The sequence below is a fragment of the Tursiops truncatus genome, chromosome 2 (assembly GCF_011762595.2).
Source record: "Tursiops truncatus isolate mTurTru1 chromosome 2, mTurTru1.mat.Y, whole genome shotgun sequence".
Lineage (NCBI taxonomy): Eukaryota > Metazoa > Chordata > Mammalia > Artiodactyla > Delphinidae > Tursiops > Tursiops truncatus.
In genome coordinates this window covers 59,870,308-59,923,062 of record NC_047035.1, presented here as the reverse complement: position 1 = coordinate 59,923,062, position 52,755 = coordinate 59,870,308, and the positions used below count along the sequence as shown (strand labels likewise).

Below are 52,755 nucleotides of genomic sequence, written 5' to 3'. Positions count from 1 at the left end.
AGAGCTCAATAAATGATAATCACAGTAACGTGGTCGTTAATTTAAAAAACATTTAAAGTTCCCTCACTACTAGGGATGCATAAAAGTTAATAACCCTCAGTCTTAGAAGAGTATAGAGCGTAATACCCAGAAAAACTTCCGAACTACTTTTACTAGGAACCAGCCTCGCAGTCTTCATTACTCCACCGGAGCCTTAACCTTACCACAATCAGCAGGTTCGCTCATGCGCAGTTACGCCCCCAAGCCCAGCCTCTTGCTCAACTCCGCGCCAAAGGTGACAACATGTGCGCCTGCGCTGTGACCCAGACCTGGCGCATGCGCTGGGTGGGACAGACCGCATTGAAAACTATGGCGTGGGTACCGGCGGAGTCTGCAGTGGAAGAGTTGATGCCCCGGCTGTTGCCAGTGGAGCCCTGCGACTTGACAGACAGTTTTGATCCCAACGTACCTCCGAGAACTCCCCAAGAATACCTAAGGCGGGTCCAGTGAGTGATTTGACCCTGTGCGGGTGGGCTGGTTGTCCTTCCGCCCTTGGGCACAGCGCCCAGTGCCCCGCTCGACCCTTAAGTGTGATAAAGCCCCACCTCTGTTCCCGTCCCCCATCCACTGTCGGAACAACATTCCTTGATTACATCTTTGCGTGAGCGAGTTTCTATGAGCTTAATTTTGTTAAACCTGATTACTTGTGACAATATAGGTGCTCTTAGATTTCTTCCACATAAGAAATTTTGCTTTCAGTCAATATAATTTCAGAAATACATTGTTTAGTACCTCGATTGCAATTCTGAACTTTTTTTCTGATTTTATAATGAACCATAGAAGTGGATCGCTTGCTTTACTATACATGAGCAATAGTAATCACGTTTTTGTACTTATTTCTTATTTGTAGGATCGAAGCAGCTCACTGTCCGGATGTTGTGGTAGCTCAAATTGACCCAAAGAAGTTGAAAAGGAAGCAAAGTGTGAATGTTTCTGTGAGTTTTATTACCCGTCAGAGGATTTTTTTTCCCTCCCACAAATTAAAAGACCAAGGCTCTCCTACAGTGTCAGACAGTATCAGTTACGATGTAGGTAAGATTTGACTACTCCGTACTAAGTTGTACTTTTCCCCCCAAATGGACAGCTGGCATTTACTGCCTCCAGAGAGGCTTTTAGTAACCCTGGCATTCGTGGAGATTTGCTCATAATACTTCAGGAACATGATCCAATCCTAAAGGAGTCTTTCAATAGGTTACTTATGCTATCCTTTATTTTTAAGGTACCTTTTTCCAGTTCATAATTATTATCAGGCTGATCTTTAGTGTAGTTTGCATGTTTTGGATTGGACTGGGTTTTGTTTTTTAAAAACAGAAACCCAAATATCACACTTTTCTACCTACTTGCCCACTGTGAACCTTTTCATTCATTTATTTATCCAACACATATTTTACTAAACAACAATATTGTGCCAGGCACTAGGAATACAACAGAGGATGAGACAGAAAATGTCCCTACCCTTGTAGAGTTTACATTCTCCTGAGGAAGACAGTAAAAAAAAAAAAAAATTAATTACATACTGTGACCATTGTTGTGAAAAAAAGTAACATATAATGACCAATAAGTAACTAGGAGAACTACTTTAGATAGAGTAGCCACAGAAGGTCTGTTTTAGGAGGTGCTATTTAACCAAAGGTAGGAGAGCAGCAGTTTTTAAATTGTGATAATTCCTTTTTCTTTTATGTTCTAAGTAATTCCTTTATCTGATGTTTATGATCAGGAGATTTAAATTCAGGCACTGTAACGTTTCATATAATTCCTTTTCAGAAGTTTTTAGTTGATGGAAGATGATATCTTGTATACCTGGCTTTTAAAAAGTGACCACATTAAGTTTTATTTCAAGGCAGTATGTGATCAGTTGTGACCTCTGTGCTGTTTTGGAAGGTAGAAGTAGCCCTTATAAAGTCAAGCATCTGAAATTATTTGAGTACTTTCTGCTCATACCAAAATTCTTTATTTGGTTTATATCTCTCTTTGTTTCAAACTGTTTTGCTATTATATTCAGTAGAAAGGTAGGACTAGATTATATCTTCGAGTCTCATGTCATGTGGATTTCTTAGAAACTCCAACTATAAACCATTCCAGATTGCTTTTACTAAAGTGACTATATAAGAGTCTTTTCCTAATGTTTTAAACTCAGACATAAATAGTAAAGTGAGTTGCCTCCTTTTTTACATCTGCAAAAAATACTGTCTTTCTTGTATCGTCTTATTTGCTTTATTATTCACTTTTCATCTTGATTCTGCTTTTACTTTGCAGAGGTATGAGATTCTAGTTATAACACTAACATTGATTCTAACATTTATGAACTGATCTCTAGCTTTCAGGATGCCAACCTGCTCCTGAAGGATATTCCCCCACTCTTCAGTGGCAACAGCAGCAAGTGGCACAGTTTTCAACTGTTCGGCAGGTAGGTGTACTTTAATCCTTTAATCAAATTAAACCCCTCCCTCCCTCGGACTTACTTCTGTTCTTAGACTGTAGTTGGAAAAATTGGGGTTTCTAGTGTATAAAGATAAGAATATTCATGAATGAATTACCAAATTATTATAATCATTAGACATAATACAGTTGAACATATTTTCCAAGTTTTAGAATTGTTAGAACGTTGTGCAGCAATTGCTTTCTTTTGAGTTATCCATTCTTTGAAGATCATTTGTCTACCTTATCTTCCTTTAGAGTGTGAACAGACATAGAAGTCACTGGAAATCACAGCAGTTGGATAGTAATGTGACCATGGTATGTAAGTTTCTCTGTTTAGATTGTACAGTGTATAACTAATATAGTCCATATTTACTTCCAGTTCTTAAAGATTCACTTGTTTAATCCATGTTATTTTCATTCTCTCCCATCTATCATAGTAACTAACAGTTGCATTATCTTAATAGCCTGAAAAGGATAGAGTCAGTAATGCAAGTTATTTTTATGACAGTTTTAAGCTGCATCTTGAGAGACTTTGGATTGGTCTTTACAAGTTTTTAAAGGTTCTTCTAGACATTTGCTTTTTAGGAAATTGAATGCATTTTCAGTATTTACAAAAAGATTGAATAAAGGCTTATTGGATTTTCCTCATGAGGTAATGGTGCCAGTATCAGTGAGTGACATTTTAGTAAAGCTGGTCATGCTTACTGGAAAGTAGTATTTCTTACTTTATCATCCTAGATATAATTTTAAGCTTTTTAGTAAATATCCTATATGTGGACTACTGGATAAAAAAGGGTGTTGGGGAAGAGGTGGATACATTGTTCCAGGACAATCCTTTTTTGTGTGTGTGTGTGTGTGTTACGCGGGCCTCTCATTGTTGTGGCCTCTCCCGTTGCGGAGCACAGGCTCCAGACGCGCAGGCCCAGCGGCCATGGCTCACGGGCCCAGCCACTCTGCGGCATGTGGGATCTTCCCGGACCGGGGCACGAACCCGTGTCCCCTGCATCGGCAGGTGGACTCTGAACCACTGCACCACCAGGGAAGCCCCAGGACAGTCCTTTTAACCTTTTAGGGAGTCTTATAGTTTTCCTGAGAATCAAATGAAAGGTATTTATTTTCAGAGGGAAAAAATGTACCTATGCATACAGTTTTGCTCACAGTTTCAGGTGGTTCATAGATTTCAGATTTTAGAAGCTTCTTCTAGGCAGTGCTTCCTGACATCTTTTACGCGATGACACATTGGGATAAATGGAGGAGGCTGCTCCCATAGCCTAAACTACCAGCTGAAAGCTAAGAGATTCAGTGTAACCTCTCTATATGCTTCTGTATACCAGTTGGAAGCTCTGCTCTAGGAAAAGTGTGGTAGACACTAACATCACTTGCCCAAGATCATTTAACTCATAAAGGTATAACTGAGATTCAGACTGAACTTTGTCTGACTCTAAAGCCTTTCACTGTGCTGTGAGGCCTCCTAGTAAGAAGAGAGAGAAGGCAGTAGGTAGGTAGATAATATTTTTTCTTGCTCAGTCTAAGGACTTTTGGGTACATACTTACTAATGCAAAAAGAAGCTCATTAGTAACATTATGACAAAATAATTTTGTCAAGAAAGAAATGACTGAACATAATTGATTCAATAAATGAAGATCATCCATCAAAACAGTAGACTATTACACAGCAATAACATATATTCATCATGGCAGATGTAAACATTATGTAAATAATAAAATGAATTTTTAAAGCATGCTCTGATAGCAACTATGTAAATATGAACATTGATTGATCAATTGATCCAATCATTTATTAAGCACCCACAACATTTAATAATTAGGATTTTCAATGCTACCTGAAGCAGAAACAGTCTCTGACCAGTGGAGTAATGGGAAAAGATGAATTGTTCCAGGACAATGGGTTTTTATGTTTTAGGGGTCTCATATTCATTCTGAGAATCTAATGAAAGCGGTTTATCCTCGGGGTGGGGGAAAAACTGCACATATATGTAAAATAATTTGCAAGGTGATGTGCCCAGATAAACCTATTGTTCTGTTAACTGAATCACTTTGCTGTACACCTGACACTAACACAATATTGTAAATTAACTATACTTAAATAAATAAATAAATAAATTTTTTAGGAAAAAGAATTTTTAATTGTTCTGTTAAGATAGCCATATTGAACTGAATGGTCCTACTTTTTTTCATCTGACAATGTAGAATAAATCTACTCCTTCTTTAATTGGACAGCCCTTTCAGTATGTGGGGTATGTAATCATGTCTCCTTCCATGGGATGAACATCCTTCATTCTTATAAGCATTCTTAGTGTATTTTTTTTCCATACCAATTTCCATCTTTATCACCCTCCTTTGAACACATTCTTGCTTGTCAGTGTTCATTAAAGTATGATCCAAACTAAACATGTCCCATCTATGGTGTGACCACTTGGGTGCTGTATTGGTTTGCTAGGGCTGCCATAACAAAACACCACAGACTGGGTGGCTTAACAAACAGTAATTTATTTTCTCACTGCTTTGTGGGCTAGATGTCTAAGATCAAGGTGTCAGTGGGTCTCTCTCAAGGCCTCTCTCTTTGGCTTGCAGGTGGCCGTCTCCTTGCTGTGCCCTCACGTGGTCTTCTGTATGCACGCCCATCCCTGATGTCTCTGTGTCCAGACTTCGTCTTCTTACAGGGATGCTGGCCAGATTGGCTTCGGACCCACCCTAACCACCTCATTTTAACTTAATCTCTGCTATAAAGGCCCAGTCTCCTAATAATCCCATTCTGGAGGTTAGGGCTTCAACATACAGATTTTGGGGGCACACGGTTCACTCCATAACAGGCACTATATCTTTGTGTTGAGGTGGTGGGAATATGGAGGAATCCTCACTTCTTTTTTCACTACTCAGTATAAAAAATATATACATAGGAGTAAGTAAGTTCTTTTTTCTTTTCTTTTAGCCAAAATCTGAAGATGAAGAAGGCTGGAAAAAATTTTGTCTGGGTGAGAGGTTATATGCTGAAGGGGCTGTTGGACCAGCTGCAAGTGAAAGTCCTGGAATCGATTATGTACAAGTAGGTGATAATGTGGCTAAACAAACAGAAAAAGGTCATAATTTTGGTTCATGATTTAGTATAAAGACTCAGCAAACTACAACCTGGGGCAAATCGAGTCTGCAGATTTTTTTTCTATAGTCATGAGCTAAACATAAAAACATAATGGTTTTTATGTTTTTAAAAGGTTGTTAAAAATAAATAAATAAATAATATGTGACTGAGACAGTGTGTACCCTACAAAGCCTAAAATACTTACTTTCTGGCTCTCTGCAGAAAATATTTGCCAGTATTTTCTCTCAGTTTATTGTATTTTTGACTTAAAAATTGGCAGCCTAGTTTCTAAAACAATGCATGTTTTAGCTGTTTAATAATTTTGTGAGTTAGGATTCTTTTTTTTAATGATTAAACGTGGGTCAAACAATGAGTTATGAGTAGTCAGGGAAACAAAGGAAAACATATGACACAATTAGGTATTTTAAAATGCTTAGTAAATTGCATATTCTGGAGGTAAAATGCTGAGGGTATATTTAAATTTCACATGGCTTTATTTTAATCATAAATTATGTGGCCAGCTGCTTCTTGTCCTTCAGGATTCACCTGCCCTCAAGTTTGCAGATGTTCTTATGGAACCCACTGCACACATCTGCATTACTGGTAACTCCCTATACTATGTTGTTCTGTTCTGTTGAGTAGGTATTTATTGTTTTCTATGTGGTGCTACATTGTGTTTTTCCCATTTAAAATTAGTTTATCCTGCAAATGTAAAACCTCCAAAAATCACTAAAAAAGACCAAGACCCCAGTTAAAAAAAAAAAAGGCAATGGATATAAAGAGACATCTCACAAGAAGGAAATACAAATTGTTCTTATATGAGAAGATTCCCAAACTCACTTATAATAAAAATATTGCTTGTAACTCCACTGAGCTGGCATTTTTCAGATAACATACTGGTAAAGAAAGTTTGACACACTGTGTTAATAAGGGCTGGGAAAACGAGCCCTCTTACACATGGTGGTGGGAGTGTAAACAGATTCAGATCTCTGAGGGAGCTAATTTAACACTATTTCTTATACAACATATGTTCTTTTGTATAATATCCTTAACATATGTTACATTTCAAAATGTTTCAATTTTACAAAGAATTAATATATATTTATTTAGTTTGTTATTACAAAATACATACAAGTGAAATATATACCACATGAAAGAACCATTTAAGGACACAAGAGTTTAATGCATGTCCTCTTAAGTTTCTCACAGGTCAGTACTGTTTTCATAATCAAGGCTCCCAACATTAAACTCCAAAGTACTTTTTAATTGAAGCAGATTAGGTTTGAAAGAACTCATTCAAGTGCCCTTAATTCCTGAAAATGTTAGCTTTAGCTAAAGATTTTAAAAGTGTGTACAACATATTAATATCATAGTATCATTTTTTCAATTTCATGCTTTAACATCCTAATTACTAAAATCATTATTTTAAAATTTACATATTCAAATATCAAGACATTATTTTCTTGGGCATTACCAACATAATAGTTCATGGAATGTTTTATTGTAATGGACAATGAAAGAATTTACTTTTATCTATTTTTTGTTTTTAAAAAACAGTGTGTTGAGAAATTCACCAGTTTGAAAAAAATGTACCCCCTGCCTCCATAATACCATTTAGTAAATTTCAGTCTCATTTTTCTTTCAGATTGGTTTTCCTCCCTTGCTTAGTATTGTTAGCAGAATGAATCAGGTAAAATCTAATAAGAATTTATGCATTCTTTTGTTTGCAATGTTTGTTAAGGTATTTGAATACATTTACTGAATATATACAGTATGCAAGACCCTGTCCTAAACTCTTTAACAGTTCTTATTTAATCCTCACTACAACCCTATATGGGAAATTATTATTAATATCCTTTTTTAAATAGAGGAGGAAACAAAATTGGAGATTAAGTTACTTGCAGTTGGTTTTTCAGCAAGTTTTAATGGCAACACTAGAATTCAATCCCAGGTTGATCTAATTTCAGAACTCATGCTCTTGATCATGGTGCTAAACTATTCACATGTATACATTTCAGTTATAAGTCTTAGATTCTGGGATTTGAAATAAATACTAAGGTTAGATTGCTATTTCTAGTTGCAGATGTCCTACACACTTCATTAAGAATGAAATTTGAATTTCTTGGATCAAAAGGGGAGAAATATGGATTTTGGTTCTTCAGTCTTTCAGAACTAGGAACTCTGTTATCCATTTAAAGAGCAAATAAAAACTTTGATTGTTTTGCATTCACATAACATTGGGTACCCTTGGAAGATAAGTCATACTCTGTTGTAAATCACATACTGGCTGACAGTTTTACCTACTTGATCATTTACACTAAGGTACTGTAGTAGTTATACTAAATTTGTTGAGAGTGATTTTTGTAAGTGTCCATCTATATTTGCATAAGCCCATGAATATTTTCAACAGTTTGATAATTCTATCTATATAGCTTAAAACTGATCTTTCTCTAGCTAACTTTGTCTTTAGAGTTGTACTCTGCTTTAATGAAAATAAGCTGAAGGTATTTATGCAAAGGTTTTTTTTTAAGAGTATGTGGAATTTTTTTTTAAGTAGTTCCGAACTAAATTAGTAGTTACAAACTAAATCCTAGGATTTAAACCAAGGTATTGATAATTGAAAGTATATAAGAATATTTGTCTACAAAGCCTCTTCTCACTGAGTGTGCCATCTAATCAAATTACTAAATAGAGTCACAGGTTTCTCTGGAAGCCTAAAGAATGAGGCCATTTTAAACATAAGAGTTGCTTTCTAACTGAACTTAATGAAACTCAGGTTGAACTTGTTAGTGTTGTATTACTAATGCTGTTCTTTCATCTCTTCCCCCCGCCCTCCTTTTTAGGCAACAGTAACTAGCGTCTTGGAATATCTGAGTAATTGGTTTGGAGAAAGAGACTTTACTCCAGAATTGGTAGTACTGCATCTTTTTCTTTTCATAATGCAGACAAAATTTATATACTTATATATAAGATATGGCTTTACATTATTTATATATATGTCATATATATACAACTATATGTGTAATGCAAGCAATGGTTGTTTGCAGTAAAATAAGGAAATTACACTAGAATGTAAATCAACATACTACTTCATTCATTGAGATAGTCTTGCATTGGGGAAAAAAAGTCAACTAAATAGTTGATTTATATCCTGGGAGAAGCTGCTTATCTTGTCACAGATCAGTAACAAACAGACTGGCCAGTCTGCAGACCCCATTTCAAATAGCACTGACCTAAAGAACTTTGAAATGCATTTTCTAAAATGGCTTTGAAATCCAGTTCACAAAAGCATATCAGAAATACCAGTAATGGCAAATATATGTGCCAGGCATTGTTCTAAGGATTTTATATATAATAACTCCTTGAATCCTTTGATAACCTATGAGCTGTTATGTCCATTTTACAGATGAGGAAACTGGAGCACATGGGAATTCAGTAACTTGCTTGAGGTCACACCGATTATAACTGGCAGAACTGAGACTCATGCCCTGGCAGTCAGGCTATACTCTCAACAACTGTGCTGTATTACCCCTCTATTTTATTGCTTTACACTCACAGCTTACTTTTCACCTTCAAAATTGGGTAAATTTGGTAGACATTATATAAATGAATTACCCACTTAATCCTCTAATAAGAAATTTTATTATCCTTTGGAGTTATAATTTAAAAAACAAATATTTTTCACAATTGAGGATATTTGCAAAAGAGTGTATCTGAGGCTCCAAAACTTCCTGTCAAAATAGATGATATAATCTTTGCCCTCTAGAAGCTTATAGTCTGCTGGGAGAGACAGATAAAGCAACATTACAGTACAGTGTATAAGTTTCCCAGGCTGCTATTCAGCCAGGTGGCTTAGATAAGTCTCTTCCATAAGTGTAATGATTATATTCTTTATCACTGGATTTTCATTTTTTATTTTTATATTTTCATTCTTTTAAATCTCTACCATATAACATGTAATTTTGAAGGGGAAAAAAATCCATGCTTAAATCACTGTTTCGATTGAGTGGTCAGACATGTCTTTTACATAGTTGTTACTAATGTATATATTCTGGTTTTTTAGCTCACATTTCACATATATATTTCTATATGATAATGTAATTCACATAATTGCCGTTGTCTAAATGTCCGTGGTTTACTTTGATTCTCATTATTGACCATTTGGATTCTTCCTTATATTTTACAATCATGACTAAATTATAAACATTTGTACTGATTTTCTTTTTTATTATTTCTCAGGATATTTCTAGAATAGAATTATTGGATCAAGGTTTTGTAAGCTTTTGTTACATCCTGCTTGCTTTACAGAAGAATTGAACCCGTATATAATGACATCAGCAATGGATTCTTAAATTTCTCTTCCCTACAACCCTACTTTAAGTTGAACCTTATGATATTGCCCTTTTTGTAGGTTAAAAACATTTGATTTTCAACAATTCCATATGGTTCAAGCTATCACTTTATAATTTGTTTTGGTTTTTCAAATTTAGTAAATATATAGTAGTACTTCAAAGTAAATATAATTTATGTTTCTTTCGTTATCAGTGACGGAAAACTTTTTCCATGGGTTTATATATTAGCTACATCTTCAATAGATAACTTGGTTCATATTCTTAGGCTACTTTTTCATTGGAATCTAGATATTGAGCTTTAAATTCTATATCAGTTCTTCCTGTCTGATAGCGGCAACCTTTTAGCAGTATTGTTTATCTGACGTATTTTCCTTCTCTTCCTTTAGTCTTTATTTTTTTAACTCTATTGTAAGATTTTTGGAACTTTTTTTTTTAGCTTTTAAAGATTACCCACTCAAGAGGTGATAATTTTGGCTTTTCCTGTTGATTTAATGAAAATGTATTACCGAACAGTGTGGCTATATTTGCCAAAGGAACCATTAAAGTGTTTCTGAACCAGTGATAGCTGATATACTAAATTTTAACCTGATTAATCCTTTGAGTTTTATTTTGAGTAACCTGTCTTTTAAATCAACAGTGTTCAATTCCTCTTAAGTAACCATACCATTAGAACTCTAGTACTGAGAATACCAATGTTTAAAAAAAAACCTTGTGTCACAGGAAGTTTGCTTATCATAAACTAGCAAAAAGAAAAAGGGACCTTTTAATTATTTCTTGGGATTACTTGTCTAATATTTTTTGAGAAATACCACCTTATTTTGCCAACTAAGTGTGATGTTATTAAAGAAGGTTTTCAGCTATTTAGTTTTGCTTTTATTTTTTAGTATTGTCACAGTGTGCTCACTGACTTTGAGAAAAGGAATCTTTCAGTATAGATACATCTTAGACAATCAGTAGAGATTTAAGCACCTTCTAAGTGTAGAGGCCATTTGAATACCTGAATGCCAGCTTTATATTGTAAATTTATCCCAGAAAGTTTAAGTCAAGTTTAAATGTATACCAGCTTTTTTCGTGTAGAAGAGAGTCCCACTCACTCTTTATGAAAGAAACCTGGATGTGAATCTTTTTTTTTAATGTTATTTTTTTTATTATTAATTTTTATTGGAGTATCGTTGCTTTACAATATTGTGTTAGTTTTTTGGATTTCCTTCCCATTTACGTCACCACAGAGCATTGAGTAGAGTTCCCTGTGCTATACAGTAGGTTCTCATTATCTGTTTTATACATAGTATCAATAGTATATATATATATATATATATATATATATATATATGTCAATCCCAATCTTCCAATTTATCCCACCCACCCCCAGATGTGAATCTTTTTGTTTAAGAAAAAGTCTTATTGATTTAGGGTTGCTTGAGGAGCTAACTTAGTGTGTTACACAAATTGCTATTTAAACTTTGTTCTAATATTCTTCAGGTTTCCCCTAAAGTGATGTGTTGCTCAGAATAAACTCAGTCATATATACTGCTGGTGGAAACATAATTTGATATGACCTTTCTGAGGTACAATTCAGTGATTATAAGTTAAATTTATGGTGCAGTTTGCTTACTTATTACTTTTTAAAATTCTATATAGGGAAGATGGCTTTATGCTTTATTGGCTTGTCTTGAAAAACCTTTATTACCGGAGGCTCATTCACTGATTCGGCAGCTTGCAAGAAGGTGCTCTGAAGTGAGGCTTTTAGTGGTAAGTTCAAACTTAATATTTCAAATCAGAAGCACTCACCGATTTATGTGGTGGTAAAGAACGATTTCAATGAAACAGGAAAACATGGAATATTTGATTAGTCAGGATTAGATTTAGTTACATAATAGAAGAGTCCAAAATAACAGTAGCTTAAATAAAATGTAAGTGCTTTTCTCAGACAAAGGGAGTCTGAAGGTAGGCAGGTTAGATCTAAGGTGGCAGCGACCCAGGCCTTTGAGTTCTGCCACATGTGGCTTCCATCCTCAAGCTCACCTCATAATCCAGGATGGCTGCTGGAGCTTCAGCCATTTTATTTCACTATAGGAAGCTGGAAAGAAGAGCAGAAGGTCATCCCCTCCAAAGAGCCTTCCCAGAGGTTCTACAAACACATCTGGCCAAAATAGCTCATTGGCCAGAATTTAGTCACATGGCCATAAAGAACTATGGGAAATGTTTACTTTAGTTGGGTGACAGTGTGCCCAGCTAAAAATGAGATTCATTTGCTAAATAATAAGGGGAGTCAAGAAGCCAGAGTGGTCAACTAACAGTCTGGCATAATAATTGTTTTGAATTTCTCCAATCAGACCCTTCCTCTAACTCATACCTGCAGCATTACAATATAAACTAATTTGATGCCAGACTAAGTTCACTTTTGATTTTTTTTATTCCTCTTTACTCCTCCACAAAATGTATACTTGTTCTTCATTGACTACTCCAAAATATTTTCATTAAATATCCATGATATGGCACAAACTAACTTATATAGCCTGTACTCTGAGCAAAATGTACTTGTCACTCATTAAATATTCCATAAGCTGTGTTCCTAGACTTTATTCCCTCTCCAGAAATGCCTTTTCACTCTCTTCTAATCTGCATCTATATACCATTTACTTTTCACAGTCTGGCTCATATCCTGTCACTTTCTGTGATACTTTCCCTAATCCTCACAATTAAAAATAATCTCTTCAGTGATCTGTTTTTCCAGTATGCTTTGTATCTTTTTTATGACACTTAACACATTTTTCCTTTAATTAAAGCTGATATGGATATTTCCTCTTCTGTGCTATCAGCAGGAAGTATGTCTTATTCATATTGTTAAGTTCTTGGCACATAAAGGAATTGAATATGCTGACATCATTGAAGTGTGTCCCAAGTTTGAATAATGTATGACATGTCTGTTATAACATTACTCAGTGAGTTATTGTGACTATTCCTTGAAATGTATAAAAATAAATTTCATACTCTGTAAGACTACCTTCCATGTGTCTTAGGTCTGTCATTTTAACAGATATTTAAAGTGAACTTTATAAAATGTATAGTTCACGAACTACTTCCATCGTAATTGAGAACTCTGATCTGGAATATTTTCTTTGAAGTATTTTTATATAATTTTTTTCCCTTCGTGCCCAGTTAGGACACAGGGTTTTTTTGCTCCTTTACTTGGAACCAGGAAGAGGATCTCTCCCAAGTTATCCTCCTTAGAGACCTCAACTCTTATTTCTTTTCGGGACCTATTCAGGACCTTTCTTTAAAGGATGATCTTAGATGTTTCCCAAGGAATCATTAACTCTATAGTTTCTCCTTTTTCTTTGACATTTTCTATTTCCCTGTGATTATTTCTATCCTGTAATAAAATGCTCATGTTTTCCATCTTGAAACTTGTTTCAAAAATATTAAGGGATAACAGACTACATTTTAAACTTTTTCTCTTTCTTTTTTTTAGGACAGCAAAGATGATGAGAGGGTTCCTGCTTTGAATTTGTTAATCTGCTTGGTTAGCAGGTAAGTAATCCTTGGCTTCTTGCTTTATGATAGCATTATTAATGGTGGTAGAGAGTATTGTTTCCATTTTACAATGAGGAAGTTGAGGTATAAGGAAACAGTATTGTGTTATCACAATTCCCTTTATTTCTAGTTTTTTTCTATAAATAATGCTGCTGAAGATCCTTGTACATACAGCTCTATATTTTCCAAAGGATAAATTCCTAGAAATAAGTTAAAGGGCTTGCATGTACTTCTTTTTTTTTTTTTTTTAATTTTTATTTATTTATTTATTTTTGGCTGTGTTGGGTCGTCATTGCTGCGCAAGGGCTTTCTCTAGTTGCGGCAAGGGGGGGCTACTCTTTGTTGTGGAGCGTGGGCTCTAGGCGCACGGGCTTCAGTAGTTGTGGCACACGGGCTCAGTTGTTGTCGCTTGCGGGCTCTAGAGCGCAGGCTCAGTAGTTGTGGCACATGGGCCTAGTTGCTCCACCGCATGTGGGATCCTCCAAGACCAGAGCTCGAACCCGTGTGCCCTGCATTGGCAGGCAGATTTTTAACCACTGTGCCACCAGGGAAGTCCCAAGGGCTTGCATGTACTTCTAAAACTGATATATTTATTGCCAGTTTGCCTTCCAGAAAGATCATACCACTCTGTTCCCACTAGGTGTCAATGAGAGTGCCCGTTTCCTATTCAGCACTGGGCGTTTTCAGTTGATATAAATATTTCCATTCTGATAATAAAAAGATACAAATTATTTTTATTTGCTTTTGTATGATTATCAGTAAGGGTAGAATATGTTTGATTGCAGTTTTTTTTAATTGCTACTGTCCTTTGTTCATTTTCAGTCAGGGCATGTTTTTATTTAGTATACATTTGATTTTATTGCTTACATTAAAATTTCACCTGGAATTTATTTGAAAATGTCTTCATATTCTAAATTCTTGTGTGTGTGTGTGTATATATACACACACATATTTATTTTAGGTCTCTTTCTGGACTTCATATTTTTCTTCATTGGTCAGTGTTTTTATTCCAATGCCAATAACTTTTCAAAGCTTTATAGTATTTTTAATATTGGGAGGGTAAGTAATCCTGTGTTCATTTTTCCCTGCCCCAGACAAGATACTTTTTTTAGAGTGTACACACATTCAGCATGTAATTTCTTTATCTACAGTAATTATGCTAATGATGATAAATAACACTTACTTGGCAATTTGTGCCAGGCATTTTTCTTAGTGCTTCAAAATAGGAACTTATTTAATCTTTAGAAGGTAGGTACTATTATCAGTTTACAGATGAGGAAACCATGACAGAGGGAGGTTAAATTACTTTCTTACCATCACAGAACTAGTAAATGGCAGAGCTAAGATCCAAACTCCAGAACTAAGCCCTTAACTATGCTGATCACAAACAAAATTAATACCTACCTCACCTGAGGTAGGTATAATTTACTATTATACTTAGTAAATACTTACTCTCATTTAGTAAGGATTAAATGAGAGGATACAGTGTTGCCCTAGGCGCAAATATACTGTATCTCTAAGTCTTAAAACAACTCAGGGTTTTTTTTCCTTTACAGACGAGGACACCAGTTCATAAAGATTAAGTATTGATAATTGATGGTTCAGTAAGCTAGTACTTAATGGAACCAGAAACTTAAATATATCATCTGACTGATATTTTATAATATGCAATTATGAGAGAAGAAATGTCCAAGTGTATTGGGTCATGATTTTTTTTTTTTTTTCCCTCAGAAAGTTAGGTAAAAATGGAAAAAAGTTCTAGGACAGGAAAGTTCTAGGACAAAGTTCTAGGACAGTTCTATAGACTTTACTTAGGAAAACTTATAGAAGGTTATAGCAAGCTTGGAAAAAAGATAACATAGGCCTCGACTCTTTGCAGTAACAGCTTCAATGTAAGTATCTGTCATTGTTATGACAGAAAACCCAAGAGGGTTTTTTATTGTTGGTTTTGTTTGTTTGGGTATCTTTAAGGCAAGAACTGCTAATTCATAGAAATACCTCGTTACATGAGTGGGATCCCATTCAAAAAGGATCCAGTAACTGTTAGCTGCCTTAATTGTTTTACCAATGGTAATTATTTTTTAAAGCTTCTTATTATGGAGTTGTTTAAACCATAAAAATGTTGTAGAATAAACCCCCAAGATAAATCCATAACCCAGCTTCAACTGTTTTGTGATTGTATTTTAAACAAATCTCGGACATGTCATTTCTCCTGTTTTAGTGTATCTAACTGATAAGGGCTTTTAAAACACATGACTGTAGTATTTGTATCACAAATTTATTGAATAACTAATAAATTTCAGAATAACTCCATAGTATCGTCTGATGTCCAGTTCATGTTTCATGTTCCCTAATTGTCCCAGGAATGTCTTTTTACATTCGAATTGTTCAAATCAGGATCCAAGTGCGATGCACTCATTACATTTGTCTAATATGTCTCTTAAGTATCCCCATCAACCTCTTGGGTTTTTCTTGCCATTTTCTTGTTGAAGAAACCAGGTCCTTTGACTTGTAAAATTTCCCACATTTTCATTTTGACAGCTAACTTCATGATGGTATTTAATGGTTCATCTATCCTCCATACTGGTAGGTAGGTCTAGAGGCTTGATTATATGTAATGTGTATGTTTGTTTGTTCGACAAGACTGTATGTGTGCTATCGTGTCACATCAGGAAGCATATAATGTCTAGTTGTCCCACTTTTAGTGGTGATAAAGTTGACCATCGCATTCAGGTAAAGGGATATTGCAGTCAATATTCTTTTTGATGCTCAAATTTTTCCATCTTTGGACAGTGGGAGCCCCTCAGATCAATTCCTATGCTTTTTGTTATATAACCTTAGTGGTCTTTTTTATTTTACGGCTTTCTTCCTTTCTAGTATGCCAAAATGACTCAGATGTATCTTGGACACTTGGCTCCAGATCTGGAATCAGTCTTTTCTTTTCTCCTGGGAGTGCTGTTTCCTGTTTTAAAGTAGAAAATGATGTCTAGAGTCCACAATTTGGACATTAGGGAAGCTAGTTGTTATTCGTTTGGTCATTGCATTTAGACCTTTTCACTGAACAGAGCTAGGAAGTTATGTAGTTTTTAGAAAGAGAAAAATAAAATCATGAGTTCAAATTAATATTTCAGTTCTAAGTTAAGACTACTTGATTTTTTTTTTTTGCGGTACGCAGGCCTCTCAGTGTTGGCAGGCGGACTCTGAACCACTGCACCACCAGGGAAGCCCGACTACTTGATTTTTATTTAATGTTTTATTTCTGTTCTTCTGTGCTCAAAATTCTGGTTTCTAATAATATTAACATAATTTTTGGCTTTATCCTGTAATATTCACATAATAGTTTCAGAATAATACTAACAATATTACTGATAATAAAACTATTGAAATCAGTTTAAGAATTCTTTTTTTCTTGGTTGCTTTACAATGTTGTGTTAGTTTCTATTGTACAGCAAAGTGAATCGGCTATATGTATGTATGTATATATATATATAATATATATATATATATATATATATATATATCTCCCCTCTTTTTTTGGATTTCCTTTCCATTTAGGTCACCACAGAGCACTGAGTAGAGTCCCCTGTGCTATACAGTAGGTTCTCATTAGTTATCTATTTTATACATAGTATCAATAGTGTATATATATGAATCCCAATCTCCCAGTTCATCCCACCCCACTTTCCCCCTTGGTATCCATACGTTTGTTCTCTACGTCTGTGTCTCTATTTCTGCTTTGTAAATAAGATCATCTATACCAATTTTTTCAGATTCCACATATATGCATCAATATATGATATTTGTTTTTCTGACTTCACTCTGTACATTTAAAAAATTCTTTGCAGTTCTCTTTGTCACTGGTATGTCTCACTAGGGATATCAGAACATCATGTTTAAGATCACTTGAAATTATTCTCCTCTGTGTGGTTATGCCACCAACCTAGTATAGGAGAAGGTTCATTTGGTCATTTTCTGTTTTTATTTAATCTTTTATAATTTCATAAAATATTTACATTGTTCCAAAGTTAAAATTATAATTCAAGGTACATTTTGGAGCATTTTAGAATCCACCTTTATCCTCTGTAGCGTCTTTTCTCCCTTTTGTAGTTATCCATTTTATTGTTAATTTTTGATTTATCCTTCCATTCACTGTTCTTTGAAAAAATATAAGCAAATATATATAAATATATCTGCATTTCTGCACATGCTTACAAAACATAACATACTAAGCATTCCATTCTGTACCTTGTTTCTTCACTTAATAGATCCTGGAAATCACATGGTAGCAGTGCAGATATTTCCCTCATTTTTTTTTTTTTTATGAAAGCCTCATAGTCTTCCACTGTGTAGATGTATCGTAGTTCATTCAGTCAGTCCATTTATTGATGAATATTTGGGTTGTTTGTGATCTTTTGCTATTACAAGTAGTGCTGCAGTTAATATTTTTAAGTATACATTAAATTTTTTTTAATTGGAGTATAGTTGATTTACAATGTTGTGTTAGTTTCTGGTGTACAACAGCATGATTCAGTTATCCATATATATATTCTTCTTCAGATTTTTTCCCCTCTAGTTTATTACAGGATATTGAATATAGTTCACAGTGCTATACAGTAGGACTTTGTTTATCTATTTTGTATATAGTAGTTGGTATCTGCTAATCCCAAACTCCTAGTTTATTCTCCCCCGCCTTTCCTCTTTGGTAGCTATGTTTGTTTTCTATATTTGTGAGTCTGTTTCTGTTTTGTAAATAAGTTCATTTGTGTCATTTTTTTATTTTTATAATTAATTAATTAATTATTTTTGGCTGTGTTGGGTCTTCATTGCTGTGCACGGGCTTTTCTCTAGTTGCGGCGAGCGGGGACTACTCTTCGTTGCGGTGCGCAGGCTTCTCATTGCAGTGGCTTCTCTTGTTGCAGAGCACGGGCTGTAGGTGCATGGGCTTCAGTAGTTGTGGCTCATGGGCTCTAGAGCACAGGCTCAGTAGCTGTGGCGCATGGGCTTAGTTGCTCTGCGTCATGTGGGATCTTCCCGGACCAGGGCTCAAACCCGTGTCCCCTGCATTGGCAGATGGATTCTTAACCACTGCGCCACCAGGGAAGCCCTGTATCATTTTTTAGATTCCACATATAAGTGATATAATATGGTATTTGTCTTTCTCTGTCTGACTTCACCTAGTATGATGATCTCTAGGTACATCCATGTTGCTGCGAATGGCAATATTTCATTCTTTTTTATGGCTAATATTCCATTTGTGTGTGTGTGTGTGTGTGTGTGTGTGTGTGTGTGTGTGTGTGTGTGTGTGTGTGTACACGACATCTTCTTTATCCATTCATCTGTTGATGGACATTTAGCTTGCTTCCATGTGTTGGTTATTGTAAATAGTGCTGCTATGAACACTGGGGTATGTGTATCTTTTCAAATTAGAGTTTTCTCTGGATATGTGCCCAGGAGCAGGATTGCTAGATCATATGGTAATTCTATTTTTAGTTTTTTAAGAAACCTCCATACTGTTTTCCGTAGTGGCTGCTCCAATTTACATTCCCACCAACACTGAAGGAGGGTTCCCTTTTCTCCACACCCTCTCCAGCATTTGTTATTTGTAGACTTTTTTGATGATGGTTATTCTGATCGGTGTGAGGTGATACCACATTGTAGTTGTGATTTGCATTTCTCTAATAATTAACAATGTTGAGCATCTCTTCATGTGTCTTGGCCATCAGTATGTATTCTTTGGAGAAATGTCTATATAGGTTTTCTGCTCATTTTTTGATTGGGTTGTTTGTTTTTTTGTTATTGACTTGTATGAGCTGTTCATATGTTTTGGAAATTAAACCCTTGTTGGTCGTATCATTTGCAAATATTTTCTCCCAGTCCATAGGTTTTTTGTTTTGCTTATCGTTTCCTTTGCTGTGTAAATTCTTTTTTTCACCAGGTACTTTGACCAACGTGACTTAGCTGATGAGCCATCCTGATAATAGCTGATCTCTCAGGGATAGAAGATATTTGTAATGAAGGCAGCCCAAGTCTGAGGAAGTGCAATGCCAGTTCAAGTACAGATTGCATCACATCTTCAGCACTATGTGAAGCGTCTTCATCTTAACCTGTGCAACTCAAGTTGATATTCAGAAGATAGATTGTGTTGGTATGAGTATCTGAGGTATCTTTGAAAGATGTTACCCAGTTTTTGCTGAACAGTTTAAATAGTTTTCTGTAATCACATGCTTTTAAAACAAATCGAATGATTTATTGGTGAAGCATCCTGCACAGAAACTGTATGACGAAATTGTACAGAGGTCGTTGGTGCTGTTTCATTGTTTATTCACATATACACATATAAAATTTTATTGAAAATGTGTTTTGGTTACTAAATTTTGTTTGACTATTTAATAAAACAAAAGACAATGGATAAATGTCCTTAGTATTAGAATTAAGATAATCTAGATTATATGGCACGTGTATTCATAGTCAGCAACAAAATTAGTCTAACATTTTCCCTTTAAGCTCTATACTTTTATTTTTAAATGCTTTCTTTTTTTTTTTATAAATTTTTTGTTTATTTTTGGCTGCGTTGGGTCTTCATTGCTGCGCGTGGGCTTTCTCTAGTTGCGGCGAGTGGGAGCTGCTCTTCATTGTGGTGCGCAGGCTTCTCATTGCAGTGGCTTCTTCTGTTGTGGAGCACAGGCTCTAGGCGCACAGGCTTCAGTAGTTGTGGCTCGCGGGTTCTAGAGCGTGGGCTAAGTAGTTGTGGCGCATGGGCTTAGTTGCTCCACTGTATGTGGGATCTTCCCGGACCAGGGCTTGAACCCGTGTCCCCTGCATAGGCAGGCGGATTCTTAACCACTGCACCACCAGGGAAGCCCCTAAATGTTTTCTTGTATAAACAAAACTTTTTCTTTACAAGTAATTTTCAGTAGTACCCTAAAAGGTTGACTGTTTTAATTTTCCTGTCACATCTTTTATTCATATCACTTACAATTTATCTATTCCTTTCTTTTTTTTTTTTTTGGCTGCGTTGGGTTTTCATTGTTGCGTGCAGGCTTTCTCTAGTTGCGGCGAGCAGGGGCTACTCTTCGCTGTGGTGCCCAGGCTTCTCATTGCAATGGCTTCTCTTGTTGCGGAGCACGGGCTCTAGATGCACGGCTTCAGTAGTTGCGGCACACAGGCTCAGTAGTTGAGGCACGTGGGCCCTAGAGTGCGCAGGCTTTAGTAGTTGCGGCATGTGGGCTCAGTAGTTGCAGCGCACGGGCTGTGGGTGAGCGTGCTTCAGTAGTTGTGGACCGCAGGCTCTAGAGCACAGGCTTAGTAGTTGTGGCACATGGGCTTAGTTGCTCCGTGGCATGTGGGATCTTTCCGGTTCAGGGATCAAGCCCGTGTCTCCTACATTGACAAGTGGATTCCTAACCACTGCGCCACCAGGGAGGTCCCAATTTACCTATTTCTATATCAGGTAGGAATGTTTCCTACTTTAAGCAACAGAAGATCCAAGTAGCAATGATTTTTCAAATAGGGATTTATTTTTCTCTCATAACAAGAAGTCTAGAGGAGCTGGCGTTGGTTCAGTGACTCCACGATACCAAGGTCTCTGAAGGTCTTTTAGCTTTTCCCTCATGGTAAGATGGCCACTGCAGTGCAGAGCAATGTGTCTGTATTCAAGACAGGAAAAGGGGGGAAGGAGGCAGAGCCTTCCACATCTTTTCCTTTTCTCATAAAAGCAAAACCTTCTCCAGATATCCACAGTCGATCTGTGTTCACCTGTTGGCCATGAGTGTATAAAATTATTACCTCTAGCCCCAAGAAAAGTGGGGAAATGAAATTGTAAGCTTTTCCAGTCTTTCTAATGGGAGATGGAAAAGGAAAAGGGGGTTGGGAATAACTTGATCAGGCAACCAATAGTTTTTCTGCTATTTATGAAAGGAACAGATGTAATTTTATATTTGAATCTTTTCTACTATTATGTCTTCAAAAAGCTGATTTTTAAATGGTAGCCTAGTAGTCTAAGCTGTATTTTACCATAATTTAAACATTCTCTCATTGTTGGATATCTAATCTGTTTTCAGTGTTAATTCAATATAGAAAACACTACCGTGAATACCTGTACGTACATAACTCTTTCCTTACTTTGACCGTAAGTTCCCAGGAGTTGGGTTGCAAGTCATGAGTCTATCAGTTAATATTGCATTTGAAACTTGACTGAAGTGAGGTTTTAAAAATTAGGGATTTATTTTTGTTTCTCATAAACTGATTCTGGTTTGAGAAATTCAGGGCTCGTGCAGCAGGTGTCCAATATCTTAAATATCCTAGGCTGCATCCAGATTTCTCCTTCATCAATGTTAGTGTATAGCTTTCATCTTTTTAGTCATGATCTGGTTGCTTTATCTCTTACTTCGAATCTACGTTCCAGGGAGGATAAAAAGGTACCACCACTTCTTGTTGTCCTAACAGGGGAGAAAAGTGTTACAAGAAACCCTCAACTTATATTTCATTTACCAGAGTTATGACATTTTCTACTTATAAAGAAAGCTGGAAAATGTAATTTTTTATGTGAGCACTCCTACCAAAGATGGTTCTGTTAGAAAACAGGGGAGAGGGGCTATTGGGTAGGCAGCCAGCAGTGTCTACCATAAAGAGTTTAGATCTCCAACCAATACCACAAGTAGCCTTGTTATAGCCTCATATTCTTTGCTGATTTGATCTTTAGGGGGTGGGGCTAGGGACTGATTTAATAAAGGTTAAGTGTCAATTTTTTTTAACTTATGTATAACTCTTCCATAGCTAGTGGCTGAGCATGTTCACTACTCACACAGAAGAATTAACATTCCTGAGGACTAGAAACATAAAAAAGAAGGCAATTTTGCATGTACAGAAGACCAGTGGTATAAGAAATTATTTGAATGCAGAAACATCTCTATTTTCCAGCAAGCTGTAGAATCTAATATTTAACTGAGAACTTATTTTTCTAGTAACTCAACTTGGCATAAGGATATTTTTCAGGAATGTAGAAACAAATAAAAGATATTAGAAACCACTAATGTAATCGTAAATATGCAGACTACCAATATATCAGTAGCTATCTGTAGCTTTAGGGTTTATCGAGCCTTTCACAATTAAAAGTATCTTCTGATTTTAATGAGAAATTGAAGAGGAAAATCTTTCCAGCTCTTATCACAGGTAGAAAACTTTAAGTTCATTGAGAAATTACACATTTTAAATACAGAATTTAGAGGTAGTTATTTTGAAAATAATAGCTACCAAATGGTAGTTTAATCAGGTCTGTGCGAGCGTGGACCAAGTAAATTAGATTGCACCTGTATTTGTTTTCATGTAAAAGATTCATTACTCCTTTTTGGCAAGAGGACATTACGCATTTATTAACTTGCAGTAATACTTTTATTAAAGTTGTATTCATTTCTCCTTTTTAAAATAAGATTATTTCATCTGTGTCTCTTAGCAGAATAAGCCAGTTAGAGGCCAAATTAGATGAAAAGTGGTTCAGGTTATCAGTTTTGCCACCTGGGGACAAAGATATAAAAACATGTTAGAAATTATTGAGAAAGATCAAGTTGACCTGTGTCCATTTTAAGATGATATTTTCTTATACATATTACCAAATTCCCACCAGATTTTTAAAAATAATGTTTCCTAAATAATATGCCTTAGAATATTTATTTATGTGAACTTTAGTGTTTCTTGAAACCAATGGTGCTTTAATCAAATACTAAACAAAATTAAGCTGATTGATTTTTCAGAACTTGTAACATGCCATTCATGTGCATTAAATAAAGTTGACAAAAGAGGATGAATAAAATGTATCTGATCACAGTACTCATTTTTCAAAGAGCACTTTGAAAAACTTTAGTAGGTTCTATCCAGTTTCTTTTTTTTTTTTTTTTTTGGCGGTACGCGGGCCTCTCACTGCCGTGGCCTGTCCCATTGCGGAGCACAGGCTCCGGACGCGCAGGCTCAGCGGCCATGGCTCATGGGCCCAGCCGCTCCACGGCATGTGGGATCCTCCTGGACCAGGGCACGAACCCATGTCCCCTGCATCGGCAGGCGGACTCTCAACCACTGCGCCACCAGGGAAGCCCCAGTTTCTTTCTTAACTTTGCTGACCCCAAAATCTGTGCCAATCCCAGTTTCTGTAATCAGTTTGGTGCTTACCCAGGCCTGAGTTGAACTCCCATCCTACAGCTATATTCTAGTAGGACTCGGAAAACAATTCACCATGTAACCTTGGCTCTAGGATTTTGTTTCCCTTTAGTCACTGTATGTTGGGTTCTGCTGTGGACTAAATATTTGTGTCCCCCCAAAATGCATATGTTCATATTCTAACCCTCGAGGTGATAGTATTAGGAGGCAGAGCCTTTGGGAAGTGATTATTCGGTCATGAGGGCAGAGCCCTCCTGCCTTTGTAAAGAGACCTCAGAGAGTTAGCTAGTTCAGTTCTGCGAAGTGAGGACACAGTCAAAAGACATCTGGCTGTGAACCAAGAAGCAGGCCCTCACCAGACAACAAATCTACAGGCGCCTTGATCTTGGACTTCCCAGCCTCCAGAACTGTGAGAAATACATTTCTGTGTTTCATAAACTGACCAATCTGTGGTATTCTGTTATAGCAGCCCAAATGGACCAAGGCAGGTTCTGATGACATCTCGAGGCTTAAATTCCCTTAATGAGGTTTGACTGGTAAACACAGGGGATTGAACGATGTCATTATGGTTAGCATAGGCCACTGACTAAATAGTTTATAAATGCTGTCCTCATAGTTTGTCATTCGTACAGTGTAGTTTTTACTTTTGAAACATACATCTGCTCTTCAACACAAGTTTACTATTCACTTAGGGCTGTTAATGGCTATAATTAAGATATAAAGTTGTACAAAAGGATACCCAAATAAAAATATCTTTATTATGGGATTACTTTAAAATAATCTAATGCACAATTTACTTGTAACTTTCAAGTCTTTTTGATATGCTCACAATCGTATTTATATTCATAATGTATATAAATATTATATATTTTATATATTTATATATATATTTTGGCCTCGCTGCAGCATGTGGGACCTTAGTGCCCTGATCCGGGATCGAACCCGTGCCCCCTGCATTGGGAGCATGGAGTCTTAACCACTGGACCACCAGGGAAGTCCCCATAATGTATATTTTATATATTGCATGTGCAGTGTCCTGTAACAAACTGTTTTCTCTTAATACCAATTAACATCATTCCATGTAAGCAAATACATGTAGATCTATTTCATCCTTTTTACTGGCTGCACAGTATTTCCTTGCATGCCAGTACAAATCAAGTGCCATCAGTGAGCACAACCAAATAGTGCAAATCCTTATACAACGGACATTTAGGTTGTTTACGCTTCTTGGCTATTGTTAATAATGCTGCAGTGGACATCGGAGTGCAAATAACCCTTCAAGATCCTGATTTCAATTCTTTTGTATACTCTCAAGTGGGATTGCTGGATCATACGGTAGTTCTAGTTTTAATTTTTTGTGGAATCTTTATACTCTTTTCCCTAGTGGCTATATCATTTTACATTCCCACTGAGACTGCACAAGGGTTCCAGTTTCTTCACATCCTTGTCAACACTTATTTTCTGGGTTTTGGGGGGTTTTTTTGTTTGTTTTTTAATGGCTATCCTAGTGGGTGTGGTGTGGTAACTAATGGTGGTTTTGATTTGCATTTCCCTCATTAGTTATGATACTGAGCATCTTTTCGTATACCTGTTGGCCATCTGTATGTATTCTTTGGAGAAATGTCTGTTTCAGTGCTTTGTTCATTTTTTAATTGGGTTATTTGGGGTTTTTGCTAGAGTTTTAGTTCCTTGTGTAATTTAGGTATTAACCCCTTACCAGATACATGGTTTGCAACTATTTTCCCCATTCCACAGGCTACCTTTACACTCTATTGTTTTCTTTGCTATGCAGCTTTTTAGTTTGACATAGTCCTACTTGTCTATTTTTGCTTTTGTTGCCTGTTCTTTTGGTGTCAAATCCAAGAAATCATTGCTAAGACCAATATTATAAAGGCTTTTCTCCTATTTTCTTCTTGGAGTTTTAAAGTTTCGGGTCTTAAGTCTTAAACGCACTTTTAGTTGATTTTTGTGTATGGTGTAAGGGTCCAGTTCTATTCTTTTGCATGTGGATATTCAGTTTTCCCAGTACCATTTGTTGAAGATATGTTATTTTTTCTACTATTTTCCTTTATGATTTTCTGCATGTCTTGAAAAGGCTTTCTCTACTACAGGATCATAAAACTAACCTCATATTTTCTTTAGCACTTTATGGTTTTACTGTTTTAAATATAAACCTTTAAATGTCTTCCCCTCCCCCTACAAAAAAAAAGGAAATTCAATATTCCCATATTGTGTTTTGTATAACCTAACTTTCCCCTCGTCTCTACTAAGAGAGACTTCTTTTTGGCTACAAGTAACAAAATACACAACCAAAACGTAGATTGAACAATATAAGGAATTTATTATCTCACATAACAAAAAGTCCAGAGGTGAAGCAATTCCAGGATTGGTTAATTCAGAAGCACAATTCAGGTACTTTCTATCTGTGTACCCTGCTATCCTCAGTATGATAGCTTTCATCTCCATGCTTGTCCCTTTCATGGTCATCAGATGGGAGAGGAGGTGAGAGATACACTAGATGAGCACTGACCCCAACCCACTGAGAAGATATGGTCCCATGAATGTTGGTGTGACTAATCCAATCATCCACCCCTATGCCCTTGGGGAAGACTAAATAAGGGGGAAAAAAGTTAAAGATGTTAGAATCTTCACCAGCACTTCCACACATGGAGAGAGAAACTGAAAGTCAAGACTGATAACAGGAAGTATAAAAATTCCTTCCTCAAATACCTAATATTTGGCCCTGGAGTCACTGAATTCACATCTATATCTCACTTTATCTAGATCTATATTTCACTTCATTACATTAATGGAGCTCTCAAGAACTGAATTCTATTAAAGTGAAATAAAGTTTTTAAGCAATTTAGGCAGTTAAATATGATATATATATCATACACAACACACACACAATGTATATAATGAAATCCTTATACAAGCATAAAGATTCTTAATAGAAATAAATTATAAGCAATAAAATAATAATTAAGTTTAAATTTTAATGTACTCTTTGCTTTTTTTAAATAACTAAAACAAATTCATAAAACAAAACCAAAATTTGTTCATTCTTACCGAAAAGATTCTGATTGGTACATACTTTTTTTATGCTAATTTACCAAACCCTGAGTTTTGTTTCTTCATCTCTGGTTAAATACATATCACTAAGCAAATAAGAATGTTTAAATAAGGGTCCTGCATTGGTGTTTACTTATTTGAAATTAGGTTTTCATTCTGAATAGTTTCAGTAAAGTGTATGTTACAGTAGAATGTGTCTTTACCTGTTTTAAGGTCTGTGCTATTAAATTGATAAAATACACCCTTACTCCTGCTTAAGAGTGCATCTTTCATTATATAAGTTAGCAAATAGCTTATATCAATACAAATGTGCAACAATGTAATTAAATCATTGCTACTTGAAATACTTTATACAGGAATAATTTATCTCTTTACACTATTGAAGCCTTGCATTTCAGTAGTTTCTATAGCTTCTGTATCATCACTTGAAATTTACCTAAAAAAAACATGAAAAATCATTCTTTGATTTTAGGTACAAGGAAAACAGGCCTGAACATCAGTTTCCTGCTTCATTTAGTAAGTAGTTTCAATCAAGAAACTTGCTATATCAAACAACGTTTCACACACTTCACAATATTTGATAAAGTCAATTTCGTTTTTAATCAGATGATTATCTGGTTTGTGAATGACTACTTTTGTTTCTTTGTGATTCCTACATTTTAGGTATTTCATTGCTAATTATTGTGAATAGAAAGGAAATACAGTGATGCTCAAAGCCAATTTTATTCTTGGTTGGTAGCTCTGGTGGAAAGATCTTTGGAAAGGAGTTTAGCAATAAAAGACTAGTTGGCTTTATTTAGCTTTATATAATAGATATTTTCTAGAAAACTGTTTAAAAAAAATTTTCAACACTATAAGGAAATTTGCTATCTTAAAAGAATACTGCAGAAAATTGTCCTTTAAGAGTTAAGAATCATTCCTTAAGTTGTCTTATAAATTTGGATTTCCTTAGCACATTTTCTTAAATCACTATTATGAATTAAAAAATCATTGACTATGAATATAAGTATGCTACATGTTACTACATTAAATGTTAAAATTTGATAAAAGTAAAATGAAATGGTTTTAGCATTTTAAATGTTCTCTAAGTAACAAAAACAAGAAACAAACAAAAAAAACACCAGACCTGAAAAATAATTGCTAAAAACATTTGTAAGAAATGTGAATTCAACTTACAGGCAGGCATTGAAGATACTTCAGCTGTTACAATACTTTTTATCCCCAAGTTTGATAAGCCACCTCTGATTAAGCCACATGTAAATGCTAAGTACTAAAAAGAAAAAAAAAGTGTAAAATATATTAAGGATTTACTAAGATAGTAAAGCTATTGATAAATGATAGTTAAACCTTGATATTAATAAGTCATTGCTGTTTAAGAAAGGGCTGTGGAAGAATTTTTCAAATCATTGAAAATCATGATTGTGACAAAACCAAGCTGGAAACCGGTTAGAATTAGTTCCAGAGGCAGCAGAGGTGATTTGTGTCTACCTTCAGTGCTGCCTGAAGGGTTCTAAATAGACCCTCCTTGTGGAGTGATTTGGGCTTTCTGGCTGCTTTAACCTCCCATGGTTCTTTTTAATTTTGGCTACACCATGTTGCTCGGCTTAAGGGATCACAGTTCCCAACCAGGGATTGAACCTGGGCCATAGCAGTGAAAGCCCCAAATCCTAACCACTAGACCATGAGGGAATTCCTGCTCCCATGGTTCTTGCCTGTTTTCTGAGCCTTCCCATCAGTTCTGTAAGCTAACTAATTATTATTCCATTCAATCAAAATTGGTTTCTGCTTTCTACAACCAAGAATCCTGACTTGTTCAAGACTTACAGCCTGCCAAAACAAAGACTTACCTAGTTTAAAATATCAAAGTGCCAATGTTGAGAAACCCTGTCATATGGAAACAAGGAAGGGAAATGGGACTATGCCATAGCAGAGACAGCCAGGACAAAAATGAGAACCAAAAATCAAATAATCCAAGAAATTTTTTATTATCTACATTTTGCATGATATTCAACAACACTACTATGTATCTATGAATAATATAGAATATTATTATTTTATAATTAATATAAATAAATGGGTACTGATAAGTAATCAGATATGGAGTCATGAAATTGTAAGCTGGGAGAGAACCTAGAGATTCTTTATAATATAGGTATTATTATAATCAATTTTATTAATAAGGATACTAAGGAAGGTCCAGAGGGGTTATGTAACTTACCCAATGTCACAAACCTATAAGTTGTGGAGTTAGCTTAAAATCTAGATTTATTTGGTCCCAAGTCCATACTCTTTCCACTACACCAAACTGCCTTTGTGTTAGATAATTTAGATATGGACAGATTTTACAGATAAACAGCAGTTTATACATACTGACCAAGGTATTTTATAAGTACCGCAGAGTAACCGATTGCGCCACTGGAGCTATGCTTGCCCAAGATATTTTAACCACTTCAAAGGAACCCTTACATTAAAACTTGTCAGCTTTTCTTTAATACATCTGGTCTATTTATTGATTCCTACCTGAGACTGAAAAAAAATACATGAAACCTAGAAACACAGATATACTTAACACAAAACATGTATTCTTAGAAACAAATGTTAATTATATTTAAAACATTTTTAAAATTTACTGATGGAGATTGTAAATATGAACTCTGAGGTGAATAATTCTGCATAGCTAATACCAGTTTTTTTAAGCTTGAGTATCTTTTCTGATGTATCCATACTGTATTCGAGAATCTACCATTAATCTACATTTTTAATGGCATTTAAACTATAGTGTTTCTTTAATTGGTCATCATAAGCCTACTTAGCTACAGGTTAATGTAAGTTGTTTCAATATGATGAACACCTCCTATTTCATTGAAAAGTGTTTAAACAAAAGGAACAATTTAAAAACATATTTTGAATTCAAAAGTCTATTGTGATTGGCATTGTACTTTTCCCTATGGTTCTACTTTTTTCATAATAAAAAAACCCCGAACTTCTATTCCATTAAATACCTTTGATGCATGTTCTAAATACTGTTTTCCTGCAGACATTTGAGTAAGCAGGCGAAATTTGTTGTCCTGAAGTACGTAGATGCCCTGTTCCAAAAATAGAAAAACATCCAAAGTCAATGTAATCTGTACTCTTCCCTTCAAAACAATTTAAGAACTTTTTAAAGTTATTAAAACTCTCCTTTCTGTTGGTCAAATTTTCTTTATATGAAGAAGTTTTGTAATGTTCAAGCTGAAGAGTTCAGCATTTTATAACACTAATATTTATTGAATGCTTTAAGATACTGAAGATACAAAGATACCTAAGACAGTTCCTATCCTTAAAGAACACAGTCTAGTGCGAAAGAATCAGAAATACATGTCCGGGTGAAATTAGCAGCTATATGTTATTAACTCATACCTAGAAAGCCAAAAATCATAGTCACTTCTTCCTATTAGCATTTCAGGTACTTATAAGCTAAGGTTGATACTGTTATCTGAAAAAATGAATTCTATTGGTAGCTACAAGATACATTATTTTCATTTTTATACCTTATTAAAATGCCAAATATACTCCAAATATTTCCTTGAGTTTTATAAAATCTATTTTATGCATGATTTTCCATGCAACCTATTTTTATTTTAACAAAATATTTTAAGAATAAGAAATATGACAGCAACTAAACAGGTAAGAGTTATTTAAGAGTTAAATATGCTCTCTAAATTAGCCTTCAGAAAAATGTGATATATTTCTGGTTCTGCATATTATAAGTAATAATAATGAAATAATAAAACCTTTATCATTCTGACATCTGCTACTTTTTAAAACTTAAAATTTAATTGAGGGAAAGGGACAGCTATAACTACTGATAATTGTCTCTTGGTCTTTATTCACTATACCCTATTAGAGAAAAAAAGTAATGATGTATTAATAACATGTAAGAGAAACATTCCAAAGTTGACGAGAAATTAAGTTTTACATAGTAAGTAAATCACTAAAATACATTTATATTAAGTTAAAGGACTTAAAAAATAGGCCTTATCTAAATACCTGATGATTTGTCCTTAGATTGTCAATTTGTTTCTTGAATACTGTAGTCCAAAAATCTTTACAGATGAACTTCATGATATCTAACTCATCCTTGAACCTTGCAGTATCTTTTGTAAACCTAAAAAGATCAACTAGAAGTAACACAGTACTTTTCCTCCAAAGAAAGCAGGAGGGGCAGATTATTAACTAATTTTCAAATGCCACAACAGCACTGAACATTTACTGACAGTCATAAAGTGATAAGCACCAAGCAAAGTAGATCCCATCTCAATGGATTCACATTCTGTTATATAATTTGGGGGCTAAAATTAGTCTAAAGGTGTATTAGTCTAACAGTACGCAGCAATTTTAGGTACAATTAGCACATTAAGAAAAAAAAACTGAGCATAATCATGGTATTGTTATATAAAATATAATCAGAGTTCAACTATTTCAGATAGTAAGAAAGGAATACTAAAAAAAATTGATCTATAAATTGAAAGATTATTACATGCATAAACAGAGACTCTAAGGTATGCATTTAAACAAAATTCCATTTAGGTTAAAGAACATATTAGATCTTAAGTAGGAAATGCAGTAAGATTTTAGATGGTTGTTTCAGCATACCAAAGTTTTCAGGAAAAAAGTCTAAAACATAGAAGATACATATTTTCTTCAGATATTAAAACATGAAAGTTGGATAACTGAGTTAAAATAGCATCAGACCTAAAAAGAAATTTCAATCTGTGAATTAAAGAACAGAGAATAAATAAAGTTTGGGAATTAAAATTAAATTGTCTCAAGTTTTATTCAGTCTTTTGAAATGGATCATCTTTGTTCATAACCTACCTGGAAGAAAATTTTCAAATCCATACTGCTCACCTTTCTATCAATCCTTGTCCCACTCGAAACCCCATGTTTTCCAGCTTAGTTATACAGCGTCCATTTTCCTATTTAAAAACAGTTTTGAATAAATTTAGAATGCTAGAATGTAAATATTTATACTTTTTTCACTGAAACATTGTAAGAAAAAGTGAATTACAAGTCATACTTGAATTTTCTTAGTACTAATCATTTTCATAAGGCAATAAGATAAACAGGGAACTGTTACTACTTTTCAGAAATGCCAAAGCCCCTTCCCAATTACTCTTCTCACCTTCCCTGGCTTTTTCCATTTTCAACTCCTCTCCTCAGTTATAAAACTGAGGTCATGGTATCGCTTTTGACTTTTCTGTCAGTCATTCCCTTTGTGCCTTCACTAAGTTCTATCGTCCCTTGCTTCAAAATGTCTCTTACAGTCATCCAAGCTTTCCATTTCTCAGTATGTCTTAGTTGATGACCCCACCTTCCTATGCCTGGAATCATGCAATTGCTTCACTCTTCCTTTGACAATCTCATCCACTCTTAAGGCTTTAAATACCACCCCTAAGTCGAAGACTCAAAATTCTCTGGATGAACTACAAAGCCCTATACAATCCAGACTCCTGTGCCTCTCTGGCCTCAACCTTCTACTCTTCTTCATTCACTCCATCCAGCTCCACTGATCTCCTTGCTGTTCTTAATCATGCCAGGCAGGCTCCAATCTCATAGGCAGCTCTTCCTCCAGATATTCACATGACCAACTCACTCACTTTAAGTCTTCACTCACATGTCACCATCTCAATGAAGCTCATTTCAACCTTTTAAAATACAGTATCATTCCACTTCAGAAACTTTCTATCCTTGTAATTCTCAAATTGTGTCCCAAGACTAGCAACATCAACATCACATGGGAACTTGTCAAAACTGCAAATTCTGTAATCCCACCCCCAATTTAGTGAATCAGAAACTGTAGGTGTGCGTCAGCGAGCTGTGTTTTAAGAACCCCTCCTAAAGTGATTCTGATGCTCTATCTCATTTCCCTGCTTGTCTCCAAGGAACTTCTTTCACCATTTAACCTAATGTACATTTTACTAATTTTGTATTGCTCATGTCCCTTCATCTCCACCCTCTCCTAGAATACAGCTCCAAAAGGGCAAGAATTTTTATGTATTCTGAAGCCTTTGCCTCCCGCTACCACCATAGGCCTCATTATTTGCTGAACTCTATTCTAAGGAACCATGTATGCTACTAATGGGGCTGACTATTAAACCTGTATTTCTAGTAGACTTTAGTGGACACAGCCATCCAGAGGTCCCACAGGCCCCTCAAATTAGGTGTATTCAAATGATATTATCTTAACATTCTCAGCTTGCTCTGCCTCCAAAATTCTTTAACTTCATCAATGGCACCACCATCTATCTAGTTACCACAACCAGAAAACTTCCATTTTCTTCACCCCCTTGCTCCCAGCCCTCCACACACACTGCAGTCCTGTGGAGCCTATTATCTACATGCTTTTCAAAATCCGTCTTCTCTCTCCTGACTGCTTAAGTAGCTCTTAGCATTCATTTCTCTCCTGGTCTTCAGTTAGAGCCTTCCAAGTGATCTCATCTCTAGTTTTTTTTTTCTTCCTTTGATTATCTTCTGTATTTCTGGTACAGACTTTGTAAAAACCAAATCATGTTGTTTCTCTACTGGACCACTCAGCACCATTCTGTTAATTTCCACACCCATTCCCAAACTTGCTTAGGTAGAATGAGTACCTGTAAGTCATGATGCTCTTTGTGGAACAGGAACCCAGGAACATACTGATAAGCAGGAAATATGCTTATATGCAGACATTCTCAAATCTTAGCTATTGATCACATGAGCTTTTGAATTAAGCCCCAGGAAAGACCTTCTGATGCTGCACTTGTTCATTCACTTTGGCATCTGTGAGTGCTCACTAGGTAAAGTACCAAATTTTAAAGAAAAACCTAAGAATATTTTATCCATTAACCTTAAAAAAAACACTATTCTCCATAAATTGGTAAATGTCCAATTATTCAGTTTTTAGACTTAATTCCTCTTCAAGCACAGTTTGAAAATCATTGATTGGGAAGGTGAGAACATTGGGTTTTTTCCTTTATTTCACTTACACTTATGACTTTATGTTTAAAAAGATATATAAAAACCATTTCTGGATGATAGGATTATATCTTTTTTACATTTTTTTACTATGAAAAATTTGAAGCACACTCGAAGTAGAGACACTAACAAACCCTCATACACCTAGACTCCAATATGGATTCTACTCATCAAGACTACCACATAACTTTTGTTTGTTTTGTTTTTTTTAACATCTTTATTGGAGTATAATTCCTTTACAATGGTGTGTTAGTTTCTGCTTTATAACAAAGTCAATCAGTTATACTTGTATCCCCATATCTCTTCCCTCTTGCGTCTCCCTCCCTCCCACCCTCCCTATCCCATCCCTCTAGGTGGTCACAAAGCACCGAGCTGATCTCCCTGTGCTATGTGGCTGCTTCCCACTAGCTATCTGATTTGGTAGTGTATATATGTCCATGCCACTCTCTCACTTTGTCCCAGCTTACCCTTCCCCCTCCCGGTAAACTCAGGTCCATTCTCTAGTAGGTCTGTCTTTATTCCCATCTTGCCCTGTGGACTACCATATAACTTTTTAAAAATCCCTTTTGCTTATATGGACTTAAAATTTTTTCCCCACCATATACAAATTGCAATAGGAAAAGAAAGTTGTTTTTAGTTTAAATGATTCAAAACTTATGGATTTCCTTTCTCTTATAGGACTAGCACATGTCTCAGAATTATCAGTCATGATTAGAACAGCTGTTTTATTTTAGCTAATCCATTGGGGGAAAAAAGAGAGGGATTTTTAAAAAAGGTTTTCCTGGGCAAGAGTTGGAACAGGAAAAGAAAGTAGAAAGAGTAGAATGAAGAGAATTGATTGCACACATGGTGGGGTGGGGAGCAGAGGTTTTGTGATTAAAAAAGGTGTGTTGGGGCTTCCCTGATGGCGCAGTGGTTGAGAGTCCGCCTGCCGATGCAGGGGACATGGGTCCGTGCCCCAGTCCGGGAAGATCCCACGTGCCACGGAGCTGCTAGGCCCGTGAGCCATGGCTGCTGAGCCTAGGTGTCCGGAGCCTGCGCTCCGCAACGGGAGAGGCCACAACAGTGGAGGGGCCCGCGTACCGCAAAGAAAAAAAAAAAAAACAAAAGGTGTGTTGCTAATTATTCTTTTGGGAAAAGGGTATAAGGAAAGCTGACTTTGCACAAACAGCAAATGTCTGCTACTCAGCACTTAGCACAGATGCAAAACATTAACTATTGCTTGTGGATGATGATAAAGTCAAAAGTTTGTAACTTGGAAAAAATCTCTATTACAGATGGATCTGAATGAGAATAGAATTTGGGGGAGTTCCCTGGTGGTCCAGTGGTTCAATCCCTGGTTGGGGAATTTAAATCTCACATGCAGCAAGGCACAGCCAGAAAAAAAAAAAAGGAATAGAATTTGCTTCATTTCCAATACTCTTCCTGATGTCTTCCTACTAATATCTCCCTAAAATTAGTGTGCTGAAATCCTAACTCCCAGATAGTATTAGGAGGTAGGGCCCTTGGGAGGTGATTCTGTCATGAGGATGGAGCCCTTAAGGATAGCATTAGTGCCCTTATTATAAAAGAGACCCCAGAGAGCTAGCTAGTCCCTTCCACCATGTGAGCACACAGCCAAAACACATCCATAAATGAACCAGGAGGAGGCTTTCACCAGACACTGAATCTGCTGGTGCCTTGATCTTGGACTTCTCAGCCTTCACAACTGTGAGAAATAAATTTCTGTTGTTTATAAGCCACTCAGTCTGTGGCATTCTTGTTATAGTACCCAAAACAGCCAGTATCCTTCTTATAGTTTACAAACTGACAGTACCTCTTCCTCGATGTCCTACAGGTGCCATAAATTCAACCTGTTCAAAATAATTCATTATCATCACCTCTTTCTTCTTTATTCCCTCTCCATCCAACCCAGTGGCTCAAGCTAAAAACCTGGGGATAATTTTTCAACTCTCATTCCTATACCTAATCAAGTTCTAGAGATTCTACCTCCTATCTCTCAAACCTTCTCTCCTCTTCTCGTTATCCAGATCTTCATTATCTCCTGCCTGGACTCCTCCAATAATGGGTCTTCTCACTACAAGGACCTTCCCTCTCCAGCCCAAATAATGGTTTATCTTTCTGAAATGCAAATGGAGCATGTAATTCTCCTCCTTAAAAATCCTCCACTGAGAAGGTCCATGTCTGTTAATCATACAGACCTCTTTCTAGCTTCAGCTTTCAAAACTTCTCACTCTCCACCTATTCAATCTAGTCACAGTGAAATACTCAAGCATATTTAAATGCACTGCACTTTTTCATACCTCTATGACTTTACCTTTGCCTAGGATGCTTTTCCTGCCCTCACTTTCCACCCCTCTTTATCAAATAGCATTATAGAAACTAGAGCTTCTGACTTGAGCATGGCTTTGTAATATTTCATTTATAAAATCCTACAACTCCATGATTCCATATCTAATTACCACCCAATACGTTAATTATTCATTGAACCCTTATTCCCCAACGACTGTTAGGCAGGGACTTTATCTTATTCATCTAACAATGTCAGGCCCACAATACACATACACGCTTAATATATTTTCTGAATGAATCAATTAGCGAATGAAGACTACCACACGTTAGAAGTAACCTCCAGGAGGATGGGGCCATTGTTTCGCTCATTACCATATCCCTAGCAACTAGCTCTGACATATAATGGACACTAAATATTCTTTTAAATTATCTCATTAGCCCTCTTTCTTTGAGTTGCCTGGAGTGTTACTGAGGGTTAGGGATGGGGAGGGAGGGACAGGATTCTCAGGCTGGGAGAGGTCTGTCCAGTGGACGACTGGGAAGTGCTGGAAGTGACAGCCGAATTAAGTAGGGGTGCCAAAATCAGCAGTTAACTCTGACGCAAATCATGGTAGGGACAACACATGGAAGGGACAAAACAAAAAATCTGTGGCGTGCCACACACAGATATGGGACTGGACAAAAAGGTATCAAATAGTAAAAGATACGAAAGAGCCAAGGATGAAAGACTGAAGACAGCTGATAGGTTCTAAGGCTTAAGATACCTTAAGGTGGACCAATCTGCCTACACTTCGGGAGGCGATGAGTGGTGATGGGACGGGGGTAAAAGAAAACTGAGTGGAAACAAGGAGTGTCACCGCAAAAGGACCTCAAGGGCGTGTGGCAGCACTCACCACCTCCCCCTGCTCCGCGGACTTGTACACTCCAGACACCATCTCGTTATGCAGAAGCAAAAACAACGCCTCGTCCGCCATTTCCTGCTTATTCTTCCAAGCTCCGGGTTTAGGCTCCCGTTTGGGCCGGGCTCGGAGCTCCGGCTAGCGCCTGGGCAGCTTGGGCTGAGCCGCCGCCGCTCGCTCAGTCCGCAGCCCGTCCCTCGTTGCTAAGAGACCGAGGAATTCACTCAGCTTCCCGAAGGCTGATACCGGAGTGAGCCGGGGGCCGCGGCGAGCCCACCCTAGGACCACTAAGTCCTTGGGCAAAACGAAAGGGTCTGACAGCAGCGGGAACCAAACCCAGCTCCCGGAGACCCCATCCGGCCCTTGGGCGGGGGAGGCGAAAAAACAACTTCCGGTCTCCTCTACCCCGGCATTCCGCCAGCTCTATGGTCATAGAGTTCCTTCCGCGGGGTGAACCGCTGACGCCCAGAGAGGAGGAAGGTTTCTTCCCCCTACAACATGGAAGGCGGCCGGCGCGGGAGGTGGTAAAATAAGACGGGACCTCCCGCTGCCATCTCTGTGTTGATTAGCTATGTTAGAACCGACAAGAATTTCTATTAGCTTCATCAAAAGCTTCCACTTCTGCCATATGTTGCTTAATATGAAAAGTAAAAAAAAAAGCGAATATTGGGACTACCCGAGTAGTCCAGTGGGTAAGACTCCGCGCTCCCAATGGAGGGGTCCGGGGTACCATCCCTAGTCGGGGAACTAGATCCCCGCATGCATGCGGCAGCTAAGTCTGGATGCCGGAACTAAAGGTCCCGCATGCAGAAACTAAGAACTGGTGCAGCCTAAATAAATAAATAAATACAATTGTTTTAAGTGAATAAATCGTCATTTTTCGGGCTATATACTTTAGGTATATTGAGAGATTATCCCAATCCATTTTGGATTAAGCCTGGGTGTACAAAAAGATTTAGAGCCGTTTTGACCACCAGGAGGTTTACTGGGAGTAAGGTACAAGGGACAAGAAGGATGGAGTAAGCAAAGCACAAGGTAATTTGAATCAGAAAATACAAATTAAAGACATCAGAAATGCGACGTCACTTTGGGACGGAGTTCATCTAAGAATCTATGGTGGATGTGGGACTTAACCCCTACAGACATGCGAATACATATGTTAGATCATATGCACGTCTTAAATTTGGCAAACTTTGTCTTAAACGTGATGCTTAGCCTATGATTAGATCTTTTCTTAGTAATTTACAAAGCAGATTTTTTTCCCCCAATTAATTCATTGTTTCCCCCGAAGTAATATGTCGAGTCTTCTCAAATTGTTAACAATAACCTCTCAACTCTTCATACCCTTTCATATCCCCTTCTAATGTTTGGATCCGTTTTTTCCATCACCTCATAAAATCAAGCATGTAAGTTTCACCTAACCCTTTGAAAAGAAACACTAATTTTGAAGAGTATTTTGCAATCTTAATCTTTTTTTCCAGCACTACAATTTCCCACATGTGAAATCAGGTCCTTTATGTCCCAACTGCATTCTCCCTCATCACCACCATCAAGGTCAAAGATTAAGCAAAAGACTGGCCACTTACCAAGGTCAATTTCTCAAACCACAGTAACATGGTGTTCTTTGCATATTCTGGAGACTAAAGGGGAAACTAATATTTATTGAGCATTACTAAATGTTGAATATGGCATCCTACTGATTATCCCCCATAAATTAGACTATGTTAAATTTCCCAGGATCTTAGTAATAGTCTACGGAAGTAAGAATAGATCCTACGTTTTTGGCTAACTCTAGAAGCATCTCCCATGGAAACATTGTTATACTTCGTGGTACCATTACCACATTCTCAGGTTTCATGTACTGCCTACTACACAGGATTGTAATAAGGATCAATGAGACAAAGTATGCTCACAATCAGAATCATGTAATTTTTTTTTTTTCCCACACCACACTGCATGCAGGATTTTAGTTCCCAGACCAGGGGTCGAACCAGAGCCCCCTGCAGTGGAAGCACAGAGTCTCAACCGCTGGACCACCAGGGAAGTCCCAGAGTCATGTAATTATTTATAACACTCATCCTTCTTATCCAGTTTTACTTTTCCTTTTTTCTATAGCACTTAACCCATTTCTACCATGCTATGTAATTTACTTACGCTTATCATATGTCTCCTCACTCTTCCTGCCTCCAAGCTCCTTGTGGGCAGATATCTTTACTGTACACTGACTATCCAAGGGCCTAGAATAGTGCCTGGCAAAAAGCAGGAGTTCCATAAATATTTGTTGAATGAATAAGTACATGAATGATCTTTGCTCCCTGAGGAGCCTACAGACTACATGGCAGCAGGAACCACAGTTATCTTGTTCTAGGCTTTTTTCCAGAGTCTAGCTTAACACAGTAAGGGCTTTTAAGTATTGCTGGATGAATTAAAATGGTAACTCAGATTAAATACAGTTGGCCTGCTAATGCTTGGTGCAAGGATGACTGGCTGCAGATGGAGGATGAGAACACAAGGATTATTGATAATATTGTTTCTGTGGGAAAATGCTTAGTGATCTACAATTTACAAATACATTTCTGGAACAAAGCCGGTTCTCACTTTGGCAGTGCGGGTAGAGCAGAACCAGAAGGTGGACGACACACACACAGCTAACAGTAGCGCTGCTCCCCCAGACCCTATTTTAAACCAACCAGCTCTAGACCGGTGTAGAGGCTAATGCACGTCTTTTCTGTCTCTGTCTCTTTTTTAATTGTAGTAAAGCCTTGCACATAGTCTGATCGATCGTATGATGATTCTGGGCCGGCGTGACCTGGGGACAGTTACGGTATTTCCTTATCAGTATTAACAGGCAGTTTATTCACGCTTTTGGTCTGTGGGGGATAAGGCACGTGAAATGTTTCACAGAGTACAACACAAAGCAATTGTTAGCTATTATGATGAATGACTTTTCCTCTTCCTTCACTTTTCGCTTCCCTCTGCTCATTTGAGCTTAACCTAGTCAAGAGAAGCCTGCGCCCCTCCCACTGCCTCTCTGGGCATGCGCACCAACAGAACGGCCGCACCCTGTCCTAATCAAATCATTTACCCGGGAAAAAGGGAAAAAAAGACTCGCCTGCACCCTACTCTGCGGGGAACAGATGGTAAAACGATAAGAGGCCGTCATATACAGGTTAAAAGGGCTGGAAAACTCCACTCTCCCCGCCAGAAGAGCCGGCCCGCAAACTCACGTCTTCGGGAACCCAGAGACTCTCAAATCCGCCCCGACTCTGCGCTAGAAGCCGAGCCCAGCCACCCACAGCTAATCGGGGAGGGAAGCGACCGTCTGGCGGACTTTTCATTGGCCCAGAGTCACAAAGGCTGGCAGCTTCTCCCCCTTCCGGTTGCTGAGTGGTTGAGGCCGAAATACAACTCCTATCTCCATTGGCTGAGTCCAGCAGTCAGTCTTCTCGCGTCTCGCGGCGCGACACAAGCAGGCGTGGCCTGGAGAGCAGTCTCGGAGCCTGCTGCAGGGAGAAGATGGCGGTCGCAGTGAGAACTTTGCAGGAGCAGCTAGAAAAGGCCAAAGAGAGCTTAAAGAATGTGGATGAGAATATTCGCAAGCTCACCGGGCGGGATCCGAATGACGTGAGGTGAGGGGCGGATGGGAAATGCCGGCTCCGAGAGGCAGCCACGAAGCCGGGGTGAGTTGGGGCGGTGAGGGCGGACAGTCCTGAGAGGACTCGAACATCGAGGCCTGTTCCCGGGGCAGCCGTGGAACCCCGTCCTCGGTGAGGTGGGAATTTCCAAGGCTCCCACCGTAAGTCCTGGAGCTCAGGTGCGTGAGGAAGGAGAGCGGGGCCTGGGTGCGCCAGGATGGCTTCCCGTCCAGCGGGAAGGCCCAGACTGCCGATTCCCGCCCTCGGCCCTGCAGGCCCGGAACTGCAGCACAAAGCCTTCCTTCTCCCGGGGCCACCCGATTCGGGGCTGGCCCGGAGACGCTCCCGGGACGCGGTCCGGCCGCCTCGCCCCCTGGCTCTTGCCCACGTGCAACTTCCTTTGGGTTGGCGAAATCCGGACCTGATTCAAGCTTGTTAATGTGTAGTGGCATCGAGGTAAATATAATTTCTGTGATACTGGTCGTGGAAAAATCAGGAAGTTAACAAAGTGCTTAGTGTCCTGTTTCAAACACGTGGGTTTTGAAACCATCATCTTCGAACTTTTCTGGTTAATTTCTTTTGATGATGAACCGCACCCGTTAAAATATTTGGTGCTATTAGAAACGATTTTTGTACTGATTTGTAAATATCTTGTAGGCCCATCCAAGCCAGATTGCTGGCCCTTTCTGGTCCTGGTGGAGGTAGAGGACGTGGTAGTTTATTGCTGAGGTAAGATTTCCTTAGAATTTTGATTCATTGGTACTTACTACACTAAATTAATGAAATGATTTAAACAAATTTCGTGGTCGAGCCAATGTTAGAAATGTTTGGTTTGTTTGAAGCTGTGATCAGCTGTAGTTTTCTGCAGAGTTATCCTGGAATTTCATTTGCATTCAAAACTAGACATTGAAGAATATAGTAACTATACCAGTTATGTGCACACTTAACTTATTCTCATAGTTTTAAAAGAAATGCTACAAAAGCATCTTGAAGTAAATGCCAATTTAAGGTTACTTTAACTGGAAGTTTTTTTTTTTATTGCAACTAAATTATCTTCCTTAAATGGAAATACCATTTTTCTCAAATTCCAAGTGCTTTACTTTATGTTGGCCCTTTTTTTTGCAGGCGTGGATTCTCAGATATTGGAGGAGGACCCCCAGCCAAACAGAGAGACCTTGAAGGGGCAGTCAGTAGGTATGTTAGAGGACAAGTTTCTGAAGGCATAGTTGTATGTTCCATTTTCTGAGGTAGCATACAAATATAAAAATTTAATAAATATTGTTGAATTAAGTTGTATTAGAATTGAGTAGTATAGCACTTACCCTGAGTCTGTTTCCTTGGTATTTGAACTGAGACAGCCGGTATCCCTCAAAACTCAATTCTTCACTAACAATAACAGAAACTTTACCAAAGTAAAGGTCATGAGAAGAATAATATTGAGAAAATAATTTGGGTTACTTTTCTGACTTGTACTACAAAAACTTAACCAGCTTGAGACGTATAGGAGATCAGAGTTTGAATTGGTCCTTTTAAATTCATTTTCCTTTGTCAGGCTGGGCGGGGAGCGTCGGACTCGGAGAGAATCACGCCAAGAAAGCGACCCTGAGGACGATGATGTTAAGAAGGTAATTGAGATTAAAAGAACTTCATAGAGGGTGAATATAGTATTTTCACCTTAGTACATTTAAAGGAGTGCCACTGTATGCTAGTTAAATAACTGAAATTTCTTTTCTCCTGTAGCCAGCTTTGCAGTCTTCAGTTGTAGCTACCTCCAAAGAGCGCACACGGAGAGACCTTATCCAGGATCAAAATATGGATGAAAAGGGAAAGCAAAGGTATCTTAAGTATCTTTCTGGAGGAAAACAACTCTTGTCAAATACTGCAATTTTAAGAAAATTTAAGGAATTGTTCAAGTGTCTATGCTATGCTTCTTTTAGGAAATGGCAGGCTTAAATGAAGTGGAACCTTTTGAAATTGGATTTTTTTTCTGTTCTTTAGGAACCGACGAATATTTGGCTTGTTGATGGGCACCCTTCAGAAATTTAAACAAGAATCCACTGTTGCTACCGAAAGGGTATTTATGCAATTTTTCCTTTGCTTCCTTTATTTAAGCTATCAAAGTAGTTGATGACATATTTCTTAAACACTGAAAAGTTCTCAAGATTTAACTGTAAGCTTCATAAAGCGTGTTACTAATATTTCCTAAGGAAAAAAAAGAGAGGAGGAAAAGATTTAATTGCTAGCCTAAAATGAAGCCAAGCAAAAACGTTTAAAACTTTCTCAAGTTGTTATACTGTTGACTGGTTCTTTTTGAGGTGCTGTTAAAATAACTTAGTGAACTTTGCTTTGTGGTTTAAAGAGCCTAGTCTGATTCAGGAGAACCTGGATTCTGGTTTCAGCTCTATAACAATCTCATTTTGTGGTCTTGGACATGTCTCTTAATTTCTTTAGGCCTTAGAGTGCTTTCTTTCAAACAGTGTTGAACTTACTAATCATCGTAATTTATTAAATAATTATAATTTCTAAGACTTACACACTCAGAGGCACTCCAGAAGCAACAGCATAAATTATATTCCCTGCCCTCCAGAGTTTATTTAACTGTGTCATTTTCCTGGAAGTTTTTATTTTACTAAAGCTACAAAATTGTGTCCTTGGAGTTGAACACAAACTTGTTGCTTCTCGGGAGAACTATAGTGAAAGATAACAATTCAGTTATTTTATTTCATCTTTCATATGTTAACTTTATTAGAAAATATAAAAACTTAAAGCATCAACGTTTGAAGAATGTAGATTTTTTTATTTTGTAGATTTTTAAAAACAGTTGACTAGTTTGTTAGTTACTTTGTTCACTAGGACATCACTTGTCTCAAATTCTTTGCTTTGGAAAGAATAGCTGAAGATAACCTATAAAGACAGTACTCTTCTTTTTCAGGTTAACTTTTAGGTAAGGTTCTTTCATAAATTATGTTGGAATAAAACACTTACTGATATTATAGCTAATGGCTTTAAACTTTAGATTTATACATGAAAAGACTTCAGTCCCCATTTCCTGGAAGGGAAATTACAGTCCACCTCAAATGCCAAGTTTGAATTAGCTGGTGTCCTGAATTGCAGATGTGAAACATGTTTGCAGACAACAGTAAAATTGTGATATTTCACATAATCAGGATGTATAATAAGCTTTTAAAGATTATTGTTTATCTTTAGCAAAAGAGACGCCAGGAAATTGAACAGAAACTTGAAGTGCAGGCAGAAGAAGAAAGAAAGCAGGTTGAAAATGAGAGGAGAGAACTGTTTGAAGAGAGGCGTGCTAAACAGACAGAACTGCGGCTTTTGGAACAGAAGGTTGAGCTTGCGCAGCTGGTGAGTATATTTTGAAATTCTAAGATTGGTAATCCTTCATGTTGACAAAAGTGCTGACCTTTTTACCTTTTCTTTAGCAAGAAGAATGGAATGAGCATAATGCCAAGATAATTAAATATATAAGAACTAAAACAAAGCCCCATTTGTTCTATATTCCTGGAAGAATGTGTCCAGCTACCCAAAAACTAATAGAAGAGTCACAGAGAAAAATGAATGGTAAGTATAAATGAAGAGGTCCCTTGAAATTTCCTTAATGGGTAAGGTAACACACAAATACATACATGTTTGTTTCCTGTGACATCTGTGATTCAATAGTTAACTTTTTAGAAAGATATTCTAAGATGCTGATGTGTTTGGAGTACAGGAGCATTTGTTTCATGATAGATATTAACTGGAAACTTGTATATTAGGTGATGGTGCTTAATGCATGTTTATTTCTTAAGCATTTGAGTGAGCTTTCTCTTTTGCTTGATACTCTTAGTAGCCAGATACAAATGCTGATGAATCAAGAAAAAGTCAACATTGATGTAGTCCATAGAGGAAGCACACATGGAAGGTAGACACTACTAAGATGGTGATTAGATGATTTGTGTCTCCTTGGGATCAAAAAAATTAATGCATGATATGATACCATAAAACTGATTGTTTGAAAGAAGCTTTATTTTCTTCATTTAGTATGAAGTAAAATAGCAAAAGATTATCCTGTTTTTCCGTCAGTTAGATAACGTGGTGTGGTTTTGCTAATTTCTTAGTGTATAGGTTTCCAGTGGATCTTTGCTTTTGTCATCTTATATCAATTTGTAATTACATGCTGTAATCAGTCTTTTGTCATCTCTTTACAAAAAAGACGTTTAGATAAGCTCGATGACAATTTGTGACCAGGTGTCAAATTGTGATTTTGAATTTTCTAAATCATAGTATATTTTACACGTGTAAATTTTTATCCTTTAGCTTTATTTGAAGGTAGACGCATCGAATTTGCAGAACAAATAAATAAAATGGAGGCTAGGCCTAGAAGACAATCAATGAAGGAAAAAGAGCATCAAGTGGTGCGTAATGAAGAACAGAAGTCGGAACAAGAAGAGGGTAAGGTGGCTCAGCGAGAGGAAGAGTTGGAGGAGACAGGTAATCAGCACAATGATGTAGAAATAGAGGAAGCAGGCGAGGAAGAGGAAAAGGAAATAGGTGTAGTTCATAGTGATGCAGAGAAAGAACAGGAGGAGGAGGAACAGAAGCAGGAAATGGAAGTTAAGCTGGAGGAGGAAACTGAGGTAAGGGAAAGTGAGAAGCAGCAGGATAGTCAGCCTGAAGAAGTTATGGATGTGCTGGAGATGGTCGAGAGTGTCAAAAATGTAATTGCTGAGCAGGAGGTAATGGAAATCAACCAAGTTGAAAGCATAGAACCTTCAGAAAATGAAACTAGCAAGGAATTGGAGCCAGAGATGGAATTTGAAGTTGAGCCAGATAAAGAATGTAAATCTCTTTCTCCTGCAAAAGAGAATGCTAGTGCTATAGAAATGGAAAATGAGCCTGAGGAAAAGGAAGAAAAAGAATCTGAGCCCCAGCCTGAGCCTGTGGCTCAGCCTCAATCCCTGCCTCAGCCTCAGCCCCAGACCCAGACCCAGACCCAGCTCCAGCCCCAGCCCCAGCCCCACTCCCACTCCCACTCCCATTCCCATTCCCATTCCCACTCCCACTCCCACTCCCAACCCCAACCCCAACCAGTACTCCAGCCCCAGCCTCTCTCTCAGCCTGAGACTTTGCCATTAGCTGTTTCACAGCCACCACCTCAGGTTATTCAGGAGCAAGGGCATTTACCACCTGAGAGGAAGGAGTTTCCTGTAGAATCCGTAAAACTCACTGAGGTGATAGTAGAACCAGTCTTGACAGTACATTCAGAGAGCAAGAGCAAAACCAAAACGAGGAGCAGAAGTAGAGGTCGAGCTAGAAATAAAACCAGCAAGAGTAGAAGTCGAAGCAGTAGCAGTAGTAGTTCTAGTAGCAGTTCAACCAGTAGCAGCAGTGGAAGCAGTTCCAGCAGTGGCAGTAGCAGTAGTCGAAGTAGTTCCAGTAGCAGTTCCAGTACAAGTGGCAGCAGCAGTAGAGACAGTAGCAGCAGCACTACTAGTAGTAGTGAGAGTAGAAGTCGGAGTAGGGGACGGGGACATAACAGAGATAGAAAGCACAGAAGGAGCGTGGATCGGAAGCGAAGGGATGCTTCAGGACTAGAAAGAAGTCACAAATCTTCAAAAGGAGGTAGTAGTAGAGATACAAAAGGATCAAAGGATAAGAATTCCCGGTCTGACAGAAAGAGGTCTATATCAGAGAGTAGTCGATCAGGCAAAAGATCTTCAAGAAGTGAAAGAGACCGAAAATCAGACAGGAAAGACAAAAGGCGTTAATGGAAGAAGCCAGGCTTTCTTAGCCTATTCTTTGCAGCAGAAGATTTCTTGATGAGTAAAAGGATTACCTTTCCTTGTAAGGAGAATGCTGCCTTAAGAATTGCATGTTGTAAAAATTTTTTTGGAAAATACAGACTGTTTGTTTACCAGACATTCTTGTACTTTTGCATAATTTTGTAAGAGTTATTTATCAAAATTATGTGAGGTTCCAAAATATGTAAAAACAATAATAATAAAAAAATTAACATCCCTTGTCATCTTTTTTAAATATCCTATACTCTTCAGTAAGAATCTGTATATTTTAATAGGTAAATCTTTAAGTCTGTTCCCTTCTGTATTATACATTGCTTTTGTAGAAATAAATGTGCATTTCTTTCATTAGTTTTGGGATGTCCTTGTTGACGCTTGTATAATAAGTATTCTCTTGATATCATTTTCAGCTTTTATCACTAGATATTGAACGTGATTAGAATGTTTTTGAAGGTTTCCTCACATTTATTTGCCTTAGACAATTATTTTGAGTTGTCAAAGTCAGATCTTTGCAGATTTGTTGGGAACATAGTTTGTTCTCCTTAAAATCACTTACCATTTCTTTCTAATCTCCCTTGTTATTTTAATCTAAGCATTTCCCCATTTCTCATACTTAAACCATATATTTGGTAGATAACTTAAAACAGTATGATTTGGTTGGAGTTTTCTTTACGATTATGGGAGCATCATTTTTTGTCTCCTTGGTTACTTGTGTGATATAGCATATACATCTATTAAAGAAAAAAAGTCACTTTCTAGGGAAGAGAGGTAGAAAAGTATATTCTAAGCTTGGATTTTGAGTTTGTGGTCTTGTCTTAACTTTTGTGTTGGCCATAACTGAAACATGCCAATGTGTTTTCAAGAATTTTTGTTTTAGTAAGTATTGTATGAAAGTTTACAAAATGAAGGAAGTTCATCTACACTTGAATCTGTAAGCAAGATAACACGCAAGTGGTACCAAATGATTATTAACTTTGTTGTTTTATAAATTTGTATAAATTTGGAGTATCTGTTGCCCATTACTATACATGTGCAAATAAATGTGGCTTAGACTTGTGTGACTGCTTAAGACTAGTACTTGTATTTAACTTTTTGATACTTTGTACAAGAGAGCACTTAAATTGCAAACGGCCTTTTTTGAGTTCATAATTTAACGTTGTGACTACAGCTTTAGGCTTGACTTTGAATATTCATTATGCCTTCCCTTGACAAGTAAACGGTAAGAGTAAAAATGTCAACATACGTTTTCAGCATTGTATAAATGTAAGTGAACATGTTAAAAGAAATATTTTTTAAAAATCCTTTCTTGGAGCAATTATTAAATAGTAAAGGAGAAGAAGTTCTCAGGCTGCAGAGCTAGCTACCTGCATCCCTGGGCCAGTTGTTCATATCAAGGGTCACTTCACCCAGGAATTTTAATACTTTCCAGCATGCAGTAACAAATTTTATTTTCCTGTGTGCAATTATGGGGAAAAGGTTGTTAAACACTTAAGAGGGATGACTGTAAAACCTGGTTCTTTTTTTAAAAAGTCCTTATTTGATGAATCTAAAATAATTGTATGTGTTAAGATCTTGTACAAATTAAGTTTTGTTCATTTTTATCCAGAAAATTTCAACAGTTGTCATGATGCTTATACAAAAGATTATTTTGGGCTTATGCATGAGGAGAAAAAAAGGAAAAGATCTTTGGAATATGCAGAACAATTTTCAGTTATTTTAGTTAAGCTCTGCTGATGAAGTATATAGAAAACTAATAACTTGAATTTTACTGACTTTAGTGGTATGCATTTATAAATTGGAAAGTTTCATTTTTAAAATTGAGTTTTGCTTTATCTTTGGAAATGATCCGGTTTTTTTAAAAATCTTTATTGGAGTATAATTGCTTCACAATACTGTTAGTTTCTGTTGCACAACAAAGCAAATCAGCCATATGCATACACATGTCCCCATATCCCCTCCCTCTTGAGCCTCCCTCCCATCCTCTCTGTCCCACCCCTCTAGGTCATCGCAAAGCACCAAACCGATCTCCCTGTGCTATGCTGCTGCTTCCCACCAGCCAACGGAAATGATATTTTAAGGAATTTATGTTCAGAGAATCGTGTAATTGGTTCCTTGCGAAGATACAAGGAATGTTAGAATTTAAAAGTAATGAAACTTTCTTAGGAGAAAAAGACATACAGGGGTCCTGTTAGAAATCATTTTTATGGAAAATTTAGAAGCTGAATAGGGATACAGCTAGTGACTAAGGACTGAAATTAGTTTGGACTTCTGTTAATTAGAGACATTTAAGGGGCTGCTTAGGAAACACTTCATTTGCTCTGGGATTCCAAGGTTGGTGTGGCCACAGAAATTAGAAAATAGTATGATCTTCAATGAGCTGTATCCAGGCTAGGGCTTGTCTATGCACTGTCTAGACCTCTGTTAACTATACACATGAATACTCTAGTAATTTGGGCCAAGCAAAACCCACTAAAGTAGCAATTGAATGCGTTTGTAAACTAATGAGTTAAAGAAATGATTACATGGCATAGTAATGTGGGCCAATGCCCTCAGAATAACAAGTCACTAAAATGTTTTGGGGTTTAATTTCTTAACATGAATTTTTTAAAAATCTTTTTTGAAATCATTGAATAAAAGTCTTAACTAGTTTCCCTTGAGATACTGCTATAAAAGCGCTTAGCCCAGAAAACCTGTAGCCTATTTACATGGTTGGACTTTCTTTCTCTAAGAAATCAGTGGGGAAGATTGCAGCTTGGCAAAAATAAACCTCAAGTATCTGAAAATTTCTTACACTATCCTTTTCTCATGTGGCATGATGTTCAGATGCCTACAACTCTGCTTCCCATTGCCATTTCAGTACCCTATTTAAATTTATAACACTTCCCCTCGCTGTCCCCTTTCCTTGCCTTATTTGCTTTCATAGCACAGCATTATGTAGCTATATTGTACTTTGATCCACTGTGTACTTCCCACTAGAATTCAAGCTCCATGAGAGTGATTTCTCTTCTAATCCCATTGCTGTAATTCAAATACCTAGGATAGGGCCTTGTGCAATACAGGCAATATCATGAATAAATTGTGATGGGCCATTAATGTGGTTTGTGTGATTTGATCTCTGATTGTCTTTCCAACTTAAGCTGCCTCTTCCATCACATCCAGATAATGCTTTGAAACAATGAACTGAGCCATTGGCTGGAGCCAAGGAGATGTGCCTGGAGCAGGGTAAGCAGAGAGAAAAGTACAGTAGTTAAGACAAATAATAGGCCCAGCTTGTACAGGGCCTTACAGGCAATTTTAAGTCCATTAGCTTTTATTTATGGCAAGTCATTGGAGGGTTTTTTTGGTTTTTGTTATTTTATTTATTTTTGGCTGCGTTGGATCTTCACTGCTGCTTGTGGGCTTTCTCTAGTTGTGGCGAGCGGGGGGCTAGTCTTTGCGGTGCAGGGACTTCTCATTGCGGTGGCTTCTCTTCATGCACCTAGAGCACCACGGGCTCTAGGTGCATGGGCTTCAGTAGTTGTTGCTCACGGGCTCTAGAGCGCAGGCTCAGTAGTTGTGCACAGGCTTAGTTGCTCCGTGGCATGCGGGATCCTCCTGGACCATGGATCAAACCTGTGTCCCCTGCGTTGGCAGACAAACTCCTATCCACTCTTGCCACCAGGGAAGTCCCCATTAGAGGGTTTTGAACAGGGGAGTTAAATGATAGAATTTAACAGTACTACTCTGGGCTGTGCTGAGGAAAGACTAAATGGGACCAAGAGCAGAAACAAATAGTTAAGGAGCTATTGCAATAATTAGGCAAAATGTAGTAACTTAGGCCGGGTGGTAGCAGTAGAAGTGGTTATCAGATTCTGGATATATTTTTAAGATAGTCCCCAAGGAATTTTCTGGTGGACTATGTTGTGTGAGAAGTCAGGGATGACTTAAAGATTTTACCTGAGCAGCTAGAAGTGAATTGCCATTAGCTGAAATGGGAAAGACCAGGATAAACGAACAGGTTTGAGGATAGTGAAGGTGAGTGGGTCAAGGGCTTAGTTTGAGATTCCTATTAGACATCGAAGTGAAGATGCGAAGTAGAAGAAGCTAGACATATCATTTGGTTTCAGGAGGCACTTTACTGGAAATGTAAATTTGAGAGTTCTAAGTGTATCAATGGTAAGATCATGAAGGAGTAAGTATAAAGAGTTGTAATGACAGCCCTGGGCACTTCTGCTTTTAAGAGGATGGGGAGCTGAAGAGGAACCAGAAAAAGAGCAGAAGCCAGAGAAATAAGGAAATAGAAGAGAGTGGTGTTTTTGAAAGGAATGGAAGGAAGTGTTTCAAGGAGGCAGCAGTATAATGTGAAGTGATGCTGATGGGTTAATGAAAATGAAGAGTAAGAATCACTGAATTTAGCAACATAGGTCATTAGTGACCTTCAGAAAAAGTTTCATCAACAAGGTCCTACTGTATAGCACAGGGAACTATATTCAATGTCTTGTGATAAACTATAATGGAAAAGAATATGCAAATGTATATATACGTATAACAGAATCACTGCTGAACAGCAAAAATTAACACAATTGTAAATCAACTGTACTTATAATTTTAAAAAATATTTATTTTTGGCTGCACTGGGTCTTCATTGCTGTGCATGGGCTTTCTGTAGTCGTAGCGAGCAGGGGCTACTCTTCATTGCGGTGTGCGGGCTTCTCATTGCAGTGGCTTCTTTTGTTGTGGAACATGGGCTCTAGGCGTGCAGGCTTCAGTAGTTGTGGCACACAGGCTCATTAGTTGTGGCCCATGGGCTTAGTTGCTCCACAGCATGTGGGATCTTCCTGGACCAGGGATTGAACCCATGTCGCCTTCATTGGCAAGCGTATTCTTAACCATTGCGCCACCAGGGAAGTCCCTAAATCAACTATACTTGAATAACATAATTTTTTTTAGAAAAAGCAGTTTCAGGAGAGTATGGGGGTAAGATGATTGAAGAGAGTTGGAGATATGTATCACTTCCAGTTAAGGTAGTTAAATTGGACCAGTCCTCCCACTGAGAACTAGAAAAGCTGTGGGGTGTGTGTGTGTGTGTGTGTATAGAAGTATAGATATGAAAATCTGAAACCTTCAGAAAACCATTAAGGTACTATAGAATTATAGGGCCAAAATCTGAGAAAAGAGGAAACTCAAACAGGTGCCTGGTGTTTGGGGTTATTTTTCCCCTAGATCCTGTTATGGAAGAGGCTGCCAAGATGCTGAAAACAGAATCAAGGTGCCAGGCAGACAAAATTTTGAGTTCAACAGCCATTAAGAAGGGGAGCCCTTTTAAGCCTCCCACACCCCAGGCTTTGGGTTGGAACCCCAAAGTGCTATACTCTAGGAATAAGATGAACCAGAAATAGACCAGTCTTCAAAGGGACTGAATGAACTTGTTGGATTGTTATCTGGGATTTGCAGGAGCAAAGTTAAATTTTGTATGAAGATGACATCACCAATGTTTCAAGTTTATATGCAATTTTTCGTATATGATCAAACATAACTAAGAATAAAAGGAGATAAGACCTTGTAGTCGAAAGACAACAGATACAAAGATGACAGAGCCAAAGGGAATCCTGATAATGGTGTTATCAATCCTGGACTTTTTAAAAATAACTTTAAATATACAAAGAATAGAAATTAAACAGAGAATGGAAAACTAGTTTTAAAAAAGAGCCAAATGGAAATTCTAGAACTGAGAAACACTTTGAAATTAAGAATTCAGTGGCCAAATTTAATGGTAGATCAGAGATGGTCAGTGAATAATGGCTGAGGATCTTGCACAACTGAAGAAACACAATAAGGCCATAGTCTTGAACCTCAAGTGGGATAAATAAAACCACTTGAGCATGGTAAAACTTCTGAAAAACCAAATACAAATTCCAAATGTATGGGAATTTTCTAGTTACCTTTTTATTATTGATTTGTAGTTTATTTATTTATTTATGGCTGTATTGCATGGCCTGTGGGATCTTTAGTTCCCTGACCAGGGATCAAACCCATGCCCCCTGCAGTGGGAGCACAGAGTCTTAACCACTGGACCACTTGGGAAGTCCCCTGATTTGTAGTTTAATTCCACTGTCATTAAAGAACATATTCTGTATAATTTCAATTGTTTAAATTGAAATTTTAGAAGAATTAAGTGAAAGAATATACCAGATTCCATCATTAAAATACTATTATAAAAATGTCAGTTTCCATCCAGTTGATCTATAGATTCAGTGCAATTCCAGTATAGATTCCACAAGTGTGTGTGGGAAGGGAGAGTTGGGGTGTAGAAGAATTGACAAGTGTCTCTAAAATGTATATGGAAATAGAAAAGGTACAGAACTAAATCCTTGACGAAAAACAAAGTGAAGACTTATTTTATAAACTAAAGTAACTAAGACTGTGATACTAGTGAAAGTATAAAACAGACAAATGAAATAGAGTCAGAAATAGATGCTCACCACAACA

At 37.2% G+C, this 52,755-nt stretch overlaps 3 protein-coding genes across 11 annotated transcripts; 2 read left to right on the top strand and 1 right to left on the bottom strand.

The window, feature by feature from the left end:
- The first annotated feature begins 318 nt into the window (after positions 1 to 318).
- GEMIN2 (gem nuclear organelle associated protein 2) lies at positions 319 to 27,277 on the top strand. 5 transcript variants are annotated; one of them, XM_073800534.1, is made up of 10 exons: positions 319 to 476; positions 890 to 974; positions 2,357 to 2,446; positions 2,716 to 2,775; positions 5,414 to 5,527; positions 7,206 to 7,250; positions 8,404 to 8,472; positions 11,554 to 11,664; positions 13,388 to 13,446; positions 27,143 to 27,277. In XM_073800534.1, the coding sequence occupies exons 1-10, from the start codon at positions 349 to 351 to the stop codon at positions 27,192 to 27,194; spliced, it is 813 nt and encodes a 270-aa protein (XP_073656635.1). In that variant the 5' UTR covers positions 319 to 348; the 3' UTR covers positions 27,195 to 27,277. The 5 variants fall into 5 exon arrangements, with proteins under 5 accessions (XP_073656635.1, XP_073656637.1, XP_073656634.1 ...); XM_073800533.1 differs by having other exon boundaries at positions 322 to 485; XM_073800535.1 differs by lacking the exon at positions 27,143 to 27,277 and adding an exon at positions 17,005 to 17,047 and having other exon boundaries at positions 323 to 485.
- TRAPPC6B (trafficking protein particle complex subunit 6B) lies at positions 25,920 to 40,328 on the bottom strand. 5 transcript variants are annotated; one of them, XM_073800537.1, is made up of 7 exons: positions 39,970 to 40,025; positions 39,012 to 39,106; positions 31,561 to 31,628; positions 30,700 to 30,817; positions 29,673 to 29,756; positions 27,847 to 27,940; positions 25,920 to 27,106 (listed from the first exon to the last, which is right to left on the bottom strand). In XM_073800537.1, exons 2-7 carry the CDS (start codon positions 39,018 to 39,020, stop codon positions 27,075 to 27,077), a joined length of 405 nt encoding a protein of 134 aa, XP_073656638.1. In that variant the 5' UTR covers positions 39,021 to 39,106; positions 39,970 to 40,025; the 3' UTR covers positions 25,920 to 27,074. The 5 variants fall into 5 exon arrangements, with proteins under 5 accessions (XP_073656638.1, XP_019779552.1, XP_019779554.1 ...); XM_019923993.3 differs by lacking the exons at positions 39,012 to 39,106; positions 39,970 to 40,025 and adding exons at positions 33,303 to 33,347; positions 36,852 to 37,249; XM_019923995.2 differs by lacking the exons at positions 39,012 to 39,106; positions 39,970 to 40,025 and adding an exon at positions 40,085 to 40,328.
- PNN (pinin, desmosome associated protein) lies at positions 40,329 to 47,345 on the top strand. Its single transcript, XM_019923988.3, has 9 exons — positions 40,329 to 40,486; positions 41,150 to 41,221; positions 41,618 to 41,686; positions 42,045 to 42,117; positions 42,233 to 42,327; positions 42,491 to 42,566; positions 43,700 to 43,855; positions 43,933 to 44,071; positions 44,807 to 47,345. Exons 1-9 carry the CDS (start codon positions 40,374 to 40,376, stop codon positions 46,255 to 46,257), a joined length of 2,244 nt encoding a protein of 747 aa, XP_019779547.1. The 5' UTR covers positions 40,329 to 40,373; the 3' UTR covers positions 46,258 to 47,345.
- Positions 47,346 to 52,755: the final 5,410 nt, after the last annotated feature.

What these genes read in the sequence shown, in the direction of transcription:
- GEMIN2 (XM_073800533.1), top strand. Translation starts at nt 349, where the DNA reads ATGGCGTGGGTACCGGCGGAGTCTGCAGTGGAAGAGTTGATGCCCCGG. An exon ending in GAATACCTAAGGCGGGTCCA is followed by an intron (nt 486 to 889) that starts GTGAGTGATTTG and finishes TCTTATTTGTAG; the next exon opens with GATCGAAGCAGCTCACTGTC. An exon ending in AGTTTTCAACTGTTCGGCAG is followed by an intron (nt 2,447 to 2,715) that starts GTAGGTGTACTT and finishes ATCTTCCTTTAG; the next exon opens with AGTGTGAACAGACATAGAAG.
- TRAPPC6B (XM_019923993.3), bottom strand. Translation starts at nt 36,932, where the DNA reads ATGGCGGACGAGGCGTTGTTTTTGCTTCTGCATAACGAGATGGTGTCT. An exon ending in AAGAGCATCATGACTTACAG is followed by an intron (nt 31,629 to 33,302) that starts GTACTCATTCTA and finishes GTTTTTAAATAG; the next exon opens with GAAAATGGACGCTGTATAAC. An exon ending in AGTATCTTCAATGCCTGCCT is followed by an intron (nt 27,107 to 27,846) that starts GTAAGTTGAATT and finishes TGTTTTTTTTAG; the next exon opens with GTAAATTTCAAGTGATGATA.
- PNN (XM_019923988.3), top strand. Translation starts at nt 40,374, where the DNA reads ATGGCGGTCGCAGTGAGAACTTTGCAGGAGCAGCTAGAAAAGGCCAAA. An exon ending in CGGGATCCGAATGACGTGAG is followed by an intron (nt 40,487 to 41,149) that starts GTGAGGGGCGGA and finishes AATATCTTGTAG; the next exon opens with GCCCATCCAAGCCAGATTGC. An exon ending in CCACTGTTGCTACCGAAAGG is followed by an intron (nt 42,567 to 43,699) that starts GTATTTATGCAA and finishes GTTTATCTTTAG; the next exon opens with CAAAAGAGACGCCAGGAAAT.